This window comes from Vitis riparia, chromosome 1 (genome assembly GCF_004353265.1).
Source record: "Vitis riparia cultivar Riparia Gloire de Montpellier isolate 1030 chromosome 1, EGFV_Vit.rip_1.0, whole genome shotgun sequence".
Lineage (NCBI taxonomy): Eukaryota > Viridiplantae > Streptophyta > Magnoliopsida > Vitales > Vitaceae > Vitis > Vitis riparia.
In genome coordinates this window covers 20,103,326-20,175,414 of record NC_048431.1, presented here as the reverse complement: position 1 = coordinate 20,175,414, position 72,089 = coordinate 20,103,326, and the positions used below count along the sequence as shown (strand labels likewise).

Here is a 72,089-nt window from a genome sequence, read left to right as displayed (position 1 = left end):
GAGGAACAAACATTAAATAACCTTTTAAAACAATTTGAAAATTTTAGTTTAGGAGAAAAACCAATAATTAAAATAGAAAGAAAAATAAATCCTTTTAAACTAAAAAGTCTGGCAATAAAACCATGGAAATAGTAGAAGCAATAAACCCTAAAGATAGTGTAAAGAAATTTATTGAAGAAAAATAAAAAAATGCAGTAAAAGAAGTAACGCCTTACAAAAAACAATTAGTTCAAAATTCTAAAATAACTAGATTTTTAAATCAACATACTATAAGTTCAATAGGAAATATTGTATATTTAGACTTAGTATCTCAAAAAATAAAACATAAATTATTAAGGAATTAGAAAATGAGTTGGACGACTTTAAGAACCATAACTTGCTATGAAATAACCTAGATTATATTAAAAAACAATTAGGTAGAGAAGAAAAATTTGTTAGAAAGAAAATAGAACAAATAAAATTAGAACAACAAAATTTAAAAGAAACTTTAGAAAAAGTTAACCAAAAAGTAGGTAAACTTTTAAAACAAAGAAAATATAGTATTATCAGAGGAACAAACATTAAATAATCTTTTAAAACAATTTGAAAATTTTAGTTTAGGAGAAAAACCAATAATTAAAATAGAAAGAAAATAAATCCTTTTAAACTAAAAAGTCTGGCAATAAAACCATGGAAATAGTAGAAGCAATAAACCCTAAAGATAGTGTAAAGAAATTTATTGAAGAAAAATAAAAAAATGCAGTAAAAGAAGTAACGCCTTACAAAAAACAATTAGTTCAAAATTCTAAAATAACTAGATTTTTAAATCAACATACTATAAGTTCAATAGGAAATATTGTATATTTAGACTTAGTATCTCAAAAAATAAAACATAAATTATTAAGGAATTAGAAAATGAGTTGGAAGACTTTAAGAACCATAACTTGCTATGAAATAACCTAGATTATATTAAAAAACAATTAGGTAGAGAAGAAAAATTTGTTAGAAAGAAAATAGAACAAATAAAATTAGAACAACAAAATTTAAAAGAAACTTTAGAAAAAGTTAACCAAAAAGTAGGTAAACTTTTAAAACAAAGAAAATATAGTATTATCAGAGGAACAAACATTAAATAACCTTTTAAAACAATTTGAAAATTTTAGTTTAGGAGAAAAACCAATAATTAAAATAGAAAGAAAAATAAATCCTTTTAAACTAAAAAGTCTGGCAATAAAACCATGGAAATAGTAGAAGCAATAAACCCTAAAGATAGTGTAAAGAAATTTATTGAAGAAAAATAAAAAAATGCAGTAAAAGAAGTAACGCCTTACAAAAAACAATTAGTTCAAAATTCTAAAATAACTAGATTTTTAAATCAACATACTATAAGTTCAATAGGAAATATTGTATATTTAGACTTAGTATCTCAAAAATAAAACATAAATTATTAAGGAATTAGAAAATGAGCTGGAAGACTTTAAGAACCATAACTTGCTATGAAATAACCTAGATTATATTAAAAAACAATTAGGTAGAGAAGAAAAATTTGTTAGAAAGAAAATAGAACAAATAAAATTAGAACAACAAAATCTAAAAGAAACTTTAGAAAAAGTTAACCAAAAAGTAGGTAAACTTTTAAAACAAAGAAAATATAGTATTATCAGAGGAACAAACATTAAATAATCTTTTAAAACAATTTGAAAATTTTAGTTTAGGAGAAAAACCAATAATTAAAATAGAAAGAAAAATAAATCCTTTTAAACTAAAAAGTCTGGCAATAAAACCATGGAAATAGTAGAAGCAATAAACCCTAAAGATAGTGTAAAGAAATTTATTGAAGAAAAATAAAAAAATGCAGTAAAAGAAGTAACGCCTTACAAAAAACAATTAGTTCAAAATTCTAAAATAACTAGATTTTTAAATCAACATACTATAAGTTCAATAGGAAATATTGTATATTTAGACTTAGTATCTCAAAAAATAAAACATAAATTATTAAGGAATTAGAAAATGAGCTGGAAGACTTTAAGAACCATAACTTGCTATGAAATAACCTAGATTATATTAAAAAACAATTAGGTAGAGAAGAAAAATTTGTTAGAAAGAAAATAGAACAAATAAAATTAGAACAACAAAATTTAAAAGAAACTTTAGAAAAAGTTAACCAAAAAGTAGGTAAACTTTTAAAACAAAGAAAATATAGTATTATCAGAGGAACAAACATTAAATAACCTTTTAAAACAATTTGAAAATTTTAGTTTAGGAGAAAAACCAATAATTAAAATAGAAAGAAAAATAAATCCTTTTAAACTAAAAAGTCTGGCAATAAAACCATGGAAATAGTAGAAGCAATAAACCTAAAGATAGTGTAAAGAAATTTATTGAAGAAAAATAAAAAAATGCAGTAAAAGAAGTAACGCCTTACAAAAAACAATTAGTTCAAAATTCTAAAATAACTAGATTTTTAAATCAACATACTATAAGTTCAATAGGAAATATTGTATATTTAGACTTAGTATCTCAAAAAATAAAACATAAATTATTAAGGAATTAGAAAATGAGTTGGAAGACTTTAAGAACCATAACTTGCTATGAAATAACCTAGATTATATTAAAAAACAATTAGGTAGAGAAGAAAAATTTGTTAGAAAGAAAATAGAACAAATAAAATTAGAACAACAAAATTTAAAAGAAACTTTAGAAAAAGTTAACCAAAAAGTAGGTAAACTTTTAAAACAAAGAAAATATAGTATTATCAGAGGAACAAACATTAAATAATCTTTTAAAACAATTTGAAAATTTTAGTTTAGGAGAAAAACCAATAATTAAAATAGAAAGAAAAATAAATCCTTTTAAACTAAAAAGTCTGGCAATAAAACCATGGAAATAGTAGAAGCAATAAACCCTAAAGATAGTGTAAAGAAATTTATTGAAGAAAAATAAAAAAATGCAGTAAAAGAAGTAACGCCTTACAAAAAACAATTAGTTCAAAATTCTAAAATAACTAGATTTTTAAATCAACATACTATAAGTTCAATAGGAAATATTGTATATTTAGACTTAGTATCTCAAAAAATAAAACATAAATTATTAAGGAATTAGAAAATGAGTTGGAAGACGTTAAGAACCATGACTTGCTATGAAATAACCTAGATTATATTAAAAAACAATTAGGTAGAGAAGAAAAATTTGTTAGAAAGAAAATAGAACAAATAAAATTAGAACAACAAAATTTAAAAGAAACTTTAGAAAAAGTTAACCAAAAAGTAGGTAAACTTTTAAAACAAAGAAAATATAGTATTATCAGAGGAACAAACATTAAATAACCTTTTAAAACAATTTGAAAATTTTAGTTTAGGAGAAAAACCAATAATTAAAATAGAAAGAAAAATAAATCCTTTTAAACTAAAAAGTCTGGCAATAAAACCATGGAAATAGTAGAAGCAATAAACCCTAAAGATAGTGTAAAGAAATTTATTGAAGAAAAATAAAAAAATGCAGTAAAAGAAGTAACGCCTTACAAAAAACAATTAGTTCAAAATTCTAAAATAACTAGATTTTTAAATCAACATACTATAAGTTCAATAGGAAATATTGTATATTTAGACTTAGTATCTCAAAAAATAAAACATAAATTATTAAGGAATTAGAAAATGAGCTGGAAGACTTTAAGAACCATAACTTGCTATGAAATAACCTAGATTATATTAAAAAACAATTAGGTAGAGAAGAAAAATTTGTTAGAAAGAAAATAGAACAAATAAAATTAGAACAACAAAATTTAAAAGAAACTTTAGAAAAGTTAACCAAAAAGTAGGTAAACTTTTAAAACAAAGAAAATATAGTATTATCAGAGGAACAAACATTAAATAATCTTTTAAAACAATTTGAAAATTTTAGTTTAGGAGAAAAACCAATAATTAAAATAGAAAGAAAAATAAATCCTTTTAAACTAAAAAGTCTGGCAATAAAACCATGGAAATAGTAGAAGCAATAAACCCTAAAGATAGTGTAAAGAAATTTATTGAAGAAAAATAAAAAAATGCAGTAAAAGAAGTAACGCCTTACAAAAAACAATTAGTTCAAAATTCTAAAATAACTAGATTTTTAAATCAACATACTATAAGTTCAATAGGAAATATTGTATATTTAGACTTAGTATCTCAAAAAATAAAACATAAATTATTAAGGAATTAGAAAATGAGTTGGAAGACTTTAAGAACCATAACTTGCTATGAAATAACCTAGATTATATTAAAAAACAATTAGGTAGAGAAGAAAAATTTGTTAGAAAGAAAATAGAACAAATAAAATTAGAACAACAAAATTTAAAAGAAACTTTAGAAAAAGTTAACCAAAAAGTAGGTAAACTTTTAAAACAAAGAAAATATAGTATTATCAGAGGAACAAACATTAAATAACCTTTTAAAACAATTTGAAAATTTTAGTTTAGGAGAAAAACCAATAATTAAAATAGAAAGAAAAATAAATCCTTTTAAACTAAAAAGTCTGGCAATAAAACCATGGAAATAGTAGAAGCAATAAACCCTAAAGATAGTGTAAAGAAATTTATTGAAGAAAATAAAAAAATGCAGTAAAAGAAGTAACGCCTTACAAAAAACAATTAGTTCAAAATTCTAAAATAACTAGATTTTTAAATCAACATACTATAAGTTCAATAGGAAATATTGTATATTTAGACTTAGTATCTCAAAAAATAAAACATAAATTATTAAGGAATTAGAAAATGAGCTGGAAGACTTTAAGAACCATAACTTGCTATGAAATAACCTAGATTATATTAAAAAACAATTAGGTAGAGAAGAAAAATTTGTTAGAAAGAAAATAGAACAAATAAAATTAGAACAACAAAATTTAAAAGAAACTTTAGAAAAGTTAACCAAAAAGTAGGTAAACTTTTAAACAAAGAAAATATAGTATTATCAGAGGAACAAACATTAAATAATCTTTTAAAACAATTTGAAAATTTTAGTTTAGGAGAAAAACCAATAATTAAAATAGAAAGAAAAATAAATCCTTTTAAACTAAAAAGTCTGGCAATAAAACCATGGAAATAGTAGAAGCAATAAACCCTAAAGATAGTGTAAAGAAATTTATTGAAGAAAAATAAAAAAATGCAGTAAAAGAAGTAACGCCTTACAAAAAACAATTAGTTCAAAATTCTAAAATAACTAGATTTTTAAATCAACATACTATAAGTTCAATAGGAAATATTGTATATTTAGACTTAGTATCTCAAAAAATAAAACATAAATTATTAAGGAATTAGAAAATGAGTTGGAAGACTTTAAGAACCATAACTTGCTATGAAATAACCTAGATTATATTAAAAAACAATTAGGTAGAGAAGAAAAATTTGTTAGAAAGAAAATAGAACAAATAAAATTAGAACAACAAAATTTAAAAGAAACTTTAGAAAAAGTTAACCAAAAAGTAGGTAAACTTTTAAAACAAAGAAAATATAGTATTATCAGAGGAACAAACATTAAATAACCTTTTAAAACAATTTGAAAATTTTAGTTTAGGAGAAAAACCAATAATTAAAATAGAAAGAAAAATAAATCCTTTTAAACTAAAAAGTCTGGCAATAAAACCATGGAAATAGTAGAAGCAATAAACCCTAAAGATAGTGTAAAGAAATTTATTGAAGAAAAATAAAAAAATGCAGTAAAAGAAGTAACGCCTTACAAAAAACAATTAGTTCAAAATTCTAAAATAACTAGATTTTTAAATCAACATACTATAAGTTCAATAGGAAATATTGTATATTTAGACTTAGTATCTCAAAAAATAAAACATAAATTATTAAGGAATTAGAAAATGAGTTGGAAGACTTAAGAACCATAACTTGCTATGAAATAACCTAGATTATATTAAAAAACAATTAGGTAGAGAAGAAAAATTTGTTAGAAAGAAAATAGAACAAATAAAATTAGAACAACAAAATTTAAAAGAAACTTTAGAAAAAGTTAACCAAAAAGTAGGTAAACTTTTAAAACAAAGAAAATATAGTATTATCAGAGGAACAAACATTAAATAACCTTTTAAAACAATTTGAAAATTTTAGTTTAGGAGAAAAACCAATAATTAAAATAGAAAGAAAAATAAATCCTTTTAAACTAAAAAGTCTGGCAATAAAACCATGGAAATAGTAGAAGCAATAAACCCTAAAGATAGTGTAAAGAAATTTATTGAAGAAAAATAAAAAAATGCAGTAAAAGAAGTAACGCCTTACAAAAAACAATTAGTTCAAAATTCTAAAATAACTAGATTTTTAAATCAACATACTATAAGTTCAATAGGAAATATTGTATATTTAGACTTAGTATCTCAAAAAATAAAACATAAATTATTAAGGAATTAGAAAATGAGTTGGAAGACTTTAAGAACCATAACTTGCTATGAAATAACCTAGATTATATTAAAAAACAATTAGTAGAGAAGAAAAATTTGTTAGAAAGAAAATAGAACAAATAAAATTAGAACAACAAAATTCAAAAGAAACTTTAGAAAAAGTTAACCAAAAAGTAGGTAAACTTTTAAAACAAAGAAAATATAGTATTATCAGAGGAACAAACATTAAATAACCTTTTAAAACAATTTGAAAATTTTAGTTTAGGAGAAAAACCAATAATTAAAATAGAAAGAAAATAAATCCTTTTAAACTAAAAAGTCTGGCAATAAAACCATGGAAATAGTAGAAGCAATAAACCCTAAAGATAGTGTAAAGAAATTTATTGAAGAAAAATAAAAAATGCAGTAAAAGAAGTAACGCCTTACAAAAAACAATTAGTTCAAAATTCTAAAATAACTAGATTTTAAATCAACATACTATAAGTTCAATAGGAAATATTGTATATTTAGACTTAGTATCTCAAAAATAAAACATAAATTATTAAGGAATTAGAAAATGAGGTGGAAGACTTTAAGAACCATAACTTGCTATGAAATAACCTAGATTATATTAAAAAACAATTAGGTAGAGAAGAAAAATTTGTTAGAAAGAAAATAGAACAAATAAAATTAGAACAACAAAATTTAAAAGAAACTTTAGAAAAAGTTAACCAAAAAGTAGGTAAACTTTTAAAACAAAGAAAATATAGTATTATCAGAGGAACAAACATTAAATAACCTTTTAAAACAATTTGAAAATTTTAGTTTAGGAGAAAAACCAATAATTAAAATAGAAAGAAAAATAAATCCTTTTAAACTAAAAAGTCTGGCAATAAAACCATGGAAATAGTAGAAGCAATAAACCCTAAAGATAGTGTAAAGAAATTTATTGAAGAAAAATAAAAAAATGCAGTAAAAGAAGTAACGCCTTACAAAAAACAATTAGTTCAAAATTCTAAAATAACTAGATTTTTAAATCAACATACTATAAGTTCAATAGGAAATATTGTATATTTAGACTTAGTATCTCAAAAAATAAAACATAAATTATTAAAAAATAAAACCGATAAATATATGCACTTAGGAATAATTTTAATAGGAATAATAGGACTTCATCGTAAAGAAATTGGAGCACTTATAAATATTAACATTTTAGATACTAGAAACAATACAGTATGACAGGCTCTTTTAGCTAGTGCAGAAGTTAATATGAACCAAAATTACGCAGTTATTGGTTGTATACCTCAATTTTGTATAGATCTTAAGGAATTCACAGAAAAAATAAAAATAACTGTAAATACTAAAGGTTATGATATGGAATTAGGAAGTAAGAACCTTAGCATAGCTATAGGATTTATAGGAAAAACTACTAATGCTTTAAGTTTAAAATGTATGATGGAATCCGATGATATAGTAAAAACCTTTGGAAATAAGGCTATAAATATGATAGAAGCAAAACCCATAAATATAGACTATTTATTAGGACGAGAGTGGGAATTACCTCAAATAAATAAACCAATAATAAAATATCCAACATTCAGTAGCTTATAGGAAAACCAAGATGGAAGTGCAAGTATAACCTTTGGAAATTATAAAACTGTAAATGTAGAGGTAGAGTCAAATAGTGAGATAGAAACTGTAAATGTTATACAATAAGATATTTTACTAAATATTGAGACAGTAAAAAGCCTATACAAAAACTCAGAGTTAGTGAATATAATGTTAGAGGAATTTAGTAATCCAACATTATTAGACGAACAGGTAGATCAAGAAAACTTTGTTAATATAATGTGTAAAAACTATACAGATGAACAAATAATAGAACAACTTTATAAAACCAATTTAATAAAAAAAACTTATAGATATAGAAATAATAAATCAATTTACTATTCAACCAAAAGTTAAAGAAAACATAGAAATAATCTCAAACGAGTCAGTAAATACAATAAATGAAGAAAAGGAATTTGTAAATGTAAAAAGTGAAATCGTAAAATATAATAAGTCGTACAGTAAACCAAAAGGACCTCAATGGAAAACTAAAACAGAACCTTCTAGTTCTTTGCAACTAGTAAATGAATATGGAACAATATTAGCTATAGATAGTGCACAAGATCTTAGGAAAACCATAGAAAATTGGGAACAATCTTTAAATTCAGTAGGTGTGGTAGTATCCTTTGAAAACCAACATGAAATTTATGAATTTTGTAAAAGCACCCTTAGAGGAATTGTATTACAATTTTTTAGAAACATGGAACAAGAAAACAACAATTATTTTCAAGAAGTTAGAAATAATTTTAGCATATCTGTATTTATAAATCTAATAAAACTTTATTTTTTGGGAACAACACAAGAAGATGTAAAAGAACCTGCAATATACCTTCATAAGTTAGAACAATTGAAATTATGTAACCTTTCTTCTATAAAGGAATATGAACAAAAATTTAGGAAATATGCAATCTTTGCTAGAGTAGATAGAACCCCTGAATATTTAAATAAATATATATTAAAAATACAAGGACTCGTAGGACTTAGACTATGGAATGAATTTACAACCTCCAAATATAAAAACTCTCCTTATATAGGTGCTAGAATAGAATTTGTAAAAAATTGGTTAGAAAGAGAATGTGTAAGCATAGGAGAAAAAAGTCAAATAAAGTAACAAGACATAAATCAACAACTTTGTAGAAAATTACATATATGAGAAAACCTAGATATAGGATGTAGAGAATAATATTAAAATAATATAAATATTTCCAAATACTTATTATTTTAATATAAAATTTTCAAACACTCATTAAAATAATATAAACATTTTCAAACAATTATTATTTTAATATATTTAACTTACGGCTATGTGTTTATATTGTGAAACCATTTAATGTATAAAAGTTAAGTTTTTGAAATCGGATATCTCAAAAATTCAGGTAATATTATTTATTTTAAAATAAACAATTTTTCAAAATTCCCTTTTTCGAATTTAATTTCCAATTTCAAAAATTCAATTATTCACGTTTATTTATTTAATTATTATTTTCGTTATTATTATTATTATTCTATTTATTTACTTATTTTTAAATCCATTCTTAAACAATTCTTCAAAATTCCAACTTCCAAATTTAATTTCCTCAAAAATTCCAATATTCACGTTCCCGATTTCCAAATTTAATTTTCAATTTCCAAAATTCTAATTTTCACATTTATTTATTTAATCATTATTATTTTCGTTATTATTATTATTATTTTATTTATTTATTTATTTTTAAAATTTTCATCTTTAGATCATTTTTCAAAATTCCAATTTCTAAATTTAGTTCTCAATTTCTGAAATTCCAATTTTCACAAAATTCCAATTCTCACATTTATTTATTTATTATTATTATTATTATTATTATTATCATTTTATTTATTTATTTTTAAAAATTCCACTTTCGAATAATTTCCAAGATTCCAATTTTTATAATTTAATTTTCATAGTTTCTACTTCTCAAATAATTTTTAAAATTCTAATTTCTTTCAAATTTAATCTCCACTTCCAATTCTTAAATTTAATTTTTAAAACTCTAATTTTCAAATAATTTGCTAATTTCTCTCAAGTTTAATTTCCAAAGTTCCAATTTGCACTCTAGTTGATAATTGAGTGTTGAGAGCTTTAAGAGTTTTGTCATAGGAAACCTCTTGGGATGTCGAGGTAGTGCATGTATTGTATGGAAGTGCTTCATCTCTTTGGAGGCGTGCAGAGGGTTGTGTACCGCTGGAGGGTATGATCGCTTTTGCTAAGGATCTTTTAAAAGTCCACCCTTATCCTTTTAGAGCCACCTTGACATTGTAGGTTGAGTCGTAGATCCTTCGATTAAGACTCCCTCCCCACATGTGGGTGCATCTGAGGGCCTTCAGAACCTCTTTGGTCACAGTTTGGATTCAGTATTCCCTATTTTAGTCTCCAGTTGAGAGTGCGTCGAGATCAGTACGAGTTTGAGCTATGGTTGAACAGTCCGTTTACACTTTGATGCCTTGCTCATTTCAATTCAGATTAACATTTCTTCTGTGTTTTCCCTGTGCCGTACCTTTATTCTATTTCTCGTGTTCCAGGATCGACGCTTGGTTTTTAGTATGGTTTTATCATATTTGGTTAGAGTAGAGGGGAGATCAGTCCGACTTTTAGAGAGATCAGACATGGATTAGCAAGTTGTCACGGTTGATCAATTCACGGCCGCCATGGCTTCTATTCAGGAGGCCTTGGCTAGTCTCATGTAGGAGATAGGCAGTCAACAGAGTAGACCGCCCGTAGTTCAAGATGAGACGCCTCATGACTCGTTGCCACTTCTGCCACCACCACCTATTCCGACAGTACCATAAGCCTCATCTTATCTGTTGCATGATCATTCTGAGATTACCCCACCTGCAGCAGTACATACCACGGTCATTGATGATGCTCATGCACGTATAGACCGTATTGAGCAGCGTATGAGACAATTGAGAGTATCCGACGGTTCGACTATTTGGGATGATCTAGAGGGTATGCCAGTGGCCAGTTTATCGGCCAAGTTCAGGATGCCTAACATTAAGAAGTACACGGGCATTGGTTGTCCTCGCATCCATCTTCGACTCTATAACACAGGGATAAGGGTCCACGGATTGGACGAGTCACAGATGATTACCTTATTTCCACTATCTCTGAGTGGAGGACAAAGATTGGTTGATGTGAGTGCTATTAGTTCTACTAGTTAGAGGCCTCCCAGACGTCATCCTCTTGTTCCACAACTCATTGGGACTCGCTCTTCGTATCCTCTTCAACAGTATAGGCCACGAGCACCTTCACGATCGTATGATCAGGCCTACATGCCTCCCACATTAGCACTGTCTTACCATGCTGCACAAGGCATAGAGAGACCTCCTGTTTCATATTCTGCCACAGGACAGCCATGCTATGCAGCATAGTTTATCGCGAGACCAACAACATCTTATCCCAAGCCTAGAGCTCAACAGACCTCTGCTCCTTTTGCTTTGAGGACATAGAGACAATTTTCACAACTGGGTATGTCGTTGAGCTAGGCTCTTCGAAAGCTCATGGAGGCTAGATTGTTGATGATTCTCACACCCAGACCATTGTCTCAACTTGTCCCGCCTCAGTTCAAGATGGATCTACACTATGCGTATCATCAGGGGCCAGGACATGAGACAGATCGATGTACTGATCTGAGACATGCTATCCAGGATCTGATTGATTAGGGTTTGGTTCATTTGGGTCAGCCAAGTGTAACCACAACCCATTACCATCTCACACTACACACACGGTTCCCCCTCCAGCCAATAGCATGCACTCTATCGACTTCGCTGAGCTTGACGATCAGATCCACATGATGAGTTGGAATGAGTCAGAGCCAGAACCCATAGTATTAAACGAGATTTATGAGATAGGCCGAGTGACTTTGGGCTCTCGGATGCCCACACCATTCAGACTAGTTCTTGAGGTAGCGTCGGTACAAATGACCACTGTTGCGCCACTGACTTTCCTGTATTATAGTGCTCAGACGCCATTTGTCTTGATTTCGGATGTTGAGGAGGTTCTCACTCCATATGTTGATGATGTTCGTATTCCTGATATACAGTATGTTATTCGTAGGGGTAGGGTGGTACGACAGCAGCCTCCCACAACTGCTAGACCCTTAGAGGGAACGTCCTCTCATGAGGAGGTTAGAAGGGAGGATGACGAGATTTTGAGGCAATTATAAAGCACACAGGCTTGTATTTCCATTTGGAGCTTCCTGACATCTTCTAGCACTCATAGAGATGCATTGATTTGAGCCCTGAGCCAGATCGGAATCGAGACTACCACCACTCCGGAGAGGTTGATCCATATGGTGATGGTTGGCAGAGCCACTTGCATAGTATTCTCTAATGACGACGTGCCACCAGAGGGCTCAGACCACACATGTCCACTTTATATATTTGGCGGTTGTTCAGGTCGTGGAATCCCATATGTCCTTTTGGACAATGGTTCGACCCTAAACGTCTACCCTCTAGCCACTGCCATCGCCATTGGCTATGCACCCTTTGACTTTGGTTCCTCCATTCACATAGTTCGAGCATACGATAGCACTCAGAGGGAGGTCATAGGCACTCTGAAGATTGAGCTACTGATAGGTCTGGCCACATTTGTTACTTTGTTCCAAGTTTTGAGGATCCCTACATCATTTAACCTGATTTTGGGCCGACCTTGGATTGACAGAGTTAGGGCCATTCTTTCTTCCCTTTATTAGAAGGTGAAGTTCATTCACGATGGTCAGGTCGTCATAGTGCAGTCTGCAGGAGATATGTTCATTTATGCTAAGTCAGTGCTTCAGATTAGTCATAGTGCTGATGACTTATTTATGACTGGATTCACATTCGACGAGGTGCAGATCCTAGAGATAGAGGATTTTTGTCGATGGCCATGTCGTTTGAATAGTACGACAGCACGGTGGTGCTCGATATGATGAGGAGTAAGTCTTATTTACTCGGCATGGGATTGGGGCGACGCCAGCACGGGTCCAGTGAGTTCATGACTATCCCATATCACGATGTACCATTCGGACTCGGGTTCATCCCTATTGAGGCCGATTACAGATATATGGCGCGATTGCGTAAGGAGAGGGTGAGGGCTCGACTGACTCATACACCATTTGATTATCCTGTTTGCCCGTACACCATGAGTTTGGTGGACTACTTCATGAGGGCGGCGGGGCCACAGATGCCTTCAGATGGGATCATTAGGGGACTCAGCACTATTAAGGAGGCCGAGCTTCAACGTCTTGTGTACCGGCTGCAGTTGAGTGACGAAGCTCCTGACACTTTGGCATCTACGTTGGTCGTCCCGTCATCTCCTGATCGTATGAGCCTTATGACGCTTTATTTCCCGGATGAGATCGATGAGCACGAGATATTTGCCGAGATCGGAGACATAGTTGATGAAGCCGTTCCACATGACGAGTACATTGACGAGATGCTCGTGATGAGTATGAGCCAGATCGAGTAGATAGTTCAGCCTGAGCTTGCTATGCCATTCGACCTTTTTGGGGTGTTTACCATCGAGATTGCTGAAGAGATCCCGACTGCTCTTGCTCCGGAGTTTACAGAGGACGATATAGTTGATGTTTTGTTTGACGACCCTGTTGGCTCAATTGAGGGAGCGTTCGACTTTGTGGACCCACCTCTTTCATTTGATGTTTTAACGAGATTTGTCTCCCATTCATGACAATGTTTTGAACGTCGTAACTGAGGATTGACATCTTTGAATGTCAAATTGAGAATAATGACTCTGAACGTCGTAACTAAGAAAAGATGGTGGCTTTGAACGTCAAAACTAAGAAGAGATGGTGGCTCTAAATGCCAAACTGTGAAGAGATGGTGGCTCTGAACGCCAAAACTGAAAATGTGATGAGATAATGAGAGGGAAATATGTCCCAGTGTAGCGTGCTACTACTACAACTCTCAGTCCACAGGAAAGGTTTGAAAGAGACTCCATGAGTGTCAAAAACTGAAAATACGAGGAGATAATGAGAGGGAAATATGTCCCAGTGTAGCGTGCTGCTACAACTCTCAGTCCACAAGAAGGGTTTGAAAGAGACTCCATGAGTCTCAAAAGATGCTCCGCTGATGAGTCGGAACGGTCAAATAGACTATCAATATGGCTTCACAGCCCATCTGACTAAATCACCAGACCTGATGATGTGTCACGATAGGTCGGACGCCTTTAACTCGACATGTTCTTTTGGAGGAATCCATCGTTGTCTCAAAAGAATGATCCATTGGGGAGTCACAAGAGGATAAGCCGCTAGGATAACCACCACCATCTCAACACAACAATCTACTGAAGAATCATAGATGGTGGGACAGTCAAAACCTGAAAAGTCGTGCTCCTTTGAAGGCTCATCTCGGCCAAAAGTCACTTAAACAGTGGCACAGTAATGTAAATAAACACCCCTCGGTAGAGTAATGAAGACCATAACAGATCCGTAAGAAAACAATCATCTCAACAGTTAAAGGAGAGAAATATGTCGTAGTATAACAACTAGTGCATCTGGTCTGTCCTAATAACTCGAGAATAACTCCATGTGATGTATAAGGGATCTGACACGTACTCCACTGGAATGATGATATGGGAGGTTGTGCATTTGAGGTAACTCCATCCAAGAGTCGCGATAGTATCAGAGAGTACGAGCTTGACTGAATGACTCAAGAAAGGTTATACTAGAGAATTAGGACAAAATGAAATCGAGTCATCAGCTCGACGTGTATCTCGTGACTAGGGATGATCATGCAAATCAATGAAGATCTATAAATCCCAATCAAAACGGAAATATGCCCTAGTATGGCATCGAATGTGTGATAGGTCGAAAAACCAGATGACACCAAATCATCCATCACCAAGTGTGTAATCCTAGCCATCCATGTCCGCAGCTGAATCGGATCAACGAATCAGAGAATCGTATCCCAGAAGGAGAAACATGATGACATCAAAATACTGAAAAGTACAAGTTTGACTAAATGGCTCAAAAGAGGCTCCCCTAGGAGATCCTGATGAGATAACTGATAGGTCATCGTTTCGGTATGTATCTCATAAGTGATGAGGGTCATGTGACTCCATGAAGATCTGTAAATCTCGACCCAAAGGGAAATATGCCCCAGTATGGCATAAATGTATGGTAGATCGAAAAATCGGATGACCTCAAATCATCTACCATCAAATGTGTAATCCCGATCACCTAAATCCACAACCGGATCAGGTCTAAACATCAAAGAGGCATCTCCCAAAAGAAGAGGCGTGATGACATCCAAATGCCGAAAAGTGAGTCTAACTGAATGGCTCAAAAAAGGCTCCCCTAGGAGATCATGATAAGACAACAAATAGGTCATCGTCTCGGCGTGTATCCCGTAAGTGGGGACAAGCATGCAAATCCTTGAAGGGAATATGCCCTAGTATGGCATCGAAAGTATGGTAGATCAGAAATTGGGCAATACCAGATCATCAATCATCAAATGTACGATCCTCGTAAGCAGGGATGAGCATGCAACTCCGTCAAAATCTACAAATCTCAACTTAAACAGAATATGCCCTGATATGGCATCAAATGTGTGGTAGATCAGAAAATCAGGTGACATCAAATCATTAATCTCATCAAATGCGTGATCCTTGTAAGCGGGGATGAGCATGCAACTCCGTGAAAATCTACGAATCTCAACCGAAATGGAATATGCTCCAGTATGACATCAAATGTGTGGTAGATCAGAAAATTAGGTGACATTAAATCATCCATCATCAAATGCGTGATTCTCGTAAGCGGGGATGAGCATGCAACTCTGTGAAAATCTACGAATCTCAACCGAAACGGAATATGCCCTAGTATGGCATCAAATGTGTGGTAGATCAGAAAATCAGGTGACATCAAATCATCCATCATCAAATGCGTGATCCTCGTGAGCGAGGATGAACATGCAACTCCGTGAAAATCTACGAATCTCAACCGAAACGGAATATGCCCTAGTATGGCATCAAATGTGTGGTAGATTAGAAAATCAGGTGACATCAAATCATCCATCATCAGACGTGGGATCCCGGTAATCCAAATCCACAGTTGAATCGAATCCAAACATCAAAAGGGCGTCTCCCTGAAGAAGAAGCATGATGATATCCAAATATCAACCAAATCTCAAATATATGTCCAAGTGGGGCTGTCGAAGACGACATCTAATCACATGGCCTCGGGGTGGTCTTAAGACACGGGACGTAACGTAGGCTAGGGTAATAAGAAAATAGAAATGAAGGGAAACTAGGCACAAATACCCAATGATGAAAAACTCATGCCCTCATGTATAAAATGCAATATGTATAGAAAAGCTCGTGAGCCATGGACCTGAAGGTGCCCAATATGAATATAATATCAATAATGAGACAATGAAGTGAATCAAACTAATAATGAGATACACAAGAGTGATGCAAGGGAAATATCAAACCTGGAATAGGTCAGTATAAGAAAAGGACAAGGGAATGAAGCAAATCAGATGAATCACAAACAATGACAAAGATGATAGCGAAACAATGAATATACAAAGAAAAGTGATGATCAACTCAAGTCAAACATAGAATGAAATCACATCAATAATGAATGTAATGATGGAAAAGACAATAACCCAGAGTCCCTAGGAGAAAGTCATTCATATCACTCTCAAAGAAGTATGACAAAACGAATACAAAGAAAAGAGGATCTCAGAAAGCTCACATACGAACTCTCAATAACAAACATACTCGATAAAGTGACCCTCGGATATCAACATACACGCCCAACAATGGAGAATACTATGCACATACACACATGTGCTTATTTTTCTTTTCTTTTCATTTTCATTCATTCATTTTTAATTTTTTTTTTCAGTTTTGTTTTTATTTATTTATTTTTACATATATACAAAAGCACATACCTTGAACATAAACAAATGAACCCCAAAGATGATACCAATAATAGATAGACACTCTCAAGTGATAAAGTAACAAAAACTCTCTTCGATGAGATGACCTTCTCAAACTAAGGATCTCTGAATCAGTGTCCGTGGGACGGATAATGGAAATGATGTGACTATCCTCCATACAATGAACTGAGGAGGATCACCACTCAAGGTGGAGAGAATAGGAAGCAAAACAAGTAGTAGATAGAATAAAGAAGAATAGATAAAGAATACAAACAATAAGATATGAAGGAATGCAGTAATGCGATGGTAGGAAAAAAAAAAAAAAGATGCACCCGTAGGCCCAAGGTTCATGAGACTTTCAAACAATGCATGCATACACTAAAAGGCCCTCATCCCGGTGTAAAAATGTGAGCAAGGCGATAAGAAAGGAATGTTATAATGCACATGAGAGGCTCAATGGGCTAGCAACGGTTTGTATGTCAAAAGGGAATAACAAGGTATATGGCTAATCGAAATGATGACCACCCATCCTGCGATCATGGTCTCAAACATAATACCTCTTTAGTTGATTTATGTTGGTCGGCTCCGAGAATCGGTTTCCATCTAGATCCATCAACCATGCAGCGCCCTTAAGGGTCAACTCCCTAATGAAGTAAGATCTGCTTCAATTGGGTTTGAACTTCCTTCTGGGATCTTTGATCAATCCCTTGATGACCTTTAGAACCAAGTCAGCTCTTTATAGCGGTCTAGGCTTGACCCGCTTCTTAAAAGCACAGGTCATCTTTCTCTAATAAGCACAAACATGGTCTGCTGCCCTCAATCTCCTCTCATTTAAGAGATTGAGTTGGTCTAATTGAAACTGAGCCCAATCTGCCTCTGGAATTTGCTGCTCCAATGCTACTCTCAATGAACCCATCTCTATCTCAATTGGTAGCACCGTTTCCATACCATACACCAAGGAGTAAGGTGTGACTCTTGTAGAAGTGCAAAAAGAAGTTTGATAAGCCCACAACATGAAAGGGAGCTTCTCTGACCAATCACGAGAAGTCTCAACCATCCTTCGCAAGATTCTCTTAATATTCTTATTCGCGGCCTCTACTGCCCTATTAGTCTACGGTCTGTACGCAGACGATCTATGATGCTGAATACCGTATCTCTGTAATAAAATGTCAACATCTGCTCTAAAATGTACTCCTCTGTCCGAAATCAGCTCATGAGGGACTCCATAACGACAGATAATGTGTGATCTGATGAAACTAGCAACCCTAGATGATGTCAATCTCGCATACGAAGCAGCCTCACCCACTTGGTGAAATAATTGATAGCAACCAAGATGAACTCATGTCCATTGGAAGACTTCGGCGAAATCTTCCCAATAATGCCTGTACCCCATACTGAAAATGGTCATGGCGATGTCAGTGCATGTAACTCCGAAGGGGGTACATAAATGAGGTCCCCATGAATCTGGCACTTTGGACATCTCTGAACAAACTGGCAACAGTCTTTCTCCATGGTCAACCAGAAATAGTCAGTCCTCATGATCTTACGACTAACATGTGCCCTCCTATGTGTGGTCCACAAACTTCCGCATGAACCTCTCATCACTCGATCGGTAGAGGTGCGGTCCAAGTACAATAGTAACATCCCATCAACTGATTGTCTGTACAATGTCTCTCCACAGATCATAAATCGAGTGGTCAATTGTCTCAATGCTCTCTTATCCTTGGTCGTGATGGCCTCAGGATATGCGCCAAGTCTTAGAAACCGGTATATGTCATGGTACCAAGGCAAGCCATCATCAAACTCTGCCTCATCAATCAAACAACAATAGGCAAGAACAGATCTCAACTCAATCAGTAAAGGGTGAACAACGGTATTTGCAGGAATATCAATCATGGAAGCTAGAGTAGCTAAGATGTCAGCAAACTGGTTATGCACTCTAGGCAGATGTGTGTATCTCAAATCATCAAATCTCTCAACCAATAGCTCTAAGTATGCATGGTAAGGCCTACGCTTCACATCTCTAGTCTTCCACTCGCCCTGAATCTGTTTCAATACCAGATTAGAGTCAGCAAACACTTCCATCTGTCTAATCCCGAGCTCAAGAGTTGTCTCTAATCCCAAGATGCAAGCCGCATACTCAACAATATTGTTCGTGGCAGGATGTCGATCCGAGAATGCCAAACGAACAGATCTAGGAATGTGGTCACCATGAGGGAATATCAACAAGACACATATCTCATATCCAGAATGGGTGGCTGCACCATCAAAGTACATGTGCCAACCTGACAGACTAGTCACAACAACATCATCATCATCAATAACTCTACCATCCGAAATCGGTAGTGAGATTAAGTGATCTGCAACAATGCTCCCTCTGATAGACTTCTGAGTGACATAATGAATGTCAAACTTAGTCAGAAGTACCAACCATCTCATGAGGCGACCAACCAAAACAAGTCTATCAAACAAATATCTCAAGGGATCTAGATGGGATATCAAGTGCACTGAATATTCGATCATGTAATGTCTCAGTCGGCGAGTGACCCAAACCAATGCCAAATAGTAATGCTCAATCATGACATATCTCGTCTCATAATCTAGCATCCTCTTACTCAGAAATAAATGATTTGGTCCTTACCCGAATCATCGAGCTGAGCTAACATGCAACCCAAAGCTACATTTGAAACCGACACGTATAAGAGTAAAGGACGGCTTGGTGTAGAAGGCACTAAGACTGGAGGTGACAACAAGTATTCTCCGATCCTCTCAAATGCATGCTGACAATGATCATCCCAAACAGTAGGTTGACTCTTTCTCAAGAATCGAAAAATGGGCTCACATATGTCTGTCAATCTGGCAATGAATCTACTGATGTACTGAAGTCTACCCAAGAAGCCTCTAATCTCTATCTGGGTCCTTGGTGCAGGCATGTCAAGGATGGCTCTGATCTTATCCAGATATGCCTATATACCTCTCACTGACCATGTATCCTAAGAGATTCCTAGAAGTCACTCCGAAAGTGCACTTCTTGGGATTCGGTCTCAATCTGAACTATCTGATCCTCTCAAAGAATCTCTCCAAGGCTGCTAGATGATCTACTCTATCTTGGGATTTCACTATCATGTCGTCTACATAAACCTCGACATCCCGATGCATCATGTCATGGAATAGAGTAGTCGCTGCTCTCTGATAGGTAGTTCCTGCATTCTTCAACCCGAATGGCATGACTCGGTAGTAGTAAGTACCCCACTCAGTAATGAAGGACGTCTTATCCATGTCCTTTCGAGCCATTAGGATTTGATTGTACCCGAAAAATTCGTCCATAAAGGACAACATCAAATAACTTGTCGTATTGTCAACTAGCATGTCAATGTGTGGGAGAGGAAAATCATCCTTAGGACTGCCCTTGTTAAGATCTCAGAAATCAACACAAACTCTCACTTTGTCGTCCTTCTTGGGAATAAGGACGACATTGGTCAGCCACTCGGGGTACTCAACCACTGATAAAAATCCTACACTGAGTTGCTTTTGAATCTCCTCATTCACCTGTAAGCTCCAGCGATGGTGCAATCGTCTCAACTTCTGCTTAATTGGTCTGGCATGGGGCAAGAGTGGTAAACGATGTTGGACGATAGATGAATCAAGACCTGGCATGTCTAGATACAATCTGAGCAACTGGATGAAGCTCTCTTTCATCTATAGATAAATCTGATCCGATCCTTAACTCCCAAGACTGATCTGTTGTGCCGAAATAAAAAACCTATGTGTTCTCTATAGTAAGTGAAACTCTTTGATCAATGGGGTCCGAATCAGAAGTAGACGACGAGTCACCATCTAAATCATGTTGTGCATTCTCATCGTCTATATCAAATATCTATGATATAGGTGAGGAAGGTGTAGATAAAGTGATCATAAGAGATAGGTAGATACTCGAAAATGCTCAAATCCATAAATGAAGAGTCATGAACATCGTTAGAATGTGAGACAAATCCCAATAAAACATCAAAGGAAATAGGTGGTCCACAAAGTCGGACGCTCCCTTAATTGAGCCAATAGGGTCGTTAAACAAAACATCAACCATATCGTCCTCTGTAAACTCCGAAGCAAGAGTTGTCGGGATCTCCTTAACAATCTCGATGGTAGACACCCAAAGAGATCGAATCGCGTAGCAATCTCAGGCTGAACTATCTCCCTGATCTGGCTCATACTCATCGCAAGCATCTCGTCAATGTACTCGTCATGTAGAACAACTCCATCAACTATGTCTCCGATCTCAACAAATATCCCGTGCTCATCGATCTCATCCGGGAAATAAAATGTCATAAGGCTCATACGATCAAGAGATGATAGGGTGACCAACATAGATGCCGAAGTGCTAGGAGCTCCGTCACTCAACTGCAGCTCGTGGACAAGACGCTAAAGCTTGGCCTCTTGAATAGTGTTGAGTTTCCCAATGATCCCATTTGAAAGCATCTGTGGCCCTGACGCCCTCACGAAGTAGTCTACCAAACTCATGGTGTATAGGTGAACAGGATAATAAAATGATGTATGAGTCAGTTGAGCCCTCACTCTCTTCTTGTGCAATCGCGCCATATATCTGTAATCGGCCTCAGTGGGGATGAACTCGAGTCCGAACAGTACATCATGATCTGGGATAGCCATGAACTCACTAGGCCCGTGTTGGCGTCACCCCAATCCCATGCCTGGTAAATAAGACATACTTCTCATCATATCGAGCACCACCGTGCTGCTGTACTGATCAAACGACATGGTCATGAAGTCTCAACAAAAATCCTTCATTTCTAGGGTCTACACCTCGTCGAATGTGAATCCAGTCATAAATAAGTCGGCATCACTGTGACTAATCTGAAGCACTAGCTCAACATAAATGAACATATCTCCCACAGACTGCACTATGATGACCTGACCATCATGAATGAACTTCACTTTCTAATGAATGAAAGAAGGAATGACCCCAACTCTATGAATCTAAGGTCGGCCCAAAAGTAGGTTAAATGATGTAGGGATCCTCAAAACCTGGAACAAAGTAACAAATGTGGCCAGACCTATCAGTAGCTCAATCTTCAGAGTGCCCATGACCTCCCTCAGAGTGTTATCGTATGCTCAAACTGTCTGAGTGGAGGAACCAAAGTCAGAGGGCGCATAGCCAAGGGCGATGGCAGTGGCTAGATGGTAGACGTTCAAGGCTGAGCCATTGTCTAAAAGGACAGATAGGACTCGACGGCATAAACAACCGACAGATATATAAAGTGGACGTGTATGATCTGAGCCTTCCGGTGGCAAGTCGTCATCAGAGAATACTATGCAATTGGCTCTACAAGTCGTCACCATATGGATCAACCTCTCCGAAGTGGTGGTAGTCTCGACTCCGTTCTGGATCAAGGCTCGAATCAATGCATCTCTATGAGTGTTGGAAGATGCCAACAAGCTCTAAATGGAAATACGCATGTGTGCTCTATAACTACCTCAGAATCTCGTCATCCTCCCTCTTGACCTTCTCATAGGAGGACATCCCCTCCAAGGGTCTTGCGGTTGTGAGAGGTTGCTGTTGTACCACCCTACCCCCACGAATAACATATTGTATATCAGGAATGTGAACATCATCAACATATGGAGTGAGAACCTCCTCAACATCCGGAATCAAGACAAATGACGTTTGAGCACTGTAATGCGGGAAAGTCAGTGGCACAACAGTGGTCATCTGTATTAACGATGCATCAGGAACTAGTCTGAATGGTGTGGGCATTCGAGGGCCCAAAGTCACTCAGCCTATCTCATAAATCCCGTCTGATACTATGGGCTCTGGCTTTGACTCATTCCAACTCATCATGTGGATGTGATCGTCAAGCTCAGCAAAGTCGATGAAGTGCATGCTATCGACCAGAGGGGAAACCGCGTGTGTAGTGTAAGACGATAATGGGTTTGTGGTTACACTTGGCTGACCCAAGTGAATCAAACCTTGATCAATTAGATCCTGGATAGCCTGTCTCAGAGCAATACAACGATTTGTCTCATGTCCTGGCCCCTGATGATATGCACAGTGTAGATCCATCCTGAACTGAGATGGGACAAGCTAAGGCAATGGTCTGGGTGTGAGAATCGTCAACAATCCGACCTTCGTGAGCTTCCGAAGAACTTGGCTCAATGGCATACCCAGCTGTGAAAACTGTTTTTGTGTCCTCAAAGCAAAAAGAACAGAGGTTTGCTGAGCTCTGGGCCTAGGATAAGATGTTGTAGGTCTCGTGGTAAACTGTGCTGCATAGCATGGCTGCCTTGTGGTAGAATATGAAACAGGAGGCCTCTCTATGCCTTGTGCGGCGTGGTAAGGGAGTGCTAATGTGGGAGGCATGTAGGCCTGATCATATGACTGTGAAGGTACTCGTGGCCTATACTACTGAAGATGATACGAAAGGCGAGTCCCAATGAGTTGTGGAACAGGAGTATAACGCTTGGGAGACTTGTGATTGGTAGAATTGATAGCACTCACATCAACCGATATTTGTCATCCGAATGGTTTCTTCTCCTTAACATCAGCAAGGAAAGAATCTGCCCATAAACATCTAGAAATACCATCCTCAACATCATATAGGGCTAATACCAGAGAGCCAAAGTCTGTGAAGGGTACCCTGACCACATGTCTAGCAATCCTGGGCTGTAGACTCTTAAGAACCATTTGTATCTGCTCCCTCTCTGATAGCCTATCAATAATCTCGGCTATCTTCCCGCACCAGCGGGAAATAAATGAAGAAACGAACTTGTCTGATCTCTGTCTCAGAGCCTCAAGCTCTCTCCTCGAAACATATATGACAGTATTAAATGAAAAATGTCGCAAAAACTCCTGGGCCAAATCATCCCATGTCCTACGCCGTGCGGACTCCAAATACGCGAACCAACGTTGGGCTCCTCCACTCAGAAATAGTGGGAATAAGCTAATCATTTGTGACTCGTCCAATCCATGGGCTCTCATCCCTGTGTTGTAGAACCGAAGATGGATGCAAGGACAACCAATGCCCGTGTACCTCTCAATGTCAGGCATCCTGAACTTGGACGGTAAACTGGCCACTGGCATACCCTCTAGATCATCTCAAACAGTCGAATCGTCGGATACTCTCAACTATCTCATACGCTGCTCAATACGGTCCATACGTGCGTGAGCATCATCAATGACCATGGTATGTACTGCTACAGGTGGGGTAATCTCAGAATGACCAAGCAACAGATAAGGTGAGGCTTGTGGTACTGTCAGAATAGGTGGTGGTGGCGGAGGTGGCAACGAGTCATGAGGCGTCTCATCCTGAACTACGGGCGGTCTACTCTGCTGACTGCCTATCTCTTGCCTGAGACTGGCCAAGACCTCCTGAATAGAAGTCATAGCAGCCATGAACTGATCAACTGTGACAACTTACTGATCCATGTCTGATCTCTCTAAAAATCCAACTAATCTCCCTCTACTCTAACCCAATATGATAAATCCAGACTAAGAACCAAGCATCGATCCTAGAACACGAGAAATGGAATAAAGGTACGGCATAGGGAAAACATAGAAGAAATGCTAATCTGAATTGAAATGAGCAAGGCATCAAAGTGTAGACGCACTGTCCGATCGTAACTCAAACTCGTACTGATCTCGACCCACTCTCAACTAGAGACTAAAAGAGGGAGTACTGAATCCAAACTGTGACCAAAGAAGCTTTGAAGGCCCTCAGATATGCACCCACGTGTAGGGAGAGAGTCCTAATCGAAGGATCTATGACTCAACCTACAAGGTCAAGGTGGCTCTAAAAGCATAAGGGTGAACTTTTAAAAGATCCCTAGCAGAAGCGATCATACCCTCCAGCGGTACGCAACCCTCTGCACGCCTCCAAAGAGACGGGGCGCTTCCATGCAAGGTGGTCATCACCTCCACACATGCACTACCTCGACATCCCAAGGGGTTTCCTATGGCGAAACTCTCAAAGCTCTCAACACTCAATGGTCAACTAGAGTGCACAGTGAGCGGTGTGGGTGCATCCGAAAACCCTATGAAGCTAAAACAGAAGAGGAAACACATTGACCCCGCAAATATCCATGAAACCTAGCTCCGGGCTATACAGGTCTTCAATGATCAGACTCCAATCGACATCAATGTGTCGGTCACCCCCAAAATGCTCCCAAACATCAATATAACCCGTCGCTAGACCCTACTCCTAACCTCTAGCTCGGTCAGAGTAACAAACACACACAAGGTCTCACATTTGCAAAAGTGAGAGTTGGAATGAAGGAAATGACCGAAACCAAAGGGTTTGAGGTAAGAGGATAGATGTGCAACCCACACGAACAAACAACATGCAATCACACAAAGGAGGACAATCATGCAACATACATTCAAGCAAAGTATAGACATATCACCCAAGTCCACACAAGCTATGACATTCAAGACGGACAATGACAAAGACAACATGCTCAAAGATGATCAATATAATATACAAACCAGAGAATCAATATGTCAAGTCAAACGATATACAACAATGAATTTATGCATGCGAGGTGATCAGAACAAACATGGCAAAATCAGAGTCACTATGCTAAGCAAGGCGAAATGATCAATCAATATAATCAGCATGTCAATGTCCCAAATAGATATAGCAATGAAGCATAGAAAGAATCACTACATCAGAAGCCTCAATCAAGATAATCAATCATCATAATTAGCATGTCAATATCTCAAATGAATACAATATCCAAGCATGCATTTAATGATATCGAGAGCTCTCAATGCAATCAAGAGGTAGGTATCCACTGATAGACCAATCAAATGTCACATTTACTTCATCTTAAGTTCAAGCTTGACCCTCTAAATGATCCCCAGCCGAGTCGCCATTTTGTGGACCCCGCATTTTGCACGATGCGTTCCCACTCAATGGCAAACTCGCTTTTTATTTGAAAAATGATCTATTTATTAAGAAAATGACTTGGAGTCGCTACTTATTTTTGTTTTATTTTTAAAAGGTAAACAAAATAGAAAGAAAACCATAAGTGTAACTCCTTATTTGGAAAATGCAGTATGCGAAAAACCAAATCGGGGCTCGGGGGTCAGGTTACTTATTGGGAAGGTACGGTAAAGACCATAACACTCCTCTAAGTCCCTAAAAATGGGTCTCTACTAATAAAATGAAGCACGTGTGGCAATTGGTTGATTAAACGTGGATACCAAAAGATGATCATACACTGGGAGCCAAAACAAAGCGTAAAGAATGGTCAGAGTGAGAGCAGACACGTACCTTGGCAGCAAGCGAAAATGGGGTTAGTGCACAAGAATAAACGTAAAATATATCACATGCATCACCAAACAGAATATGAAATCGCCTATGGCACACATGACATTTCACTCAAGTTCATTTTTACTTTAAGTAAAACTTCTTTGATGTTGGGCTTCCTACCAAAGCCAAATTTATCTTGCATGAATTGGTCTGACAAATTTCATTATTTCGAAATTATGAAAAATTCATTCTTACTTATGTAAAATCAAGAGAAACGGAAGGTTATTTTAAAACCAAAGTGAAATTAAAACTGTTCGAGAGAAAACTGGATTTTTGAAATTTATTTAAAAATTAGAGTCTAAAAAATTATTTGAAAATTGGAGTCTTGGGAATTAAATTTAAGAATTCGAATTTTGGAAATTAAATTTGAAAGAAATTGAAAATTTTAAAATTATTTGAGAATTAGAGTTTTGAAAATTAAACTAAGGAATTGGAATTTTGAAAATTAAACTTGAGAGAAATTAGCAAATTATTTGAGAAGTAGAGTTTTAAAAATTAAATTTAAGAATTGAAAGTGGAGATTAAATTTGAAAGAAATTAGAATTTTAAAAATTATTTGAGAAGTAGAAACTATGAAAATTAAATTATAAAAATTGGAATCCTAAAAATTATTCGAATGTGGAATTTTTAAAAATAAATAAATAAAATGATGATGATAATAATAATAATGAATAAATAAATAAATAAATGTGAGAATTGGAATTTTGAAATTTGAAATTAAGTTCAAAAATTGGAAAATTCACATTCATTTATTCAATTATTATTTTCGTTATTATTATTATTCTATTTATTTATTTATTTTCAAAAATTATAAATTAAATTTGGAAGTCGGAATTTTGAAGAAATGTTTAAAGATGGATTTAAAAATAAATAAATAAATAGAATAATAATAATAATAACGAAAATAATAATTAAATAAATGAACGTAAATATTGGAATTTTTGAAATTGAAAATTAAATTTGAAAAACGGAATTTTGAAAATTTGTTTAAGGATGGAATTTTTAAAATAAATAAATAAAGTAATAATGATAACGGAAAAAAAAAATGCTAAAACAAATGAATGTAATAATTGGAATCTTTGGAAATTAATTTGGGATATCGAAAAATTTGAGGGAATGATAAATAAAATAAATAAATAAAATAATGAAATTGATAAAAAAAAAAAAAAAAAAAAAAAAGGTACAGTGGTCGGCATTGCAGGCCTAAAGGTGGCTATGCAACGTGTGGGCCCGGGATGGAATATCTTATAACATAATAATAATAATAAATAAATGTGAAAATTGAAATTTTGGAAATTGGAAAATTGGAATTTTGAAAATTGGGGGATTAAATGTGGAAATCGGAATTTTGAAGAATTATTTAAAGATGGAATTTTAAAAATAAATAAATAAAATAATAATAATAATAATAACGAAAATAATAATGATTAAATAAATAAATGTGAAAATTTGAATTTTGGAAATTGAGAATTAAATTTGGAAATTGGAATTTTGGACAACTATGTAAAGATAGAAAAAATAAATAAATAGATAAATTGAATAATAATAATAGTGAAAATAATAGGGATTAAATGAATAAATGTAAAAATTAGGATTTTAGAAATTGGGAATTAAACTTAGGAATTGGAATTTTGAATAATTATTTAAAAATGGAAGTTTTAAAAATTAAATTTGAGAATTCGAATTTCGAAAAATTTTGAAAATTAAATTTAAGAAAATGGAATTTGAAGAATTATTTGAGAATGAAATTTAAAAATAAATAAATAAATAAAATAAAAACAACAACAACAACAACAACAATAATAATAATAGTAATTAAAAAAATAAATGTGAAAGTTAGAATTTTGGAAATTAAATGAAAATTGGAATTTTTGGAAATTAAACTTTGATATTAAAATATGATGAAATAAATAATAATATTAAAAAATAAGTTGTGGTTTTGTTATTAGGAGTGGTTAGATTGCAAACTAACTGGGACGACCATATATTAAAGAGGTTTGGGAGCAAGCATGCATGTGGCTACATGCATAAGAGAGAGAATGGGACTATGATATGCATGAGAGAGAATGGGAAGATATTTGAGTGGAGGAAAGGGTAAGGAAAAATGGGTTTGCTGGTTGCATACGTATGAGAGAGAATGGGAAGATATTTGAGTGGAGGAAAAGGTAAGGAAAAAAAATGGGTATGATAGCTGCATGTAACTGTTGTCTTTCTCTGAGTTTCAAATGCAAAAAGTGCCCGCTAGACCAGTTCTTCCATTTCCTAAAGCGCATCTTTGGCAGCGACCGCAAGCTAAACCTTCTCTAAGCCTACCCCACTGGCTCTAACACTTCTTCAATCCACTCGTCTCCAAAGTCGTAGCTCCTTCCAAACACACTCATCATCACGTTGTTCAAAGACCCAAAATGCAACACTTTCTTCACCTTCACCTTCACCTCACCTTTCTTCTCCATCAAAGACCTAAACTCACCCACCATTTTCAACCCAATAGTCCTCCAAAACATCTCGAAACCAGTTGTTCTCCCTGGACTGAACAAATGGGTGGCCGAAATCCTCCTCTGATTTCTCCAGTACACCCCGAATGGAGCAAAACCCATTGCTCGGTGGAATAAAAAAAAACTCATAAGTCGACTCCTTCTCTACTAGGTCTTGTTTTCGCCTTCACTGGCTCTCTAACTCATAAGGTTCTTGCCAAGCTGGCTCGTGTTTCTAAAGTTGCTCCATTGATGGCTTTTTTCGGACTCATAAGTCTTGTTTATCTCCACTGCTCACCTTCCCATTGTCTAAAATATTCAAAAAAAAAAAAAAAAAAAAAAACCGCATAGAGAGCTAGAAACACCAAATTTGCCTCCTAGGAACACGCCCAACAAAATAGCCAACTCGGCAAACGGTTAACCCAACAAGTGGCCAATCCAACTATGATACTTAGCACCTCAAACACACCAGAAACAAAGGAGGAAAAACAGAAATAGGAGCCATAACAAAAACGGAGAGAAGGTCAAATAGGAAAACAAGCAAAACATGAACGTGTAAAGCCTCATTTCAAGTAACATACATGGGCTAATACAAGTAGAATCCACAAGAAACAAGAGCAGGATCTTTACTCATCAAACTCAGGGAAGGATTAACGCATATTTACCAGAGAAAAATAACGATACCAAAATATAAAGCCAAGACATAGCATGCATACAAAGAGTAGATCCAACAAAGCAAACGTATGGCCCCTGGAAAGCTCCCCTCAACAAATCAATGCCCAGTAAAATAGCTGAAAATGAGAGTAAATCAATATGGAAACGAGAAATAAGAAGCTCACAATAGTCGTACCCGAAAAGCTCCTTTCAGGTAAAGAATTGCTTGGCTACCCACCTCCACTTTCTCGTCCTTTGTTTTTTTTGTTTTTTTGTTTTTTTTTCTCTCTTCACCTCAAGAACCTCCCGAGCTTCTCTTCCCTGCTCCTTCTATCCCGCCTCTTTCTTCTCTTCCACACTTCCACCTATCTCCCTGCTCCAACCATCATCTTCTAAAGTTTCAACCACCACCATGGTAATGGTCACATCCTCCCCCACGTGTCCCACGCTGCTTGCCTCCTCCAGCATGAGGCCCCCCCACTTCAAAAATGAGAAATTTTCAAACTCTCGGGTGGTGTCCACAAAGGAGTCTACAGATATATTTGAATATTATACTTAACAAAAATAAATTTCTATGATATTATAATTTACATTATAAGTAAAAACAATTATATTAAAAAAAATCTAATATACACCTCAAAGTATACACAATGTTTACAAGGCAACAAGACCAAAAAGAAAAGGGAGAGCAAAAAATCACCTTCTTACTTACATCCCAACTAATCAATGAAATCGAAAATGGACCACGATGTATAACATACATGCACCATAACCCAATCCGAAAACATGCACAAAAAAAACCGTAAAATAACTTGATTCGTTAATTCAATATCTTTAAAGACTCTTCTGTTTCTTTCCTTCCATAAGATCCAAAATAATCATAAAGAAACTGCATTGCACGCCTTTTTTCCTTTTCTTTCCAATAAAGGAGTCATTTCATCTAAGTATGATTTCCTTGATATAAATTATAATGCATCTGGATGCAAACCACTTAAAAAAAATGAAATCTCACTCCATGTTTAGCATTATGTAAAAACCACTATAATTTATAATTTAGTAGGTAATTTTTATTTCTTTGTTAATAATATTTATGATTAAAATATTTAAAACCTATAAATAAAAAATATATATTATTTTATATTGTCAACTATATAATTTAATTTGAAATTAATTCAGGGATTACCTATTCAACCTCCTCTTGATGGTTTTAGTCCATTAAGATTATACAAAAACTGCTTTGAATTAAAATTAAAATATTCAAATTTTATCAATAGAAAAACTCCAATTAGCAGCATGAATGAAATACCATAAATGCCTTCTTCACCAATATGACTCCCAAACCCTGATGCTATTCAGCTTAGGAGGAAGAGGAAAGAAAGACAGAATTTTAACATCTGCCATATGAGGCGTATAGGATATGGGACAAGAATTGGATGTATTTTTATTCACTTACTTTTGTTCATTAAAATGAAGATTTAATTAAAAAAAATTCATTAAAATTTATGACAACATGTGATAACTTAGAAAACAAATATCTCTAAAAAAATGGTTTTACAGCAGCTTGCTTTCAACAATTAAAATTCCCAAGAAACAAACAATCCCTTCTCTTGAGTGAAGCACATAACATACGTTTATAAGTGTATATCATGCTCTAAAAGTTGGGTTAGAAAAAAGGTACACCTTGGCTACTGGTTCAAGAGTAAGGATGATGTCTATGGCGATCCTTCTCCCTTGAAGAATAAGAGGAGCTGTGGTAGTCCCGATCTGTAAATGAGGGAGAGTTAGAATTTATATGAATTAAAAAGCACTAAGCAAAGAAAAAAAAATATGTCAAATAAAAATAATTTTCTCATGTTTGAATTTATTATTAATACGACTTTCTTTCCCTAGTACTTTCATTCAAATTTTTCAGAAACTAAACACGACCTTCGTAAGAATGTTAAATGCATACCTCGAGATGAGTGACGCCTTGATTTCTCTGAATGCCCTCCTGCACCAGTAGTGAACATCAAATCCACAAAACAAATATTGTGATAAATGACTACATTTCTGGACTTTCGACCATGTATACATGTAAGGAAAGAAAAGATTACTCTCAAACTAACCTCTATCCTTAGACCGATGTTTTCTATCCTTCACCTTCTCCCGGTCCTTGTCAATCTCATCACGCTCCCGTTCCCTATCAGAATCCCTTCCTCTATCACGGTCCCGTGCTTTTGCTCTTTCCCTTTCCCTGTCTCTGTCTCTGTCCCTGTCCCTTTCTCTCTCCCTTTCCCTCTCCTTGTTCCTTTCCCCACTTGCCTCTGTTCTATGCTCAGACTTGGATGGTATGGGCTCTTCTCTACCCTCTCCCTCCACAGCCATGCTCTTGGGATCATCATCACCCTTTTTGGATTCCTTCAACATGTCAAGGGCTTGTTTTACCATTGAATTCTTGGACCCACCTGATTCTGGATTAATCAACGTGGAAGCTGCTTTGGGAGTGACAGTATCATTATTAGCCGATGGGCCACTCTGCAAAACTTCCTGCAAAATAACAATTGTCCACATCAATAATATAATTCCATTTTGTTATTTGGAGGGGGTCCTGCAATCAATTAACAGCATCCAATAATGAGTAAAACTTCTGCTACTCTTGCCGTCGTTAACCTTTCTCTAGGCACAGGCATAGCTGGCAGGTACAATGGTTCACCAAAAAGAGCAGCACAACTATTCACCTGTTTTCTCTTCATTTTCCTTCAGTATTTTTTTTTTTTTTTTTTTTGAGAAAATGTCAAAGTAGTGCCTGCCCTACTGATGTATGAAATGCTGTGATTTTGGGAAGTCAGCTCATGCATAAATTGTTGACAGAAAAACATAATTACAATAAGTTAAGCAGATGGAAAATAACAAGGGGAAAATCAGAATCACCTTTGAAACTGGCTGAGTTTGTGAATCTCGTGACTTGTTAGAAGATGTGAAAGAATCTCCATCCTTACATACTGGGATATGCTGTGCCTTTGGAAGGCTGTACAGATGAGCCAGGACTCTGCAAACCTCATCAATTGCAGACTTCTCTGCATCAAATACCTCCCACCACGGTTCATTCTCAGGAAGGGGTACTTGAAACCTACGAGCGGCCGCATATACAACCCCACAAGCCACCACCTCACTCTTAAATTGAACACATAAGGTTGTGCGCAAGCTGTTCAAAGGAGAACAAACACATAATTCAAGAAACAGCATATTGAACCGGACTACAACTTCTAGTGAAAGACAAGATACAAACGAGGACAAATACCATTAAAGCACCACAAACCATTCAGGGAATACAACTCGTGTTAGGTTTACCCTATTTTTCTAAATTATTCTAACTCTGAGGATTTATGTGTCCTATTTCATAATTACATTTTACCTAGAGAGTGCAGTTCTGATATGGGCCATCACATCTTTTCTCAATTCATTCCAGATCCTTTTAGCCTTGCCTTCCATAAAGTCTTCATTGAATATTGCACCTCCAATTAAAACCATATCATTCTTTATTGGCATATGAACATCAGTTTCTATTACACATGATCAAACATGTGTCACATCCTCTCCACCTGAACAAGGTTGAAGCTCCATCTACTTCTAACAAATCTGTTCATGTCTAGTTCAATATTCTCCTGTTTTGCAACAGACTTATTTAAACATTCTATCTTCCTTATGCTCATTTGAGCTATACTTGTTTATCCCTCCTTCAATTGTTCACATGCAGCAACATGCATACAAGTCCACCATGTCTTCATCTGGCATATTTTTGTGCTCTTTACTTTTTCTCACCACGATATTTCTTGAGAGGCTGCATCATATGCTGTCTCCGCAGCTAGAAAGACCAGGAGGAGATCATTCTTCTTCCCCAAAGTTTTTGTTGTCACTTTAAAACTGACTTGAAGCAAGCTGACTTTCTAAAAAAATTTTAATCTTATTTCTTTTCGTTAGCCGAGCTCAACTTTTCTATTCTAGAGAATTAAAACAGAACTTGTAATTTTGATGTCTTTACTTTTTTAATATATATATTTTTAAAATTTTTCTTTGTGGGTGGGGGAGCCCAAGGGATCAGAAACAAACAATTCATAAAATGAATTTTTAACTACAGGAAGGACGAGCCATCCTTCAAGGAAAATACAGCATCTAACAAAAGGAATACACATGTCAGAAAAAAGAAATGACAAAAGAAGACACTAAAGGGCTACAACCCAAGGCAGGCATAAAATCCCCTACAAGAGTTGAAGGATTCTAACTGCAAGGCAACACACTGCCAAAACGGGCATGAAACCCTCAAGGTTTGTTCACCAGAAAGAAGAAAATGGAAAAAGAAATTCTAAGTTGAAGCAGTCAAGAGTATTGTGATAATTTTGCAAATCATTTAAAATGAAAGCTAATGTTAGAGGTTATTTGAGTCTTATATAAAATTCAGGAAGTTTTTCCTTGCTAACAATATCTCAGTATAAGTTCTTATACTTCTAAACTTTCAAGTTTCCCTTAATTTACAGTTTAATTTGATTAGAAGTTCCTGTACTTTTTCCAGTGATGAGAGGTTTAGGAGTTCTACAAGAGAACACAATATTGTGTTCTAATAGGCTACTGTATAGAATTTTTTGGTTCTATCGAGTTTTTAGGTTGTTCTAAAGCTTAAAAAACAAACCTAATAATGTAAGACGGAAATAGAATGAATAATAATAATTTTTCTGACTTTGCAACCTTTAATAATGAGATTTTATAGTTTTATCTTTTATGTGAGTATCTTATAAGGTCTTTTTCTTTAATAAGTGAGTAAGAAAATATTGTTAACAACAATATTGTGAGTTCTCTTGTGAGTTCTACAAGAGAACACAATATTGTGTTCTAATAGGCTACTGTATAGAATTTTTTGGTTCTATCGAGTTTTTAGGTTGTTCTAAAGCTTAAAAAACAAACCTAATAATGTAAGACGGAAATAGAATGAATAATAATAATTTTTCTGACTTTGCAACCTTTAATAATGAGATTTTATAGTTTTATCTTTTTTGTGAGTATCTTATAAGGTCTTTTTCTTTAATAAGTGAGTAAGAAAATATTGTTAACAAAAGGAATAGAAGCTATACGCCACAGTACACAGAACCTATAAAATGGGTGCCACAAGGCAAAAACAAAACAAGGGGAGAAAACAAAAGATCACAGCTCCCACTCTCATCTAGAGCCCATCCAATCTACAAAATAAATTAAATGCATTAAGGCTTCCCCAATGTACAAACTAACCCAAGATACAAGATTACCAAGGAAAGTGCAATTTAGCTCTTGAACCGCCAGCACCTTCCTTTCGAACACCCTTTGGTTCCTTTCCGTGCAAATTGTCTAGACCATATGGGAGTAGCTCTCCAAACCTTCTTATATTTTCTCCCCACAAAGGAGTCATGCCAACTTAAAAGAGTTGGCTTGACTGTAGAAGAAAGGAGCCAAACAATGTCAAACAAAGAAAATAGAATATGCCAAAGAACCCTTAATTCAGTGCAATGAAGGAGGATGTGATCTATCGATTTCTCTTCACCTTTGCAAAGGATACATTTGTACACCTATGGCCACCCTATCTTTTGAAACTCCCAGGTCAACACCTTGCCCCAACTAGCTTCCTAAAAAAAAAAAAAAATTGCTTTTGATTTTTTTCTTTTTTAGGATAAGTAAACAGGAGCAAATATATTAAAAAGAAGCGTCAAAATAGCAACTCAAGGTATACAAGATAAATACACCCACTCCCACACAGTTGAAACAAAAAAAGCTACCAAAATGGAGGTATAAAAACATCCCCACCCTCATCGAGAGCCCAACCAATCAATGAAACCAATTAGTGTCGAAGAATCATCCTTTATAAACAACTTAGTCTCTGACCAAAGAAAACAAACAAAAGAACTTCTTAATCTTTGGATGGAAAGCACGTCATCTTCAAAAGCAATTCAATTACTTGCCTTCCAAACTATGCAAAAGATGCATAAAGAGCTTGCTCTCCAAACTTCCTTTCTCTTTTTGCCCACAAATGACCCATCCCAACCCAAGAGCATTGACCTAGCTGAAGAAGGAAGCACCCACGACACCCCAAAAATAATAAAGAACATCTCTCATAAAGCCCTTGTCTTAACACAATGAAGAAAGATGTGATCTATAGACTCTTCATGCATTTGGCAAAGATAACATCTATTCGCTAAGGTTCATCCTCTTTTCTGGATTTGGTCCAAGGTTAGAGCTTTTCCCCACATTGCTTCCCAAATAAAGAAGCTCACTTTCGGCTGCACTCAAGACTTCCAAATGATTTTCATTGGGAAAGAATCTAGAGAACTTGACTCTAAGGCTTTGTAGAGAGACTTAACTAAGAACTTGCCACTTTTTGTCTCCGTCCAAAGCACCCTATCCTCCTTATCCCTCTGCACTATCTTCCCATTCAGACATAATAAGAAACTCTCCACCTCATCCACCTCCCAACCATTGAATGGTCGAAAGAAGAGAAGGCTCCAAATCCCCCCTCCATCAGAAAAACTCCAAACATCCTTAGATACGGCAAGAGCATATAAAGTGGGAAATGAATCACACAAAGGTATAGCCCCACACCTTTTATCCTTCCAAAATTTCACCCTCCACTCATTACCAACCACAAAGGAAAGTCTATTGCTAACCAAGTGTCACTCCTTCCTAATTGTTTCCCATAACCTTACACCATACTCATCCCTTACTTCCCGAGAACACCAAACTCCTTGTTTCTCCCCATAGTCCCTCTTGATCACTTGACTCCAAAAGGCCCCTCTCTCGTTCCAAAAAACTCGCTTTTGATGGGACCCAATAATTCCAAATGATAGCATCTGGGAAAGGAATTGCCTGTGCAAACTCTAGAATGGAGTATAAAGACTTAATAGAAATGGCCCCATCCTTGGCATTCATTCATATCATTCTATCCTTCACTACCCTTTTCATTAACTTCCCTTGAAACCTTGAGATAAATGCCTTTACATCATCAAACTCATAATCATTCAAATGTTTGCCAAAATGAGGATCCCAATGGCCCCCTTACCCAAATCATCCCAAACATCTACCACCCATGCAACTTTGGCAAAGCTAAGCCATACAAGGAGGGGAAAAATCATACAAAGGGGTTCACCCCCGCACCACCTATCCTTCTAAGACATCCTCCTCCCATACCCTATAACCAACTAAGTCTGGTTGGCTCCCATTGTTTCTTAATGTTCTTCCAAACTCCTACCCCATACCCCTTCCTCACTTTACAAGAAGAGCAAACCCCCTCCCTTCCATACTTCCCTTGAATGATCCTTTTCCAAAAAGCTTCTCCTTCAAAAGCATATCTCTAGTGCTAATTTCCTATGGACGCCCTATTTTTAGTGAAGAAAGGATTTTGATTCTTAATCGCCCCTTTTTTTATCCCTGCAAACAATCAACCATTTCATTAAATGCATCTTTTTCTTGAAAAGCTCCTCCTCCCAAAATCTCTAAATCTTCACTAGCCTCAATTTGACATTTCTAAGCATGTCAAATAGACACACAAATAAATAGGCAAACTGGATAAGGTACTCTGAATTAGGGTCAACCTTCCCCCTTTTGAAATATATTATCTTTTACACAATGAAGGTCTTCTACAGAATCTTTCTTCCACACTATCCCACACTGCCTCTACTCTAAATGGAGCCCCTAAGGTAAGACTCTAAGGTTTATCTATCTTTTTCTTCCCTCTCTCTCTCTCTCTCTCTCTCTCTCTCTCTCTCTCTCTCTCTCTCTCTCTCTCTCTCTTTTCTTTTCTTTTTTCTTGATTTACATTCTTTACTTCTACCATTTTTTGATAAGTCTAAAGTAATGCAAAAACTTTCTTTACTTCTACCATAAACCCTACCTCCCCACTATTCTTCATTTACTTCCTTTACTTCCCCTATTCTTTCTGTAAAGCCTAAAAAGGTGAAGCCATATTCCATCTTTTAATTGATGGTAGGTACTTACCATAGGATTGTTTGTTGTTATGCCTAGTTGGGACTCTCTTAATAAAATTCTTTATTTGCCAATTTAAAAATGGAACTCGAATCCAAGAATCACAAATTAGCAGTACATATAAACTAATTATTTACATGGATGAATACAAACACATATTTGTTTTATTTATATACTCTGCTGTGAATGTACCTATCATTTGCAAGATTCCAAGCTTCTTGTCTCAATTCTGGAGGAGTTTTGAGGGTGGCAAGGTAGTTTGATATGAATTTATGAGGATGCTCCACATGACAAATAAAACCCATCTCTTTCAAAATGTGCCTTTCAGTTCTGCTCAAATCAGTCTTCAATTCTGCATATTTCTGTTAACAAAAAGTAAAGATAAGCACACGATTTAGGAAGAAAACACATCAGGACTTCTAATAAATAAAATATACAATCTCAGACTTGTGTAACCAATATAGATTCAAAACCTTAGAAAATGGGTCCAAGTGCACAACGGGTAAGTTCTCCCTCCTGCATTCCATTCTGTGGAAAACAATGAGGACTTGCCTTGCTTTTCTAGGGCTTTCCTCCAGCTTTGATGCTAGCCAAACACAACTAGCAGCAACTCTCTACACAAAGAAAAAAAAAACGGAAGGAACAAAGAATTATGTTCCACACCAGTACTATATTAAGAAAAAATAGAAGAGAAAGCATAAAGATATAGTGTTGTTCTCAATTGAGCTACGCCCTAAAAAATGTAAATTAAACTTTCAAATTTTAGAAATTCCATTACTTGATATCAAAGAAAGCAAAGACCTCTTAAAAATCCAGATGTTTGGTCTAGTGGAGGTCAGTTTCCCTAGAAAAGAAAGATAGTTAGGAGGAGGGATAAACCTTCACATTGAAACGGGCAAATGACTTCTTGCAGTAGAAGCGATGGAACAAAACCTGGCCAGTGGCCATTACTGCTTGAGGTCTGACATGATAAGATTAAGGTAGGCAAACAAGTGGAAAATAGGAGATATGAGAATTGCATGTAACAACTGCATTTTTATAAAAAATAAAAATAAAAAATAACAAAAATATAACAGGATACAGTCTCAACAAAATGCCGCTTTCTTGGATGAGATCGCAACCATAAATTCTAAGGGTTGTTTCAGTTGCTTCATCTATACCATCTTTCCTAGAAGGTGAGTTCTTTAGCTGCTCATCGGTTAGGTAGAATGTGTCAATTGCCGTGTAAATCATAGTTGATAACTGAGATAGGCAACCTTGAATAAACTGTCACAAAGAACCCATCAAATTTCAATATTTCAATATAAACAAAACCCATATAAATTGATAAAAACAAAAAAGGAGGGGGGTGGGGACCATAGTTTTAAAAGGTGCACTTTAAGTGTGCATAGGCTCAAGGCGCAACTATTACCTAGTTATGGTGCATCACTTGCCAAGACATGTAACCCATTGAAGAGGAGTGTCTTATTGACTTTACTCTTCAATTTTAAATGCTTTTATTCTTGAAATTTTTAACTGTATATTGAAACTTGCATAACTTCATTATTTTTTTATTGAATGCTTCTTTTAAATGTTTGGAATCTAAAATTTTTTATTGATTGGATTAGATTTTGAATCGTATTTTATAAGATTGATATGCATCCCAGGTCACATTTCACTTCAATCAAGAGCACGTCTTGCGTTGCGCCTTGCACCTAAGTTATAAGAGACTTTTGCATCTCAGGTGCGCCTTGTGCCTTTTAAAACTATGGTGGAGAGGGCACCTGTGACTATTTTCCTAGATAATGTCAACAACTCAATATAGCTCAAAGAGAACAAACAATAATTTAACCAGCAAGAGTTCCTTTCTTAGCTGCTCTTGGTTTTTCAATTCAAACAAATTTTCCTTAAAAGTAGATTTTAAAATTTTGAATAGTTTGGGACCAGGAAAAGGAAATTTCCGCTCAACTATGCTACAACTATTTGGCTTGATTAATACAAGTTTCTAAAATTTTTTATATTTGAAAACAACTTAGAACTTAAGGCCTGTTTGGTTCCTGTTTTCAAGAATTGTTTTCTGTTCTTGAAAACAAAAAACACAAAAAACTTATTTGGGGAAGGGGGTGTATTTTTGTTTTTTGTGTTTTCTGTGTTCTCAAAAACCACTTTTTTGAAAACAATAAAAAGATGTTTTCATTATTTTTTCAGTTCGAAGAATAGATTGCTTTTCGTATTTTTTCTTCCTTTTTTTTGTGTTTTCTTAGCTGTTTTTTGTGTTTCCACAAAGGTGAGCTTCACCCAACCACCACACCTTCACCCACAAACCCTTTCTTCTTCCTTAAATTATTGAAATTAATATACTTACACATGGTGACAAAGTCATCATTTGTTTAAGAAAATATAATTGGTGTAAAAATTTCAAAATGAAATAATTTTTAAAAAAATTTTAAATGAATTGTGCATATGAAAATTATTTATATATTTATAATATCAAGTTAATGAAAGAAAATACTTTATCAATTAAAAAAATAACTTTCAAACATGTTTTTTGTTTTACTTCTTCTAAAAAACTTTTTTATTAACTCAACCAAACATGTTTTTTTTATTTTTGAGAACAAAAACTGTTTTTCAGAATTCAGTTCTCAAAACACAATTTTTTTAAAAAAAACACAAAAAATTGTTCTTAAAACTGTTCTCAAAAACTGTTTTCCAAAACAGTTTTCAAAAATAGCAACCAAACAAGCCTTAAGATTCAAAATTTAGTTAGCGTTTCTTTTCTTGGAAACCAAATAGAGGTATCCCAAAACAAATTTTAGTTGAACTTTAAGACGACAAAATAATTCATTAATTAATGAAATAACATGCATTAAAGATATTAAATTGTTGTTAATAACTTTTGCTTTGGTTTGTGTGTTCTCGGCTTCAATGAGAAATCCTCTCCTAGAATGGAAATTCAAGGGACTAAAGGAGAAGAAAAGAGCAGTTTGGCGGATGGCTCCGATTTACTTATTTGGGGAGAGTGCAACCAAAGAATCTTCAAAGACGAAGAATTGTCATACCAAAGGCTGAGGGTTCTCTTTTTCGGATCCCTTGTGGAATGGTCCAAACAGTTGTTGGATTTGGAGATCCCCTCTCATCTGAATTTTCTAGAGACTATTTATTGTGGCTAGTCTTACTCTTTTCTAGGTTTCTTCTTTCTTTTCTGGTGCTTGGGTTGTTGTTTTTTTGTGCAGCTTGTATACATTGGGTGCACCCCCTTTTTTTGGCGCTTCTTATTATAAGCTTTTGTCTATAAAATAAATAAATAAATAAAAAGATTAGATTGAAAAGACAAGAAAATTGCAAACTCATGACCTCCATAAAACCATATCAAATAAACACCACATAGAATAAAAAACATTACAAGAAAGAACAACAGGTATTCTGATAACAATTATTTAAAAATAAAGAAAGAACGAAAGAAAGACATATATACAATTTATAAGCACCAATATACCTTCCATTTTGTGTTTTGCAATCAGAGGTTCACGGTGCATGCATGATGTAGTTATGTTATTTTTCAAGGTAGACTAATCGGAGCTATTTGGGGTAAGTAATACTAATCCACTTAACATTGTACTATCCAATTTTTGGAGTTGTGTATTTTATCCCAACTATTTGGAATATGATACTAATAGTTTTAAGTGAAAGGCTTTCGAAGGTGGTTTTCAGGCGTGCCTTGAAGCACTGGCGTGGCAAAAATGCCTCAAGGCAGTGAAGAAAAACCGAAACTCCAGAAAGGATCTCGCCTTTCGCAATGTGGCTAAGGTGTGCATTAGATGCACCTTTTACGCGCCGAGATCCATAAAAGAAATTCAAAATAAATAAAAAAATTTGATCCACAACATCTATGTTAGCTTTTCTGCCTAAATGCATTCAAAACGATTAGCTTTCTAGATGATCCTTCTAGAACATGGTGATTATAAGAATCTTTCTAGTTACTTCGCTCTCTATTTCTATTTGAGAGAATCCTGAGGAAAAGCATTTTGTTTCCACTGAGCTAAAACAATATTTTGATGTCTCTAGTAAACCAAAGACATCCTTTACTAGCTAGTTTGCTTCAATTGCCCCTCTACAAATACAAACAAACTTAGAATTGAAGATTTAGTTACGATTAGAAATCCACTTTTCTATCTTCATCCATGGATGCTTTACTCACGCTCATTCAATTGGAAGTATTGATCCAATTCATAAAAATTATGTTTCGTGATTTTATAATCCAATTTCCAAATTTCATACAAGTCATGAGAATGTGTATTCTTCCTCGAATCCATCATTGAGAGGTAAAGGATTACGCCTCTGTGGGTCTTTGTGACTCAGGTGGCCTAGTTGGAAAAAAACAAAAATTGAAGAAAATATCAAAATTTTAACCCGAAAATCCCATGGATAGTGGGTGAGAACTGAGAATAGAGAAAAAATGGAAGAAAAACCTTGGCTTCTCACTCAGACAACACCCTCTTACTCCAGTGACACCGAATCTGCCTCGTCTCAGCAATCTGTACGTTCTCCATCTCGCCTCTTCCCTTTCTCCTTCATCCTTCCTACTTTCTTCTCTGTCCAAGCCTTCTCCACTACGACCATTTTTTATTTTTTATTTTATCATTTTCTTGTTTTTACATTTTACCTCTCCATCAGCTTACATCTTGTTTTATTGGGTATTATACTTTTACATATCTATTACAAAAATTAGGGTCTTTTAAAGCTTTGAGGGTTACGCCTCGACTTACCTACCGGATTAGCCTCAATAATGGATAGTTCATATATATATATGGAAGCAGTAATTTCAGGTCCCAATTGGGATTTTAGGGATTTCGTTTCTGAATTGCAAATTTCACAAAGGACTTTCAATTTTCCAGCCAAGTTTCGATATGTAACCCATCAAAGAAACTTTAGGGTTTAATCAAGAACAAACAAAGACAATCCAAATAGGAACAAAATCAATAAGAAGAAAAGTAAATCATTTTAGCAAATAGAAAAGGGGAAGTCACAGACTCACATGATGGAAGGAGGCGATTCCGGGAGAGACGCCACGGACACAATGAACGGCAAAGAAGCCTTGCCGGCTTCGATATGTTTCGTGGGGCAAACAGTCGCAGAGGTGCGACGGTGGCCGGGTTATGACGGCGAGTAGCAGCCAGATGTCAGCGGAAGACGGTGAAGAAAAGGAGCGGAGGAAAGCTGAAGGCAGAAGAAGCGTACCATCGAAATTAGAAGCTGGAGGCAGAACTTCTAAGCTTTGCCAGCTTTCAATTTTATAATATTTTAAATAAATTATTATTATTATTTTATAAAATAATATTGCGCAGTTTTAAAAAATTATTAAAAATAAAATAATATTGTTCATTTTAAAAATTATTAGTGTGAGATTTTAAAATATTATAATTTAAATTTAAAAATATCATTATTCATTTTTTTAAAATATATAATAATAATATTTATTTCAAAAATTAACAATTAAGTTAGATATATGGGTCTATAGAATAGGTAAAAAAAAAAAGTCAAATAAAATTATTTTTGAAATTAAAGAAAAAACACTAAGGTGGTGTTTGTTTTTTTGGCTTTTTACTAAAAGTAATTTATTTTCAGAATTTAGGTTATTTGTTTTTCTAGTTTCTCATGACTTATTATAAATTTTTTACTAAATAAAAAAAATAACATATTGATTTTTTTTTACTTTTTAATACTTAATGAAAATAAAATAATACAAAAACAAACAATCTAATATTTAATACTATTAAGCATTAAGGTTTTATTTAGAATTAAGTAAAAAAACAAACACCACCTTAGTCATTAAATCAATTACTAACCATCTGAATTGAGGGTTAGATCTAAGAACCAGAAAGTTCTACAAGAATGCACCCCCCTCCCACTCCTTTTTTTTTTTCATTCAAGACTAAAGCAACTTAAACTATAGACCTCGATCAAGTTTAGGAAATGACATGGGATACTCAACTAGATACATTTTGCGGTATAATAAATAGCCAAATAGAAGAAAATGTATTATTTTCTAAAAAATAAATAAAAATAATATAATCTTTTTAAAAATTATAAAATTAGTTAAAATTGAATAATTAATTTTTTTTTATTTTCAATATATTTACATTTAAATATTATACATATTTTATTTAATAAATTTTAAAATATTAATACATTTATATTTATGCATGATTTAATTTAATAATATGAAAAATAAAGAATAAAAAATAAAAAAATTATTGATTTTTATTGTATATATATATATTTAATTTTTTATAATTATTTTTAATTTTAATAATATATAATTTATATATTTATCACATCACCAATTCAATTACAATTTAACTGTCAATCTTATTATTAAACTTATCGAACCAATTTTTAAAACATTGATTTCGCATCAACTCTGAACCTTATTCAGACAAAATCATAGGTAAAACTTTCATTTATTTTTTTCTTTTGTTTAGTATATAAAACTTAGGGCTAACAATTTTTTTTTTTTATTGAAGTTAGGGACAAGGATAAGGGTAGGATAAGATTGAAAGATAAAGGGCAAATTGGTTTTGCTTTCTATTGAGATTTATACTTTTACTAAAATAATTATTTCTTTTCAAATTTTAGTAAAGTAATTTCAGTGTTTCATCTTATATGTATTATAAAAGTGGCACAAATTATCAAAATTTTAACTGAGGTATCTATATTTCTTTTTGTTTTTTCCCATATACAATCCTTGTAATTTCATCAGCTATTAGGCATAGGCATTTAATTTGCCTGAAATAAAACATGAGAATTTTCCCTTTTCTCTTATCCTATGAGCACCTTTTCAATCCACATATTTGAAGATCAGCTCACAATACACACAAACACAACATCAATGTGCTTGGTGGTTCTCAAAATTCTCATGAATAGGGTTTCCCAAGAAAAAAAAGCATAAGCATTATAAGAATGACTTCCCAAAGAAATGGAAAGAGACACAGGCATTCCAACCCCATCTTAAAAACTCATCAACTCTATATTCATAAGAAAATATGAAACATTGATACAAAAATTAGTGTTCAATAGGCTTAATGAGACTTGAAATCACAATGGGGAATCCACCCAAGTCCTAGTCCAATTCCAATCCCAATGTAGATTCAAATTCAAACTTAGATCTAATCAGTAATATAGAATCAAATCTCTAGGGAAAAAGAAGGGGGATAAAATGGAGATCATGGTCCAATTAATTGATATCTCATATTGCTTAAGTGAGAATCTTGAGCAGTGTAAGCTTTTAGTCATAAGATTCTGGGAAGGAAAGTGCAGTAAAAAAATACTGGTTACACACCTTTACAATATGAGGTAGAAAACACAACAGAGACTGGTATCTAAACCCTGAACCTAAACAAGGATTTCTTTCAGTAGTTTGAGAACAATAGAATTGTGCATAACTTGCAATGGACTGGCCATTAAACTGCCAATGAAACCATATAAAAAGACAAGTCAGTAACATAGAGACTATCTGATAGACAAGCAGTGAGGGACAAGATCACAACTATATTAACTAAAGTCATCATCTTTGCTTTTGTAGGTTCATTGGGTTTGAAGCACAACTGAAGCCAGAACAAACGGCAAGCTTCTGCTAGAGAGCCCTGGGGATTAGAGACCACTCAAAAACATCTGCATGACAAAATGAACCACAAAATGCTACTCCAATATATTTCCAGCCCAGCCTTTAAAGATGCTCTTGCTTGACCCTATGACAGAACTTCCCATGAGTACTGTTGAACCGTTTCAGTATGCTAAGTAGCGATATTTTGCCATGCATTGTCCTCATTGGTAGTTAGAATGGAAATAAGGTTTTCATTTTAAGAAGAATATGACTATCCAAGACTGACTTGTACAAGCAGAGGGAAAAAAAATAGATTCCTAAAGAGGACCAGCAATATTTGAACATGATCGGTGCCATCACGAGTGGTAAAATCATAGTTTGAACTCAGTATGTTTTATCTAAAATAACAGTTTGACCAGTAGGAAGAATAAATTTGTAGCCAAATAATGGTAGCTTTGATTTGAAGCTTTTATAAGCATAACAAAGAATATGTCAGTTGGGTCAGTAGAAATATGATAAAAGCATAAATGGATCAAAAGGAATTGTGAGAAACTAGAAGTGGCACCAATTGAGGAGAAAGAAGAAGTGAAACTTTCTTATGATGGTTCAATCATGTGCTTCTACAAAGAAGGTCAACGAATGATGCAGTATGGAGGAGTGATTTGACTCAAGTTAGATGCTCTATCAGCCAAAATGAGGAGACATGATGACACACGGGGGAGGATATTGCTAATAGATAGAGCTGAATGACAGAGAAGGATTCATGCAGCAGACAAATAGCTGGATTAAGTTGACTTGTCTTCTAATGGAAGAGAACCCTCTGGACCACCTCATCCCCTGAATATGCGCCAGACACCTCCAAAATGTTGACATGACAGTTGCTTCTCTAAATCTTTCTTGAAACCTGTTACATGATTGTGTCAAGTATCTGTTAGTTCACATTTCAACTCTGTAATTAATACCTTATTGGCAAAAAATTGCATTCTACATGTTAGGAAAAGTAAAATAGGTAAAAATGATATTCATTTTCTTAGCTACTATATGTTGTGTCATCATACAAGACAAGGTTCAGCCAGTTTTTGAAGAAAAATAGAAAACTAAGATAGAAGAAAGCGAGGAAAATCATACTGGAAGGGCTGTAAAGAAATTAAGCTAGAACAGGTTTTCAATAGCATATTTGCATCATTTAATTGGCCACATGTTGGCTCAAATTTTTAAGGTAAAGCAAGAAAAGTTAACAGGCCGATTTCACTCCAAAATCCCTGACTTGCACACTAAGAAAGCCTACCAATCTGATCCTTTAAGTACAAGTTCAAAGATATTGCAAATTGGTTGACATCTTAACCAAGTCACAATGCTCAAACACTGAAATTGATACACCTTATTATGAAATTGAATCAAATATACAGCTTTGACTTTGACTGGATAAGGAATGTCAGAAGAGATAACTGTTAGAAGACTGGATTATTTGCATGCTACCAGTCCGCACAATAAGAACCAGAAGCCTATTATATTATCAAAGATTATGCAGAAACTTTGGTGCCAAAAGATTATGTGGCAAACGTGGGGGACTTCCACTTCACCTTTGAAGTAGAGAGGCGTTCAAGAGAATTGGAGAGAGCTGTGGGGGTTTCATAGCTGTTGATGAGGAGACAACTTTCTTTTCACAGTTGCAGTGGGCTCGTATCTTGGTGAGAACCTCTGGGAAGAATATGCCAGGTTCATTGCACGTAGTAGCCGGGAATTTTTGCTGGGCGGTTAGTCTGTGGTGGGAAACTCCCCCTTGGGTTTCTCAGGTAGTGTCGAGGTCCGCCTGGCATAAAGATGAGGGATGGGAGGTCAGGGATGAAGGTGGGGGTGATGCACACGCTGGTGTTAGCGTGCGGGATTTTCAAATTGGAAACCAGTCTTGGGGGTCAGATGAGCAGGTTGAGTGTGGCAGAAGGCATAGGGCTGCAGCGGGTGTAGGGGGCAGGCTGGCTAGTGCAGCTGATTTGGACTCAACCGTGAGTGGGCCTGGGCCTAGGACAGTAGGTTGAGAGGCTTACAAAGAAAGAGGCTATATGGACTTAAGTGGTGGAGTGGAATGGGCCAAAGGCCCAATTCCTGTCAGTCCAATGGAGGCGGGCCTGGGCGACAACTCATTAGGGCCTCTTGGGCCCACTTTTAATAAGGCCCTCACGAGCATATTGAGGAGACCTTCCTCTTCTAGGGCTCTCTCTGAGCCCATGGGGGGTGCTATGGGGCTAGAAATGGAGCTCCTAGCCGTTGAAGATGTCGTCACCGGGGAGTCGCTTCCTAGTCATCTGAAGTTCACTGACGAGGCTTTGTTGGAGGCATCCAGGTATCCCGCTGTTCCCAAAATCTCTTCTTTTTCTTTGGGGCTTCGGGGTTCTTCTTCTTCTACTCCTTTTTGGGGGCCCGACGAAGATTTAGTGGTGTCAAATGAGGTTTCGAGTGGAGCGGAAGGGTCAGCGGAAGGGGCGATGGGCCAGATTCCGCTGCGAGTGGTGCGGACTGAAGATGTTTTGGTACTCAGTGGCTGGAATGAGCCTCCTTGGGGTTCGATTGACAGTGTTAGTGCGAATGAGCTAGCACTTGTCCCGGTTGGGTCGGATTTTGCGAGTCCTTTAGAGGAAAGGATTGACTGTTTCTTGGAAGAGGGGGGGTGGGATGAAGGGTGGAGCTCAAGCTGTCTTGCGAAGTTCAGTTGATGCCTGGGTATGCCGACGGAAGGTTTTTAAAGAGGAAATTTTGTATCTCTTGAGGAGGATGAAGGGGAGAATTGATCAAAAGGGGCAGGACGAGGTGTCTAAGAAGATGAATTTAAAATCTTCAAAATCCAGTAGGGAACTCAAGTTGGAGTGGACAATAAGCTATAAAAAAACTAAAATGGGTACTAGTGTGGGTATTTTTGAAGGGATTTTTGGATCGGGGTGTAAATGAAAATAAGGATTTTATCGTGGAATGTTAGAGAGGCTAATGACAGAGATAAAAGAAAGATCATTAAGTCAGTCATAAAATCCCAAAGAGTGGACGTGGTTTGTTTACAGGAAACTAAATTAAAGAAATGACTACGAGGCTTGTTCGTATTCTAGGGGTGCAGCTAGAGGTATTCTGGTGTTTTGGGATAACACAATGGTGGAGTTGGTTGATTTGGAAGAAGGGGAATTCTCAATTTCGTGTCGGTTCAAAAATTGTGTGGACGGAATGGTGTGGGTGTTCACTGGTGTGTATGGGCCGGTATGCAACAGGGATAGAGAGGATTTCTGGGAGGAGCTTGGGTCAATAAAAGGTTTATGGAGTGACCCATGGTGTGTGGGAGGGGATTTCAATTTAATAAGATATCCAGAGGAGCGTAGTAGGGGAGGAGGGCTTACTGCTTCAATGAGAAGATTTTCAGAAGTGGTAGAGGATTTGGAGTTGAGGGATTTTCCTTTGAAGGGGGGTCCTTTTACCTGGAAAGACAGTTTGAATAACCAATCCCAGTCTAGGCTTAATCGGTTTTTAGTGACAGACAATTGGGATAGCCTTTTCAATGGGGCTATGCAGGGAGTTCTTCCCAGACCAGTCTCTGATCACTTCCCCGTTCTCTTAGAAGGAGGATGTTTGAAGAGGGGACCTTCCCCTTTCAGATTTGAGAATATGTGGTTGGAGGAGAAGGGTTTGAAAGACGAGATGAAGACATGGTGGGGGAGTTTAAATTTTACAGGGACCTCCAGCTTTATTTTAGATGCAAAATTGAGAGCCTTAAAAGATATTTTGAAGAAGTGGAATAAAGAAGTGTTTGGTCTCATTGAGACTAAAAAGGGAGAAGCTCTCAATTAGGTTGTGTATTGAGATGAAAAAGAGAAATGCTTAGCTTTAAATCTGGAAGAGTGTGAAGCAAGAAAAGAGGCTAGGGAGTCTTATAAGTCTTGGGTGTTCAGGGAAGAAATCTCCTAGAGACAAAAGTCTAGGGAATTGTGGCTAAAGGAGGGGGACAATAATACCAGATTTTTTCACAGAATTGCGAATGCTCACAGTAGAAGAAACTGGTTGTCCAAGTTGAAAGTGAATGGTTGTTGGCACTCGAAGGAGAATAATTTAAAAAAATAGTGTGGTGGTGGCGTTTCATAAGTTGTATTCAAAAAAAGAGGGGTGGCACCCTTGTATCAACGGGCTGTCTTTTATGGGGTTAGCAAGCAGTGAGGCTGAGGGACTGGAGATTCCTTTTTCGGAAGAAGAGGCGTTTGCAGCTCTCTCAAATCTAGGCAAGGACAAAGCCCCCGGACTAGATGGATTTACCATGACTTTTTGGTTTTTTTGTTAGGATGTGGTGAAGGTTGAGATTATGGGCTTTTTTAGAGAATTTCATGAGAGAGGCAGATTTGTAAAGTTTTTGAATGCTACTTTCCTGGTTTTAGTCCCAAAGAAGGGAGGTGCAAAAGATTTGAAAGATTTCAGGCCGATTAGCCTTGTGGGAAGCCTATACAAGTTGTTGGCCAAGGTGTTGGCAAATAGAATTAAGAAGGTTATGGAGAAAGTGATTTCTAAGTCCCAAAATGTCTTTGTGGAGGGTAGACAAATTTTAGATGCAGTTTTGATTGCAAATGAGGCTGTGGATTCAAGGTTGAAAAGCAATCAAGGGGGTGTATTGTGTAAGTTGGATATAGAGAAGGCTTATGATCATGTCAACTGGAAGTTCTTGTTGGCAATGCTTAAAAAAATGGGATTTGGGGAGAGATGGATAAAGTGGTGCATCTCTACTGTGAAATTTTTGGTTCTAATAAATGGCTCTCCTTCCGGTTTTTTCCAAAGTTCGAGGGGATTGAGACAAGGAGACCCCCTCTCCTCTTATCTGTTTGTGATAGCCATGGAGGTGTTTAGTTGTTTATTGAGAAGGGCTATTAGTGGGGGCTTTTTATCTAAGTGGAGGGTGAGAGGTCAGAGTGGTGAGAGGATTTTGAACTCGCACTTGTTATTTGCGGATGATACTTTGGTGTTTTGTGAGGAGTCTCATGACCAGTTGATGTATCTAAGCTGGTTTCTCATGTGGTTTGAGGCTTGCTCAGGGTTGAAAGTTAATTTGGAGAAGAGTTAGTTAATCCCGGTGGAGAAGGTGCATGATATAGAGGATTTGGCCTTGGAGTTGGGTTGTAAAGTGGGTGGTCTCCCTTCCTGTTATTTGGGTTTGCCTTTGGAGGCCCCCTTCAAATCAAAGGTGGTTTGGGATGGTATTGAAGAGCGGTTTCGAAAAAGGCTTGCAATGTGGAAGAGATGGTATATTTCAAAATGAGAAAGACTCACTCTAATCCGAAACACTCTCTCTAGCATGCCTATTTACTTCATGTCTCTCTTTTATTTGCCCAGAAAAGTAAAGTTGAGATTGGAGAAGATTCAGAGGGATTTATTGTGGGGTGGGGGAGCTCTTGTGCAGAGGTCACACCTTGTTAGGTGGAACCTGGTTTGCTCGGAAAAAAGGAAAGGTGGTTTGGGCGTGAGAAATTTAGCTTTGATGCATAAAGCTCTTTTAATAAGTGAAATTGGCGCTTTGCCATTGAAAGAGAGGCTTTTTGGAAGCAAGTCATCAGTCTCAAATATGGTGAAGAGGAGAGGGGATGGTGCACTCAGGCCGTAAGCGGGAGGTATGGTGTTGGGCTTTGGAAAGCAATTAGAAATGAGTGGTTGTGTCTGAATAGTAGATTAGCCTACCAAGTGGGTTGTGGAAGGAGAGTGAGATTCTGGAAGGACAAGTGGTGTGGAGATGAGCCTCTTTGTGAGTCATTCCCTTCTTTATTTGTCATCTCCTTGGCTAAAGATGCTTGGGTTTCAGATGTTTGGAGCCCAGACGGTGTTGGAGATGGTTGGACCCCTCTTTTCTCAAGGGCGTTTAATGATTGGGAGATTGAGATGGTGGAACATTTTACGCTTAAGATCCAAGCCTTTAGGGTGCAAAGGGAGGACAAGGAGAAAGTGGTGTGGACAGCATCTAAGAGTGGAGCTTTCTTAGTCAAGTCGCTTTATTCTATTTTGGAGCCCGGAGGTTCTCCTTTGCTCCCGTGTGGTGGTATTTGGAGGGCAAATGTGCCTCCTAAGGTAGCATTCTTTGCTTGGGGGGCTTCTTGGGGTAAAATCTTAACTTTGGAGCAACTCCAGAGGAGGGGGCACTCTTTGGTAAATAGGTGTTTTCTATGCCTTTTTTAATTAGAAACGGTGGATCACCTTTTACTTCATTGTGTAAAGACGCGGACCTTGTAGAATCTTCTTTTCTCCTTTTTTGGTGTGGCTTGGGTTCTCTCAAGTTCAATGAAGGAAACTCTCATTGGGTGGCATGGAGCGTTTGTGGGAAAAACCCATAAAAAGACTTGGCAAATGGCCCCCTTATGTATTTTTTGGTCAGGAAGGAAAGGAATTTGTTAGCTTTTGGGAATGAGGAGTTTTCGTTTCAAAGACTGAAATATTCTTTTGTATGTAATATTTGGTCTTAGGTTAGGATGTTTATAGTTTTGAGCCCTTCTTCTCTTGTTAGCTTTTTTGATTGGCTAGGCTCAAAGTAAGGAAAGGTGAAGTGTTTTGTTTCTTTCCTCCTCCCTTGGTTTTGAGCCTTTGGGCTGCTTTTGTATACTCCCTGTATACTTAGAGGGCACTGTTTTGGTGCTTCCTCTTTCCGTTTAATATAATTCCCTTTATCTATCAAAAAAAAAAACATTGCTAAAACAAGTCATTTTTTACAAGTAAAAACTATAAAACAAACACCAAATAGGGGACACATCCCCTCAATACACAAAATGCATACAAGGAATAGAAAAAGGAAAAATCAAGACTCCTTGTGCCTTGATACTCACCAAGAAGAACAACAATGAAACCAACAAAAAGAGCAACTCCAAGCAGAGGTTTTGAAATGTGATAATACTGGAGATGGTTCAGAGAACAACTGCTGGGTCTCCAAACAACCCAACCCACCCGAGCCACTTCCCAAACCACCTGCCCCGCTTCCCAAACCAATCGACCCACTTCCTAATAAACCCACAGCTTCGGTTTGATACATTACTGCCCTCGGTCAAAACATTGCCCCCTAAACACCCCTCCTCACTAGCCTTCACAGTCCCCACAGCCTGCAACCTTGCAGAACAAGCAGCAGCAAAAGCTGCACCATCCTTCAGAAGATCACCCGGAGGTGACACGTCCTGTACCCTACACTGTGCCTCCACCTGCACCAAACTTTCCTTTGACCTTCCACTGCAGGTTGCACGTGAACTTTCCTCGTCCTCTTCCCTAGCCACTGTAGTACCATTCACATGGATCCCAAGTGACAGCACCACCTGCACAAACCATGGTGAAAATTCCCACCACAAGAGAATAGAAAAACACCCTGACCCCACTACAACCTGGGCTGAACTAAGCAAACTTCTTCCATCCAACTTCACCAAGATTCTAGCCCATTGCAGCTCAGTCAAACAAGTTGTATCCTCATCCTCTGAAATAAAGCCTTCGCAGCCATCTCCGAATTTTTTGAACACCTCGCGGCTCCACAGATGAAGAGGGAGACCCACCACCCTAACCCAAGCCTCATTAGCATGAGATTCCTTCCAAAAACACCCTACTTCCGGATTCCACTTCTCCAAACACAAGAAATTCTCCTGAACCCTCCTTCTTCCTCGAGCAAGGACTCAACCTCCCACAATGTCTTGAACTCAAACAGCAGCAGCCCTCTACCTAACGCTGCAATTCTCAGTCTCCCCTTTGGTAACCATTGAAGATTCACCCACCTCCTAAGGAAATCTAGCTCTGTAGCAGGAGCCAAGGAATTACCCCACCAGCCCACCAAGCAACGATTCAGATGTTCCAACCTTCCCTGCGTCTCTCTTCCCCCCACTTCCAATTACACTGAATCACCTGTCCTTTCGGGTTTTGACTTTGCAGCCTCAAAAAACGACCCTGAGACCGCCCCCTTCTCCCTCTGTTGAGCTTCTGGGGTGATTGGAGGCTTAGCCCCTCCATATGGTTCCACTCCAAGACCTCTCAATTTCTCCGCCAGAGTGTTCCAACCCCCCAGCATTCCCTTCACTTCTGGAACAATAATGCAAAATCTTTTCAACTCTAAAGCTCGAACAGAGCAGAGAAGGAATCTTCCAGCCTCTTTTGAACATCGTTCCAGCTTATATTTCCTTCCCCTCTCCTCCCAGGCAAGGGCCCCCTTGCTATCCCCACTCTCCCTGCAGCAGTCCTTGAATCCACCCAACAAACAACGTAAGCTTGCATCTCCAAACTTGATCCAGGATGTGACCCCTCTGCATCTCTCTCAAATGCAACCTCTCAACTTTCCTCTCTCTACCTCAACCAAAAGCTCAAATGATTTAGCCTCCACAGCAAACTACTTCTACCACCCCTGGAAACCTCACTCATCCTCTCCCTTTTCTTTCTTCAGGTGCTATATTACATTTGGGCGAGCTTTAGACCCAAAACATTTTCTTCATAGGTTAAGCAACCATGATTTTTCGGTGGTAGGAACATCCCGAGTATAGAGCAACTATCTGTGCAAAGTCTTCCAACTCTTGTTCAGAAGCAAAGGATAACCCTTATGGTGTCTTATAAAATTAACAAAATACTAACAATTATTCAAAGTATTAAATATTATACCCCACATCATAAGAAACATCATATTCTAATTTTCAAAACATCCCAAAAAATATATATGTATACATATATTATTGAATAGACATCCTAGAGAAGTGTTTGGCGGCATCATCATAATCATCACTAAAATTAAAATTGTCAAAACTTCCATCAAGACTTAGATTGATAGCCCTCCATCTCATTATCATGCCCTTTAATATCCTCTAAATTGTTTCCCCCCACTCCCCCCTCTTCAAAATCAGGTTGTGAAGTAGTAGTCATTGAACCTCACTTTAATAAAATCTTTGCATTTACTAGGTAACCACTTGTTAGAAGTGAACATCAATCTCAAATTGTGTTTTTGCATGTGGAAACTTTGTAGGGTAAGAAAACATATTCCAAATCAAGTTACGCATGACTCAATTAATTCATGTTCAATGAAATGGCTCTTGTCAAAGTCCCTCTTCATTGTAGTTTCTCACTATCTTCTAAAATGAGATCTATGCACTAAGTTGTACAAGATGTCAAATGTGGTTGTTTTTTGCTTCTAAGAACTTCCCAATTTAAATTTTGAACCAAAAAACATAATAAATAAAAATGATAAATAATAAGTTATAATATAATGTTTAAATGACAATAAAAAAACCTAAAGAACTTGATTAAAAAAAAAAAACAAAAAAAAATCTTACCCGCTATTACATGATTAGGTCCATCATCAATTTTACTTGGACAATATTCTTCTCCTTAATGCGGTCCATTGAATGGGTTCATGTATAATCACGTGGGTGTGCTAAATATGATGAAAGAGTTCACTAAGCAAATGGAATTGGTTAGGCCAGACGTAACTCATTTTGCTACATGATTTCTTACCTTACAATGTATCCACATGCAAATGCGCAATTTGAGAATAATGTTCACTTTTTTACAAGTGGTTGGCTAGCAAATGGGCAAAGGAAGCAAAGGGAAAACATGTGTCAAAAATTGTTTTGATGCCTTCATTTTGGAACCACATTGTGTACATCCTTAAGGTGGTGAGTCTTCTTGTTAATGTTCTTTGATTTGCTGACAATGAAAGAAAACCAACTATGGGGTACATGTATGAAGCTACAGATGGAATAGGAGTATAAAGAGACCTTCTCTATCATTGACAAAAGATAGGAATGTCAACTCCACCATCCTTTTCATGCAACAGGTCACTTCTTAAACGTGGAATTTTTCTACGACAACCCTTGTGTGGGAGGATGAAGAAGTAACATTGGGATTATATCATGCATGAATAGATTAGTTTCCAACATTAATTTGCAAGATAAGATCATTCACGAATTGACAACTTATAAGAATGAGAAGGGCCTCTTCGGTATTCCAATAGCCATTAGATTGACAAAGACAATAGCTTCAAGTATAAAGTACTTTACGAAAGTTTATATTTCTAAATTAGACATTAGATGACTTAGTTTTGCCTACTATTACTCAAATGTTACTTGCTAGCTTACTAATTTTTTGTTTACATTTGAAATATTATAGTTGAATGATGAAAACCCTATGGAAAAACAGTCCCAAATTTGAAAGAACTAGCCACAAAGATTCTAAGCTTGACTTGTAGTGCATCGGGTTTTGAACGTGATTAGAGTGTGTTTGAGCATATTGACTATATAATGTGTAAAATAATAATTTTTTTTGATAGGTATAATATTATAAATTTTATAAGTCAATTTTTTTTTTTATCAGAAAATTTTATTAGTTAAGTTGTCATATAATTTGCAATAATAGGAGATGTAAGATGGATTTCATGGTTAGGTGGGCTTCTTAAATCTCAAATTGGACAGTAAAAAATAGGTAAAGACAAACCATGGAGAGAAGGTAGGAGTTGGTTTGTAGTGGAATCAAAGGTTTTTGAAATTTTAGTTAAGGATGTTAATAGGAGGCTGAAAGGTAAAATTCTGGAGGGGTAGAGGATTTTCCTCCTACATAGGTTTGGAGAGATGAGGTTGACCTGTTTGTTGAGAGGGGTGGAGGCTTGTTGTAGAGATGAAGATCGGAAGAAGTCTTTCAAGGCTTAGGATGAAGAAGGGAGGGTTTTCAGGCTGGTACGCAGTTCCAATGGAGCAGGGAGATTCATTCTTTGTTTTATTAGCTTTGTAGAAGCTAAGAGATATACCCTGATTTCCCTGAAGGTAAGGGTCTTCCTAAGGGGTGGCCCATTCTTACTAAGAAGCTTCAAAAAGTTAGTGTGGTATCCTCTACAAGGACAAGGATTCTCTTTCCCCCCAGTTGCCAAGAGGCCTATGAAGGCATGCAACAATTTAGTTTTGTCGGAGAAATGGTCTTTTATAGACATGGTAAAGAAAGCTCATGGTAGAGGTGACAATTCATGCTGGTGGGTCATGTAAAAGCCAAGCATTCTACTAAATAGGTCAACCTAAACATGGCAAGAATAATAATCAAGTTAAAAACATAAACTCACATACAACATCATTATTAAATAAGTAACCAGTCATGTAACCCATTTAACTCATTTAATAATCAGGTTGAGCTACTACTTGAATAAATCTATATAATTAATGTCCTAATCAAATATATTTATGATTTTTTTATATATATAAATGAGCACAAAATATATTAAAAAATGGCGGAAAGCCACAAAGCATACAAGGAGTATACAAAGCAACCAAAAAGCAAAAAACGCATAAACAAAACAACCTCACCAGCCCTTAAGGAGCCGCTAACCACTCCAAGAAGCCTAAAAGCGAAGAGGACTCCTCTCGCATATACACCCTAGTCCAACTCCACAAATTACATACAAAAGAATTCTTGAGTGTCTGAATAGCTAAAGAACCCCCTCTAAAAGCTAACCTATTTCTTTCCTTCCAAATCGTCCAAAAAATACACAACGAGATGGAATTCCAAATCTTTTTCCTCTTTTTCCCCACAAAAAGGCCCCTCCAACAAAATAACACCTCTTTGACTGTCTCTGGGAACACCCATTGAGCCCCAAACAAGGCAAAGACGATCTCCCAGAGGACCCTGACCACTGTACATTGTAAAAAAATGTGATTTACATTTTCCTCTTCACAGCCACACAAATAACAATGATTAGAGAGCTGCCACCTTCGTTTTTGAAGCCTATCCAACGTGAGGATTTTTTCTCAAGTAGCCTCCCACGCAAAGAAAGCAACTTTGATTGAAACCTTATCCACCCAAATGCTCTTTTTCAGAAAGACGAGGGGATTGGGGGCAGCCAGCAAATTATAAGCATCCCGAATCTGAAAAATATCAAGACCCCCTCCTTTCCATAACACTAAGTCCTCTTCTGAAGAAATCATGAAGTCCCTTAGCAAAAGAAGCAGCTCTTCTATTACATCCAACTCCCAATCATTAGAATCTCTAGACAATCTGAGATTCCACCCTCCTTGACCAAGGCTTGAATCCCACACTTCATTGACCGTTGCATTTCTAAAGACCGCCATGGCATAAAGCTGGGGAAAATTTTGGGACAGCACTGCGTTCCTGCACCAATGGTCAATCCAGAACTTGACCTTAGTTCCCTTCCCCACCTTGAACTCAATGTTATCCCAACACCAACTTGCCTCCTTCAGGATCTCCTTCCAAACCCCCACTCCAAAAATACCACGAGCTTCATTAGTTCTCCAACCACATCTCTCTTGGCCATACTTCACCCCGATCACCTTCTTCCAAAATAAATCTTTTTCAAAGGCAAATCTCCATATCCACTTACCCAGCAAAGCCTTATTCAATAAAACAATCTTCCGAATGCCAAGACCCCCCTTCTCCTTTTGAGTGCACACCACCTCTCAATTGATTAAGTGGATTTTCCTTTCCAGGCTTCCCCCTCCCCAAAGAAAATCTCTTTGTAATTTTTCAAGCCTTTTTACCACTAACTTGGGCATTCAAAAAAGGAACAATTGGTAGATGGGAATACTGGCCAATGTACTTTTAATGAGGGTAATTCTCCCGCCCTTAGACAAGTAATGCTTTTTCCAAAGAGCTAATCTTCTCCTCATTCTTTCTTCCACCCCATCCCTCATAGACAAGGCCTTGTGATGGGCTCCAAGGGACAGCCCCAAATACTTAACAGGAAAATCCCCCACTCTGCACCCTAACTCCACAACCATATCCTCAATATCTTCAACCTCCCCAACAGGAATTAATTCACTCTTAGCCAGATTAATCCTAAGACCAGAAGCCGCCTCAAATCACGCCAAAATCCAGCCAAGATGAGTTAGATGCTCCTTCCTTGCTTCGCAGAAGATGATTGTGTCATCAGCAAAGAGCAAGTGGGACACATTCATCTCCATCCCCCCTCTCCCTCGAAGTCTGCAACCAGAAATGAAGCCCCCATCAACAGCCCTTCTTATAAGTGCACTCAGCACTTCCATACCCAAAACAAAAAGGTAAGGAGAAATGGGATCTCCTTGACGCAGCCCCTTTGAACTGGAAAAGAAGCCTGTTGACACCCCGTTGACAAGAACAGAAAATTTTGCAGTTGAGATGCACCACCAAATTCACTCCATCCAATGAGACCCAAAGCCCATCTTGTGCAAAACCTTCACGAGGAAGTTCCAATTAATACTATCATAGGTTTTTTCAATATCCAGTTTGCAAACCAGCCCTTTCTCTTTCCGCTTCTGCCAATAATCAACCACCTCATTAGCTATGAGAGAGGCGTCCAGAATCTTCTTTTTCTGGTGTGGCTTCCATTGTATTTCTGGTGTCAGGTGTTCAAAAAGATAGGGGATTACTGTGGTCGTTCTGTTGTAGTGGACAAAGATACCACTCTTCACCATCACTTGCAATGGGCTTTATGGTGAAATCAGACAGGAGAAAGACACCTGGATCATTTGCAGGTGGTGGTGGGCCTGTCTTGCTATGCAATCCAGCTGTTGCGGGAGGTCCCACCATGACTATCACAAGTGCTTCCAAGGAGTGGGAGCAATGGGCTGGGGGGTGAAGGTGAGGTTGTTTCATGTGCTAAAGAGAGAGTGGAGAATCAGTTCCTGTCATCCTGAAAGGACGCAATAGTCATTTCACTGTTCGCTTTGAAAAGAAAGGGAAAAGGAGTGGAGGCCTCTTCTGCTACCCCTGAAAAGGCCTCTGCTACAGCATGATGATGGTAGTAAAAGCTACTGTTCTAACTGTGACCTAGATGGTTTATTAGACAAACAGGCAAACATCTTGAAGAATGAAACATGCAAAGTAAAATGTGCTAACTGACTATAAGAGTTTTTAATTTTGTACAGAAAAGAATTGGAGTTAACTGCCCGAGCTATCTATATATTAATAATAAGGTCAGTTTTCTGATCATTGTGAATAAACAGTAGTCATGAATTCACCCTACTGTAAAACACCTCTGGAGCAAAACTTACTCATATAAGCAGCCATGGTGTGATCCATCTGACTTGAATTTGTTTAACCATAATAAGAATTTCATCCACCATCTCCACATGAAGATAAATTTGGACAAACCATAAATGGTAACTAAGCAAAGGTTTTTTTTCCCTCTAAACTGTGTTGTACAGTTTCACTTGGCTGATTTCATGCTAACGTGAACCTGAGTCAACATCTTTCTTCCAACTTAGGATCCAACTGGCTGCCAGAAAAATTATACAATTGTAAGATCATGAAAAACACAGCTAGAAATATAAAAAATAGGAACATTTTGAGGAACTAACAATGATCAATGCTAGTTTATCTGATCATAAAAATTAAAGTGGACCCCAGTCATAAAAAATCATATGACATGCAATATGTAGCTATAGTGTATAGCAGATACTCAAACATATACAATACACAAAGCATGTGGATAATTTTTATTTTCAATAAAAATAAGTTTTATAAAAATTCTTAAAGACTTTACAGTTTTTTAAAAAATAAAAATAAAAAAGATAACCAGGGCTTTCTCTATGCCTTCTTTCTTGTGTTTAAGTTTTTTAGGATAATTTTTATTTTTCCCCTCTTCCATGTATATAAAAATTCTTTGCTCTAAACAGCCCCAAATTCGATATTAGGATAATTGCTAAACTTTTGAAGAACTTGATCTATTTTATGTTAGATTTCATTATGATCTCAATCTCAACCAAGATATTAAAGTAAAATCGGGTTGCATAGGACCGTTAAGAGAATGTGCTTAACTATTCAAGAGAGGATTAAGATAGATCTGAAAAGCATAGAAATATCCAAAAGTTGACAGTGTCATTGGCCTATATATGAGTGTATGACCCCTATCACAAGAAACAAGAAGCAACAAGGTACAACTTTTTTTTTTTTTTGATAAGTAAGCCAGAATTGTATTAAACCAACGGCAAAAAGCCACACTGCATACGGGGGTATACAAGGCAGCTAAGGCCTCACAAGCAAAAAAGAGAGCCAAAAAAGCCTCACCACCCCTTAAGTGGATGCTAACCACTCCAAAAAGCCTATAAGGGAGAGAGACTCCTCTCCAATATACAATCTAGCCCAGCTCCATAAGTTACAAACAAAAAAATTCTTGAGTTTCTGAATATCTAACACACCCCCCTTAAAAGTTAATTTATTCCTCTCCTTCCAAACCGTCCAAAAAATACACAACGGGATGGATTTCCATATCTTTTTCCTTTTCTTCCCCACAAGGTACAACTTATAAACTAAGAATTCATAAATTGCATAAATTTTAATTTTTTCTCAAATAAAAAAGAATATATGTATTAAAAATGAACAAGAAGTATATGAGAAAAATGATGAATCCACACCAAATTTACAAAACCTAATAAAAAATGTATAGTTAAACTCCTCCAATATACTAAGGAGACCTTTACATCAGTATAATATTATATGAGGATATACATATAGAGCATCTCATCACTCCATGAGGGTTAACATTTCCTTCCAATATAAACCTAATCGATCCTCCTCTCCCTACTATCCAAACCCTCTTGATCTACACACCAAATACTAGTCAAGCTGAACAACATTGAGAAGAGTGCCTCCTTAAATGTTATGGTGCAAGAGGCCTAGAAAGAGAAACAGAAATGAATTCCTATATTGTCTCTGAATTCCTCCATTTGCCCTAAAAAATCATAGCATTTCTTTCTCACCACACAATCCAAATCAATATGAGACAAGCAGTTTGCCAAAGGACCTTGCCTCCACTATTGCTTCTCAAGCCCCTATATGAGATGGTCATCTAGGAGGAACCCAATTAAATAGCTAGTCTATATAGTTTGTCATTTCACAAAATGCAATAGTTAGCACTAAGGGCTATGTAAGATCTCAATCGTTGTTTGCCTTCTTGTGTGCCACTAGCCAAACAAAAGTCTTGACCTTAGATGGAACTTTAGATTTCTATAAAAATTTAGTTGGATAGAAAACAACTAAATCCGATAGATTGGAAGAGAATAAAAGGAAGGACTCTACCGTAAGTAAGCCAAAAGAATATAGCAACCAAGCCCTCACATCCGAGATGGATGGAGACAAGTACACACAAGTGAAAGAGAACATGAGTATTTCAAGGTTCTTTATCTCCAAGTAAGTGAAATTATGACATAAATTAAGGTTCTAAGAAAAATGGGAAGAGATGTCGAAGGATATATGAATAGAAAGATTTGTAATTGTGACAACTGACAACTTTAAAAAGACTTGAAAATTATGAATATAAATGTTGATCCCCCTACCATAAATCCTCCTATAAACAGACTCTTACCTCATCACTCACCACAAAGCAAATGTGTTTGGAAAAATTTTGAAAAACTTGTGCAATGGTTTCATAAGAAAAGTTCCTTGGGAAATATGAATGGTTTCATAAATGACACTTTGGACATGCCCTGATAAAACTTTAGCTATGATCTTATACAAACTATTGATCATGCTGATAGATTTGAAATCTAAAATTTTGTTAGTCTGACTCTCTTTTTCAATACAAGCGTATTACAAATTTGTATTCTACACTATTGTGTCATTTGAACTTGAATATATCATATGATAGCACAATATGATAGGAGAGCCATGACAATGGTTGAAAAGAGCTTAGCACACATCTTATCACACGCATTCTTAGAAACACAACTGACTCAAGCAACAAGAAATGAATACACTAGTTTATGCAAAGTTCAACATCAACTTGGATTTACATCAACTTAAAGGACAAGATAAGGGTGATAAAGATGATCAAATTCGTCCATTAAATATGGAATTCAATGACAAATGGATTAGTAAAAAAGAACTCATGCCTATTCAAAGATACCTTACAAAGAGGCATCCATATATGTTTTCAAAAAGAATGTACTATAAAAGGAAAGCAAGATACAATTTACATTATATCTAATTGTTCATATTTTAAAATATTTTTTAGATCCGTTACTTGATAACTTTATATATTCACAACATAAATTCTTAATGTTTTTTTTTATCAACTCTCTATATTCTGCCTTCAAGATGGTAAGTTCAATTCCTTTTCCAATGGGTATAGTTTGGAATTCCTAGGTCCCATCTATAGTAAGTTTTTTTAAAATTTTATTTTTTATTATTTATTCATTTATTTATTTTTACTTGGAAAGACAACTTGGGATTGGAGTTGACTTTAGATTAACTTTAAAGCAAAGGGTAGTTGTCGATAAATAGATGCTTTTTCACATCCGCCTTCACTACGCCAATACAAGGGTTTTATGGTGCAAATTAGGTGCTATCTTCCACAGTCAAAAAGAGTCTTTTAGGTTAGTATTCTCTTTTGTAGACATAAGAAGGTTTGGAGAACTGTCAATTGTGCATTTTCTGAACAATACAAAAGGAAAGGAATCAAAGATCATCTGAAAATAAGGAGCGATTTGACTAAATATTGAAAAGCACTTTCCTTAGTAATCTTTTCTTGTGGGTTAAGTTATGGATAGAAGAAGGTTCAATGCCTTTAATTGATTTTGTAGATTGGTTGGGTTCTCACTAAAGGAGGGAGTAGTTTTTTGTGTACTTTCTTTTTTGGTTATACCTTTTGGTGCCCCTTGCACAAGTCATTGTTACTTTGGCCTTTGTTTATAAAATCATTTTATTTTCCCATAAAAAATAATATAATTCTTAATGTTTCTAAATTCTAACAAAGTAATTCTTCTTCTAAGACCAAGGAACTTAAATGTCAAATATTAGGCCAGTAGGAGGGAAAAGGCATATTAGAAGGAAGGAGAAGTTGAAATGATTGAAATTGAACACAATGGAGAGAAAGATCATGTAAATTATCATATGCACATGGAAAACAATGAGGACAATTTGAACATTGAACTTGAGGATGACAATGAATGAAGAATGAAGATTCTTACTTAGTAAGTCCATGGTCTAGAGTCCGTATATGCACATAGTTCAATAAATAATTATGGTTGTACATGTCATAGTTTTCCCATGAGTATCTTGGATAAGGACTAGATTGAACTTAAAACTGTTGGTATAATAGTACGTATTAGTTGCATATTTGGAAATTAACACTTCAAGTTAAACACAGGAAAGTTATTTGAGGATGTTATGATGAATCCATGCATTAAAGTGTCATAGTTTTGTTAACTTGATTTCATTATCCTACATGTTTAATCTTTATGTATAACATTGAACAATGAATATATATGACTCTTTTACTCTTGCACTTTTAATGAAGTTGGTTATATATTACATTATCATTCATTTATGTAATGTATGTTCACACATATAAATGTATGTATGTATTTTATTTAAGTGTGTGATATGCGGATGGGTGTGTGTTCAGTTAAGTTTGTGCTATGTGGATTTGTGTTTGTGTATTTTTGTATTATATATTTCCTCTTATCAGCTTTTATTTGTAACTATTTTTTTTTATCTATTTTCCCAATAAGAAAAAGAAACTCAACATATGACAGGAGAAAAAGGAAAAGTACATGATGTGAGATATGAGTTGTCAACAATAAAACTTAGCAATATTTAAAGCTTCCCATTTTCTATTTGCAGATTTTGAAGAACTCAATGCCCGTATTACTGACCTTGTAAGAAGTTGAATAGGTTTGTGTGGCAGAGATATAAAATTCCATCTATTGATAGTGACATGAATGCTCAGGAGTAAGAACTTGCTCTAGCAGATTTTGCATTATGAGATCGCTAAGGATTTTTAACAAGTGTCCATAGGTATCCAAGGACAGCTCATATCAGCAAATCATCATCAACAATATGCTAGCAACAAGTCTTTCACATCCATCCAGTATTTTTGTATTTCATGAACCCTGTTTCTTCTCAATGAAAATAAAATGAATCATTTTCATCTCGCTAGTTGAAAATTTCAACACAGAACCAACAAATTGAGATGTGCAAGCACTTATACATCTTAAGTTTGCACACTAGGAACAGCATGATCACTAAGACCAGTAATCATACCCCTCTTTGCCATTTCATTCTGCAGTTCTAGAGCTTCATCCACTTTCCCTAGTGCATAATACTTCTTTATCAAACACATATAAACAACCTCATCAGGAAGCACACCCTTTCCAATCATCTCATCAAGCAAATTCCTTGCTTTTTGCACTTGACCACTGTGAGACAGTCCCCAAATCAGGGCAGTGTAAGAATGCAGATCAAGCTCCATTCCAATTTCAATCATCCTGTCTCGCAAATTCAAGGCTTCCTGAAGATTGCCATGCTTCATGTTCCCATCAATCAAAGCAGTGTAAGCGATTTTATCTGGCATCATACCTTTGTCCAGCATTTCTTCAAACAGCTTCTTGGCCACTTCAAAGCAATTATTTTTACACAAGCCATCAACTAAAGCAGTATAAACTGCAACATTGGGTTGCAAACCAATTTCTGACATCCTACCAAAATGGTGCATTGCTTCCTGCACTAATCCTGATTTGCACAAGCCATCAATTAATGCACAATAAGTCACTTCTGTGGGGATTAAACCCAAGTCCAGCATTTCTTCTAACAGAGTGAGTGCTTCAGTGGCTTGACCTGCCTTGAAATAGGCATCCATAAGAGTTGTATAAATGACAGCATTTGTATTTATACCACTTTCCTTAATTTCGCCAATTAAAAGCTTTGCTTCCTCAAGTCTGCTTTCATTGCAAAGGCCCCACAAAATCGTTCCATAGAGCAACAAGTCTGGTTTGACACATTTTTCTTTCATTTCTTTTAAAATATCCTTGGCATACTCCATTTTTTTAGCTTTAATAAAGCCATGAACAAGGGCAGTATAGGTTTCCTGGTTAGGGGTCACCCCAGCTTTCAGCATTGCCCTAAACACTTCCTCTGCTTCCTTCATCCTCCCTTCTTCACAAAGACCATCCAACAATGCCGTATAAGTAACAACATTCAACTTAATTCCTGCCTGCAATATCTCCTCAACCAGCTTCAAAGCTTCAGCCAAGTTACCTGCTTTACAATTCGCATCAATCAAAGACGTATATGTGAATTCATTAGGAGTGAGTGCAACTCGCCTCATGTCAACAAAAAACTTTATTGCCTCTTGCAACATCCCTTCCTTGCAAAAAGCATCAATAAATGTGCTATATGTTACAACATTTGGTTTCAACCCATTTGCCTTCATCTCATGGAGAAACTCAAAGGCCTTTGGCATCCTTTCAAATTTACAAAAACAGTTTATTAAAGCATTATATGTTATAACATCAGGATCACATGCTGCATCCTTCATTTGTTCAAATATACATATACACTCATCCAATAGCCCCAACTTTCCATGCCCATCAATAAGAGAATTGTAAGTTACAATATCCGGCATGAAACCTGCCTCTTTCATCTGTGTAAACAAGCTTCTCGCCATTTCCAAATCCCCTTCTTTGCACAAATAGTCTATCATTATATTATAAGTAAAGACCGACCGTTTGATCCCCGCTGCACCCATATCTTTAAAAAACTTCCTAGACAAATCCCCTCTCCCCACCTTTGAAAGCCTATGTAAAAGAGCATTGCAAGACCTAGGCTTCGGAAACACCCTAAACTTCCTCATCTTCAAAAAACACTCACTCGCTTCTTCAAGCATCCCCAACTCAATCAAAGCACTAAACAAAGCATCAAAAACGCCAAAACCCGGAACACAAACATTCCTCGTGGCCCACAACAAATCAAACACATCCCAACTGGGCAAAACCCGCCTCAAACAAATCAATTCTTTCAAGACCGCAGTGGCATCGGAGTAAAGTCTAGCACAAAACAATATGTGAACTAGAATACAGTAGGCCTCCGAAGTATGCTGAAACCCAATCCTACCCTTGGCCCATTCGAAAAACCTCAATGCCAGCCTCGCGTCCTGGCTCAATTCCACCAAAACCCTAGAAGCCCAAATCGGCGCCAAAGCCGAATCAAACAAACTCACAATCCGAAAATCGTCCCAGCGTTGTTCCCGAACGATTTCTCGGACAGAATCCTTGTTAAAACAGTCAAAATTGTGAAAATGCCGGTTGCTAACAAAGGGAAAGCGAATCAAGCAGATGAAACAGCTCAACCAAATGAAAGGAGAAACTAGAGATGGAGATGAAGAACAAGTGTTGGAGATGTGATTAGGGTTATGGGAGAAGGCGGTGAGACGATGAGAGGTTCTGCGTCCGATGCCGAAGAGACTGCGCAAGAAAATTAACATCTTTTAAGAGGAAAGAAAAGGCTGCGATGAGCTAGGGTTAGCTCCATGATTTGTGTTTGAAACTAGAGGAAAAGGAAGGGTGACTGATCATGGTTTGGTTTCCAGCAAAACAAATGGTTTTTTTTGCCTTTTTAGTCAGTCTTTTTTGTTGGGTTAGGGTTTATGGGGAGCGAGGGGTTTTAGTTTTAGGACGCAATTCTTGTTTTGTTTCACTCCAAGGTTTTGCGAGTATGAATTACTTGTTAAAGAATCGCACGTGAAGTGTCAAAGCAATAATTTATATTTATCACCTCCAAATATTAAATAAGATTATTTGATTAAAATGTACGAAATAATTTTGATATTATAAAAGTAATTTAATCTACTTTTAAGGTAAATAGTATGTAAATAGTCTTAAAAAAAACCTTAATATTTATTATTTAATGACTTAAATTAAATTTAATTAAATTATCAATTTAAATTTTTTTTTTGTTTTAAATATTAAAATTATTTGATAAATTTAATTTATTTTTTTAAATCACCAAATTAATACACTTACCTCGTTAATTTTAGCTAATATCTATTTTTATTTTTTTTAACTCATGTTTATTTTCCTTAATTTTAAGCAATGACTTTATTTATAAAAACATCTATATTTAAAGTATTATAAATATATAAGATAATCATAAAATATTTATTATAAAAAAAATTACTGATATGAAATCATAATTTTAAAATATACTCTCTCTGGTGTGAGCAAATGAGATAAAAGGGTTTTAAGATTAAAAATAAGTTAATTACTTTGACTTAATATGTTAAAGTTATTTTAACTTTAAGTTGTATTATTAACCGGGATTTGGTAAAACTTATTATTTATTACTCAATAACTTAAGTTGACTTTAAGTTAAATTGTTATTAAATTATTAACTTAAAATTTATTACTTATTTTTTACTTTAACTATTAAAGTTGTTTGGTAAAATTAATTTAAAATTTATATGAAACTATTAAATTGACATATTTATCCTCATTAATTATAATTAATATTATCATCATTAATTTTAATTAATATTTATTTTTATTAATCATAATTAATAAATTTGTTTATTAATCATCCATGTTTAAAGTATTGTAAATATATAAGATAATCTTAAAATATATTTACTATAAAAATGAGTCATGGATATGGAGTCGTGATGATTAAATATACTTTCATAAGATATAGATAAATAAAATAAAAAAGATTTAAAATTAAAAATAAATTAACTATTTTTATTTAATACTTGAAGTTATTTTTAACTTTAAGTTATAATATCAAGTTATTTTATCATACTTAATGTACTTAATAACTTAAATTAAGTTATTAAGTTAATATACCAAACGCCCTAACTTATTACTTATTTTTTTACTTTAACTATTAAAATTATTCGATAAAATTAACTTAAAACTTATTTTAAGTTATTGAAATGACATATTCACCCTCATTAGTTCTAGTTAATTATTATCATTATTAATTTTAATTTATATTTATTTTCATTAATCTTAAGTAATAAATTTATTTATTAAACATTTATATTTAAAGTATAGTGAACATAAAAGGCAACCTTAAAAGATTTACAATTAAAAAAAACTTGAAATTAAGAATAAATTAACTATTTTGACTTAATATAAGTCATTTTTAACTTTAAGTTATAATATTAAATTATTTTATTAAACATGTTTAATCTACTTAATAACTTAAATTAAATCATTAAATTATATTAAGTCATTAAGTTGATTTACCAAACATCCTCTTAATATTATAAAATTGGTCTTCAAAGAAAAGAGTTGCAAAAATGGATGTCAAAGATCGTGGTTGGTTATGGAGATTGAGATCGCTGGACAATTATGTTTGGAGGGTCATCGAAGATGATAGTTGTAACTACAACAATTTTGGGCCTAAATAGAGATTGGTGGTGGTTTCTTCCTCTTGAGTGGTTGTAATAGCTTGCCTTCATTCCCCCAAAAAAAAAAAATTGTTTCTTATCTACAAGTGAAAGAAAACAAAGAGAAGTTGGAGTTGAGGGGAAAATACGGAGGACATTTACGCTTAAAAGAAATGTGTTTTCAAGTTAAAACATTGAAAAAATTATTTTTATAATATAAGATTTATTTTATCTCTTTTAATCAAATTACTCATATTAAAATTCATTAAAAACTCCTCTATAAAAATAAATAAAAAATACAAAAAGTGTTATACAAGAATGGTAGAGAGAACTTTCTCTTCTTGAAGAATGTCTCACATAAGAAAACTAACTTTTTCTTTCTTTCTTGAAGAAAGTATGGGGACACCTTTTATAGGGTTACAAAATGGCTTCCACTACTCACCTTCAAAGTTGAGTAAATGGAAGTGCATAAAGCAAATTCAATGAAGTGGTGATTTACCCCTTCGATTGTCATATCATTTGTAACACTCTTGAGAATATGTCTCATTAAAACATTACTAGTAAAAAACCTATGATAATATTTGTTTAAAAGACAAAATCTTGGATAACATATCATATTCACAAGCAATAATTTATCCTATCTATTATCTAGCCTATATCACTTTACATAAGATATGATAATCTTAAATTATATACATATTCATAAATTTATTCTTTTGGCATAGTTTCTTCATTTTTAAATTCTTTTACATTATTTGTTTTTAAAAAAATTAAAATTACAGTCTAAAAAATAAAAAAATATTAATATATGTATTATTTAATATATAAAAAATGTTTTTATATATTTAACAAGATAATATAGTATAAATATTAAATCTTTATTTGTGAATATTATTAATAAAGAAATAAAAATTTGCTTACTAAATGAAAAATTAGAAAGTAGTCTTTAAATAATATTAAATATGAACAAATTTTCATATATTTTATTTTTTAATAGCAAATTTTGAGATGTAATATAATTCTTATTGTAAATAAATATTGAATGAAGTATAACAAGTTTTCCATTCCATCTTTTATTCCTTATACAAACCAAATATGATCATGGTATAATATATTTTAATAGATATAATATCTAAGGATATCATATGCCACTAGAAATAAAATGCTAAGATATGCATATCCCATTAGAAATGATATCTTATAATATGTATATTATATTACATCTTATCCTACCAACCAAACGTAGCCTACAAGGAAAAACCTAATAAGAGAAAAATAGTACAATATTTTTATAGATGTTACTCTTTTAGACTGTTAGAATTGTATCTAACACGAAATATGGGATGAAAAATAATAAGTTTTGTCTATTAGATTGACTATACACATAATTTATGTAGGAAATTATAAGAGAAGAAATAGGAAACAAGAGACATAATACGAAACTAACTTATACCTAAATCATAAAACTATCTATTTACAGAAATATGAAACTAATAAAACTATCTATTTACAGAAATAGGAACTAACATAATAGCAAAATAATTCTCCTATTCTATTTACAGCTCAACACTCCCCCTCAAGCTGAGAAATAGATGTCTTCCATTCCCAGCTTGAATACAAGATCATGAAACATTGAATTGTTCAACCATTTTGTTAGAATATCAGTTAATTGATGTTTTGATGGAATATAGGACATACACACTACTCCTTCCTCCAATTTTTCTTTGATGAAATGTCTATCAATCTCAATATGTTTTGTCATATCGTGTTATATAGGGTTATGAGCAATTTTAATAGCTGACTTGTTGCCAAAATAGAGCTTCATGGGACCAACCCACTTGATTCTCAAATCATCTAGAATAATCTTCAACCAAAGTAGTTCACACAACCCTTGAGCAATGACCCTAAACTCTGATTCTACAGACGACTTTGCTACCACATTCTGCTTTTTACTTCTCCATATTACCAAATTACCTCCAAAAAAAGTACAATACCATGTAGCTGATCTTCGATCCACTAGGGAACTTGCATAGTCAGCGTCGGTGTATGCTTCTAGAGCAAGAGTATTGTTCTTCTTGAACAAAATTCATTTCCCGGGGTTGCCTTTCAAGTAATGCAATACCCTGTAAGCAGTTTGAAGATGAGGTTCTCTTGGATCATGCATGAATTGACTAATCACGCTCATCGAGTAAGCGATGTCTGGCCGAGTGTGAGCAAGGTATATGAGCCTACCAACCAGCCTCTAGTACATTCTTTTATCCACCACTGGTTCTTCTTTAACTTCTCCCAACTTGTGGTTTGGATCCATTAGGGTAAAGACTAGTTTACACCCAATCTTCCGTGTTTCTACCAATAAATCAGTCACATACTTTTGTTAAGAGATGAAGATCCCTTGTGTGGAATATGTCACCTCAATACCGAGGAAGTACTTCAGTTTCCCTAGTTCCTTTATCTTAAACTCTATTGCTAATCTCTACTTCACTTCATGCTTTTCTCTATCATCATTTCCAATCACTATGATGTCGTCAACATAGACTAAAAGAGTAGTTACTCCCCCTGCAACCAAGTGCTTAATGAAGAAAGTGTGGTCACCTTGGCTTTGTTTGTATTCAAACTCTTTCATGACTTTTGCAAATCTCCCAAACCAAGCCCTAGGAGATTGTTTTAGCCCATAAAGGGTCTTTTTTAGCTTGTACACCTTGTTACCTGTTGTTAGCCCAAGGGTTCTCCTAATCAGGTTTTCATGATAACAAACCATGGTTAAGAGACTAATTGGTTTGAATGGTAAAGAATCTCAGGTATAAACTCGAAAATTCATCAAATGACCAAATGGCTACAAGATTGAGACTTTTGGAAGACTTTTGATCATAGGAAACAAATATAAGATGAATGCATGGGTGCACTTAGGTTTTTCATACCTTTTCATGCATCTTTGAAAACTAGATTTGTTCTTTAAAATTTCGATTTCATTAAAACCCAAGTTTTATCAAATGTACCTTAAGACAAACGTTTCGAAATTTGCATACTAATTTACCTAAAGACCTTGCCTAAGTGTTAGAAAAGAAATGAATTGGAAAAGATAGGTTTTCGGGGCCAAAAGGCTGAACCGGTCGAGGCTCTGGCCAACCGGCTCAACCGATTAGGGAACCGGTCAACCGGTTGCCCTTGTCCGGTCGAGGTCTGGTCAAAGAGTGCCAAAAACACCCTCTCTCATCCAGTAGCTTCCTCTTCTCGATCAACCTTTGGTCGAGGTCCGATCAAGACAACGATAACTTGTCAAAGCATTAAATGCTCCAATGGCTAGTAAACCGGTCGAGGCTGTCTTTTGCTTTTCTTGGCTCCCGAGCTTAGAAACCTATAAATTGAGAGCTTCACTTCATTTATGACATAGAGAACACTTGCAATCAATTGTCTACCTATCTGTTCTTGGCCTAAAAGCTCTCATTTCTTTCTTAGTGCATTAAATCATCACTTGCATATCTTTTAGTGCACCCTTGTGAGTCATCCTAGCTTCATTTTGTTTTTTAGCTATCTTTGAGCTAGGTTAAGGGATTCTTTCTTGTAAAACTTGAGTGTTAAAGCCTTAAAGAAGTTTGAATTTTGAAAAGATTGTGTAAGAGTTCATTGGAATTGGAATCCAAGTGTAAAGGATTGAAAGCTTGGTTGAAGTTTCAAGTTAGTGGAACCCTCACTCAGTAAGGAGATTGAGGATAGTAGACATAGGTAAGGAAGTGTCGAACCACTATAAAATCCAAGTTTGAATTCTCTAACTCTATCTCTTTATTTTTTATTATATTGTGCTCAAATTTTTGTTATGTTGAAAAAGTTTTTGAAAAACCCAATTCACCCCCCTCTTGGGTGTTTTTCTCATTTAAGCATAACCTTTATTTTCTCACATGTGTTTCCCTCAAATCCCAGTAGGATGTTCATGTAAATCTCTTCATCTAAATCACCATGAAGAAATGCATTCTTAACATCATACTGTAGGAGTTGTCAATTGTAGTGGGCAGCCAGTGACAATAGGATTCTTACAGTATTCATTTTTGCAACTTGAGCAAAAGTCTCCTGATAATCAACTCCATAAGTTTAAGTGTACCCTTTGGCTACCAATCTTATTTTATGTCTCTCAAGAAATCCATCAGCCT

At 35.5% G+C, this 72,089-nt stretch overlaps 2 protein-coding genes across 8 annotated transcripts; both read right to left on the bottom strand.

Annotated features, from left to right (window-relative positions):
* Positions 1-29,048: 29,048 nt before the first annotated feature.
* LOC117913333 (cyclin-L1-1-like) lies at positions 29,049-42,500 on the bottom strand. Of its 5 annotated transcripts, none has more exons than XM_034828289.1 (11): positions 42,285-42,500; positions 40,309-40,538; positions 38,352-38,536; positions 38,150-38,231; positions 37,744-37,884; positions 37,463-37,632; positions 32,201-32,474; positions 31,396-31,816; positions 31,242-31,280; positions 30,971-31,054; positions 29,049-29,820 (listed from the first exon to the last, which is right to left on the bottom strand). In XM_034828289.1, the coding sequence occupies exons 2-10, from the start codon at positions 40,384-40,386 to the stop codon at positions 30,984-30,986; spliced, it is 1,461 nt and encodes a 486-aa protein (XP_034684180.1). In that variant the 5' UTR covers positions 40,387-40,538; positions 42,285-42,500; the 3' UTR covers positions 29,049-29,820; positions 30,971-30,983. The 5 variants fall into 5 exon arrangements, with proteins under 5 accessions (XP_034684180.1, XP_034684174.1, XP_034684166.1 ...); XM_034828283.1 differs by having other exon boundaries at positions 29,049-29,770; XM_034828275.1 differs by lacking the exon at positions 29,049-29,820 and having other exon boundaries at positions 30,765-31,054.
* Positions 42,501-44,277: 1,777 nt separating this feature from the next.
* On the bottom strand, positions 44,278-66,219 carry LOC117913310 (putative pentatricopeptide repeat-containing protein At2g02150). Of its 3 annotated transcripts, none has more exons than XM_034828257.1 (3): positions 63,437-66,219; positions 58,835-59,058; positions 44,278-45,756 (listed from the first exon to the last, which is right to left on the bottom strand). In XM_034828257.1, exon 1 carries the CDS (start codon positions 66,040-66,042, stop codon positions 63,775-63,777), a length of 2,268 nt encoding a protein of 755 aa, XP_034684148.1. In that variant the 5' UTR covers positions 66,043-66,219; the 3' UTR covers positions 44,278-45,756; positions 58,835-59,058; positions 63,437-63,774. The 3 variants fall into 3 exon arrangements, with proteins under 3 accessions (XP_034684148.1, XP_034684152.1, XP_034684159.1); XM_034828261.1 differs by having other exon boundaries at positions 58,835-59,054; XM_034828268.1 differs by lacking the exon at positions 44,278-45,756 and adding an exon at positions 56,370-58,473.
* Between the last annotated feature and the right edge of the window lie 5,870 nt (positions 66,220-72,089).

Bases quoted from the DNA above. Each gene is read 5' to 3' on its own strand.
- LOC117913310 (XM_034828257.1), bottom strand. From the start codon at position 66,042: ATGTTAATTTTCTTGCGCAGTCTCTTCGGCATCGGACGCAGAACCTCT.
- LOC117913333 (XM_034828289.1), bottom strand. From the start codon at position 40,386: ATGAGAGGGGATCTCCAAATCCAACAACTGTTTGGACCATTCCACAAG. The intron at 32,475-37,462 runs GTACATTCACAG...TCCTTTGAACAG, and splicing joins TGGAATCTTGCAAATGATAG to CTTGCGCACAACCTTATGTG. The intron at 31,817-32,200 runs GTGATTCTGATT...GTTATTTTGCAG, and splicing joins AAACTCAGCCAGTTTCAAAG to GAAGTTTTGCAGAGTGGCCC.